Below are 67983 nucleotides of genomic sequence, written 5' to 3'. Positions count from 1 at the left end.
AATGCGCAAAATGTTTGTAATGAGATGAAAAGCAGAAATAATAAGAAATAATAAGAAAAGATGAAATGAAAGCCTGCTCACAACCCCGTCCAGCCTTGCGAACTGGGTATGGGTTATTAAGAACCCGGTTCAATGCTCGCTCTCCACTCAAGGTGTTCACAGCAACTGATAGGAACTCATATTATTATTTATTAATATTACTTGCATGTACGCGTTGGAGTCAACCATGCAAGCATCATCCACAACTTTGCTTATGCTGAACATGATAAACAGGACTATGACAGGGGAAAGAAATCGAGCTAGAACGATGATATAATGATATAATAATTATGTATAGATTATAGACCGGTTAGGAGGTCTATACAGGATATATAGACCGAGTAAAAGACCGAGGTCCCCCGAGGCCTTTTACGAGGTCTATATATCCTGTATAGACCAACTATGAGGTCTATAATCTATTTATCGTGTTCTCCACGCAATAATTTCTCTTCATATACGACATATCCTTGTAATTCTATTATTATACTATAGCCTATACCGCATTGTACTGCATTGAAAGTCAAGATCATTGTTTAAACTAGGTTCAGCATCGGTAGTACAGTGGCTGGGTGGTAAGGAAGAGTGACTGAGATTCACAAGGTTGTGGGTTCAAACCCCATCTTGTGTATTTCTGCTTTCTTCAAAAATTTCTTTTTCTAAGTTGGAGAGAAAATTTCTAAGTCCAAGAAGTTCTAAGGAGTCAAATATAAGTAGTCAAATATATCGTGTATTTGACTAAGCAGTCAAATACGCGATATATTTGACCGCTTAGGTATCAGGGAAATTAGTGGGGTCAAATACTAAGAAGGCGATAATATCATATACAATGTGAGCCGCAGCCAGCAAAAATGGTACTATAGGGTGAATTTTTGGAAAACGGTTTTTTTGCTCCAAACCACTTCTTCATATGTGAATTATCATTCCTGATAGTTTGAACGTATTCTAAGGTGCTGGGGGTGGTTAAATACCACTATATGTACAAGGGTGTCCACATTGGCAATTGCTGTCAGTTGACTTCTGCATTATAGTTAGTTATAAGTCCTCTGCCATGCCCTCGGCCTCTTCTTGGCCTGTGGCATTGCTCCAGGTATTGCTTGATCTCCTTGTTCAGCAGCCTTGTATCACTGATACCACCTGGTGGCAAGGTTGTGGGCAGGCGGCTTGCAGCGACAGCAGCAGAGTTGGTGGACGAGCGCATGTGCCTTATCTCAACCTCATCTGCTTGACAGTGCTTCTTCATGCTAACGACACCAGGAGATTCCCGTGCACGCAGCCGCTCACAGTGTGCGCAAACATCAGACCTCTGCTTCATGATGCACATAATATGGAGTATTGCTATTAGTTTTCCAAAGCCGTTTGAACGTGGTCAGATTAATAGGATGCGCACCTTCAGTATCACAGTATAGACAATGAATTTCTTTCTTTGTACAACTAGCTGCGCGTCCCCTGGGTCCTGCTGGTTGTGGCATTCCATAACGAGATGCATAGTTTTTGATAAACTGCACAACATTGTCAGCCACTGCAGTAGGTATGATATTGGGCGGGGGTTTGCCCTTACTCTTGCTGCTCTGTGGCGTTGTAAGTAGATGTTCAGCGTCTTCTTGTAATTTACGTAGTAGAGTGTGCGACAATCCAGGTGCATCTTGGAACATTTCACGACAGACGACAACACCAAGCATTGCATATGTGAACGAAAATTTGCGAGAACTTGCAGTTGCAGCTAGCTCCATCGCTGGGGCTAGATATTTTCATTATCGCTGCAAGTTCGCCCAGCACGTACCGCTTCAGCTCACTCCTCTTCATTGCTCTCAAGTTACATACCAGTTCCTCGAGCTGGTCCGGAGGTAGCTTGGTCCAATGATTCACTTTGCATTTGCAACCGATGTCCAGTGCGTCGCGTATCATCGCCGCTGCCGCTCCACTTGCTGCACTCGTTCCATCGCTAGTGGTATCCTCTGCATTGCTGAAATACTCGTCATCACTGCTCTGCGACTCCAGCGGTAAACAGGTCCGCTTTTCTGCAGGTGTGTCCGAATCTGAGTCGTCTGAGCCAGACGATTCGGCGATCGTATCACTGCTGTTTAGGCCGTAAAAACTTTCGTCATGTTCCCGTAGCGCAGCGAGGTCGTCAACGCTCGCACCGCAAATTTCTAGGCTTCGTCTTCTACTAGTACTCGTGCATGCCATGACACTCTGTGGATTCTCTACTTTCAGTACGCCTCTTCCATGCACTCACACTTGTTGAAAGATGAAGTTGCGCCACTTGATACCTTGTCAAGATGAAAACCAAATTAATAATCTTGAAGCGATCCTCATCAAGGAGACAACTCGTAAAAAGTACAAAATCACCTCAACTCAAAAAGATTTTTTTTCTATTCCGTACTTCAAACACCCATTCTGAACAATTTCCGTAATTTTCTATAGTACCTTTTTTGCTGGCCGTGGCTCATGTAGCTCATGGGTATTGAAAATATGTCATTTATGACTATGTCTATATGTCATTGAATATTGCAGCCTGAGTGATAATAATAGTGCTATTTCCTGAGTTTGACTGTTTCAGGATCTGTCGGAATATCACGATGCACAGATCTTCATACATATATCTCGCCATGCGGGTCGGTCATGGGCAATGGCTTGCAACTCTGCAGAGCGTTTAGGTTCCCGAGCAATCCGGCATTGGCTTGGCGCAGATCTCCCACCAACACCTGCGGCAGGGTCGTCCGCGGTCTACCCCTCCAGCACTGCTGTTGCTGATTGGCGAAGTACGCGAACATAGCCATAACAGCTGGGGATTCATCTGCCATCCGCAGGATGTGGCCAAACAGCCTCCAGCGTGATCTCTTGACCATGATACTCAAGGGTTCAGCTTCGCATCTGGCATAGAGAGCATCATTCGGTATTATTTGTGGCCATTTCACACCGATGAGTGACCTTAGCTGACGGCGGTGGAAGGAATCCAGGCGAGACAGAATGGTCACACTGACCCCCCACGTACCCGAGTTGCACGTCAGTACTGGAATAATAAAAGTGTTGTACAGCCGCAGACGCAAGCAGGAACTCATATGGGGAAATTATAAAAAAGAAATAATAAGATAAAGAGAATAAATTTCAACGGACCTCAATAAACGGAGTCCCACATACAGTACCTCAGAAAAGTGGATCTTCCGACCAGTGTTTTTGTTGATGTCGCAACCAGATGATGTAGCTGCTTCACAGAGACGTCTTAATGCACAAATTACAAATAAATTTTATTCTTCAATTAGAAAACCCAAGCGCTTTCAGAGCCCTCCGAAGAGAGTCCGGGATGAAACCACGCACACCTACCTCAACCGAAAAAGAAACGGCCTGCCACCCGTTTGCTCGGCATTTATCGCCCAGATCCGCATACCGCCTATCCTTCCGGGAGTTACTGACACTGAATCTGTCCTCAGCACAAACTGTCAACTCCGACCAGAATACAATCCTACAACTCATTGATTACAAAACTATATCTGGTCTTAGGGTGGTAAGTGCAACACAGCTAGGGAAAGGAATCTTTGCACTAACTGCGTCGACAAGAAGTTTCCAGTCTGAGGCCGCTGACAGGAGATCAGTCGTAACCAACTTTCGTCTGGGCTGAACGCGAACTGGCTTCTCTCCCGCCTTGCAAAACGAGATGAAGTCAAGCTCATTTGAATTTTCGGTTTGTACGGTGTTTGCATCAGCGCGGATTCGAATGTCCTCACGCATGTTCCTGTTGATGACCCCGAGTACGTTGTCGTGCCTCCAGGTGTATACGTGTAACGTCCTGGTCCAGCGCTATGCGACAAGCGCCAAACACGTGGCGCGTAGTACAGGCCCAGCAGAAAGAGAGAGAAAGAAAGAGAGAGGGAGAGAGAGAGAGGAGAGAGGAGAGAGAGAGAGAGCGAGATGGAGGGAGCACGAACGCACGTACCGGAATGCTAGCAGAGCGCAGCTACCTTGGATCGTGATGGCGTACTTATCCATGCGCTGTTGGGTTGGTTTCGCGCCGAACGGCTTCACCTGTACATTTACAACACCAACGCTGCAGTCACAAATGACGCCTCAGCACCGGAGTCCAGGAACACGCGAACCTTCGCCTTTCGAGTTCTTCCCTGAACTCGTGCCACTCCGGTCATCAGTCGCACACTTGCTGAGTGTAGACAGCACGATCCCACCTTCTTCTCTGTTACTATCTCAGTCGGTTTCTCCCGGCTGTAACCTGCTCCGTCCAACACATCATGTATTAGCAGATGGTGCTTCCCCTGGCATTTTGTGCACCTCGAGCCTGACCGATAATCCCTACTACTTGAGGCAGTTCCAGCAGAGTCTCTCTCGCTGCAGAAAAACCGATCTCCCTTCCTGTGGCAGCGACTTTAGCTGCTTCTCTGCATCTGCGACTAGGTGAGAAAGTACTCATTATGTACAGTAACATTGAGTGCCCAAGAACAACTCTCCTTTGCCTAGCTTGAACTTTCACCTGACGACGGCAAAAAGCAAAAAATAGCTTTCAGTGTTTTGCCGAGAGTTGGTAACAAGCTCATCAGCTCAAAAACCTTCCTCTTCAAGAACAAAAAGATTACAATTTTTGTAATGAAACAGGCTGAACACTAAACTCAGGAATAGCGGGTTTTCATCTAAAGTTACTTTGTACAGTTCACATCTACTCTCGGACACTAGCGGAATACAATAAGAACAAGAAGCTGAAATCTGGAAAACAAGAACATTGCTGGTCTGAAGCCGGGACCCCATCCTAGGTACCTGAATGCTTTTGCATGGTTTTAATTGGCATGAGTAGACTGTAAACATTCTCTAAACACACCCTGATAAATGCAGGACTAGATGCAAAAACACAGGCTAACAGCTGGATCTTGAGTACCTAGCCGGAAAATATAAAGACGCTCCGTAACGCATGACAATGACAGGCCTCTATCAGCTACATGTTAAGTGCTGGCAACAAAATTGGTCTCTGGAAATTGGCGCAATGAGCATAACTTTGGAGTTTCCACATCCCGAACAATTTGACTGTGCCGACACCTCTGTACTCATTACAAATTGCTGACTGACCTTGACATTGAGTTCCATTTCCGTGGTAACCTGACTTGCACAGACACATGTATCCGCCATCATTATCAATGCAGCTAGCATCCACATGGCATGGGCTAGCCGGCAAACATTCATCAATGTCTGAACACCAGTATGTGAGCAGAATGCAAGGGGTTACTAACTGATTACATACTGCATGTAACCATGGCCAGCGTCATATTATAGGGACAACAAAAACAATTCAAATTCATCAGACAGCTCTAATAGCCTCAATCTCAATTGCTGTGAAAACAATTTGGCCCAATATCTGAGAAAATCGACCTTCCGGGCTATTTTGGTGAAAATGACTTTTCCAGTGTAAAATGATTTCTGACCTGTGTAGAGTATTTTGACAACGTTTCACGGGTGTCAGAGCAATATTCACCATGTAGCAATGCATTTTATGAGTAGGAGTCGAATTTTGGATTTGCACATCTTAGCATTGATTTTGAAAACTCAGCATGGTTGGTACTACTGTTTGTATCCAAGTTGTAACAATAACAGAAAACAGTTCAGGACTACAATAGAGTGTCTAAGCACTTATTTTCCAGCTTTCACTCTGTTGGTAGGGTAGCTGCAACAGCAGCAACGGCAGTAGGAGCAGGGCAGGTGATGTCTCTGTTCTCCTCGTGACAGTGCTGACGAACCTGCTTGAAAAGGTAGTCGGCACGAGCGTGTGACATCCCGGCTGGTTGCAGGGCAGGTGGAAGGACTTCCGTCTTCAATGTGCTGATGTCAGCATCCGGCTTGATAATCGACAAGGTCTTGTCAGCCTCCGTCGATGATCCAGACATCTCCACCATCCCAGGCTTGTCAGCTGAGAAGTGGAAATTCTGGTATTTCGTGATGTTTTTCACGGGCTTGAAAACAGTGGAAAGGTATGCATCCCACTGTCTCCAATCCCATGAAAACACAACGGCCTTGTTGAAGGCTGCTGATTTATCTGTTGCATCAGCTAGCTGCTGAAGTGTATCGACGTCGGACTTCCTGTAAGTCTGCTTCAGCAACCCAAAGCCGCCATCGACAAAGCATCGAGTGTGCCCAACGCGCATGAATCACAGGTCGATGGATTCGTTGAGCCCCACAATGACTCGCCAGCAGAGGTACCCAACGACTGTTTTGTTTTTGTTTTGTCCGCAGCAATTGTCGGCGTGCAGACCGATGTCGTGTGCGCCCTTGGCATGCTGCTGAAGATGGAAATGGAGGAGTGAGACCACTGAGTTTGGCCCATGGCATTTGCTGCCATCAACTCCGATGGTCTCATTTTCGTCAAACAAATAGTTGTGCTGTGCTTGCACAGCCTCCGCTGCAACACCAAAAATCTGGATCCGGCGCGGAACTTTAAAATACAACGCACCTACTTCACGGGCATGGTGTGGAATGTGCGCCTGCTGGGCAAAGTCGAACGTGAAGTGCTCGTATGCTGGCGCTTGCAACTCACTGCTTTGCTGTTCAGCTATGGCATCCTTTGCCTTCGCAATGCAGGCCCTGTAATGATCTCGCGCAACATTCGCCTTCTCCATGTGCGCCTTCAACTCTTCCACTGTTTTTTGTCTGGAAATTTCCGTTCTCGCTCGGGTGATCTTCGACTGCATGTCTGAACATTCTCCACACACATCTTCCTTCGGAGTCATAATCAAAACATCTGGAGTTTCTTTCAACCATAGTTTGACAAATGTCTGGTAAGAGACAGTGCCTCCGGCATTTACGTACTTCTGGTGCACCAGCTTCTTTGTAGTGATGCATGGCAAGTAAACTGGTGCTGGAGTGTTGTGCCCCCTGGGTGCAGCAGGCTGTGGGAGACCATTCACCACAGCGTAGTTACGAATGAAATCGCGTACCTGCGTTACACCCTCCGCAGACACAGCATGCCAGGGAGAACGACCAACATTTCCATGCTGTGGAGGAGTCAGAACGCCTGCGTCGAGATGTGCCTGCACTTGATGCACGTCGTATCGACTGGCGGAATTTGCATACAAAAATACCGCCTGACACGTTTTCACACCACCGACTTCGTACCGGTATGTCACTCGAGATCGCGCAGCATGATGTGCTCCGTGATGTCCTGAATCGCCACGATTAGCCAGAGCATCCAGCTTGCCACTCAAGAATACGCGACGGTCATCGTCGCCAACAACCTCCGTAGAATTTCGCGATGATTTTAGAATTTCTGGTGGGACACTCAGGAAACAGTTTTGACTCCCTGCGCAAGGGCAGCCAGCGACCCGGCGTGCTTCGATGTCCTCAGTGGATGACAGCTTGATAGCTGGTTGCTTGTCCCTGCCTACAGCGGCAGCAGCTAGCGCTGTGGCCGGCTCAGGTTGCCCCTGATCATACTCATCAAGGTCCTCTTCATCGTCGCTGCCGACAGGTAAGTGCGTTGTGTCAAGTGCGATCGTTTCATCCGCGCTATCAGAAGCGCTGGCGTCGCTGGAGGGGATATCGCCAAAGAACGATGCATCATCGTCGATGAGATCGCGGTTGGCCTCTTCTGTGAATCCAATAACAACCTGACACAAGGATCGCCTTCGATTTCCTTCCGCCATTGTCGCCTCCGCAGTTTGCTGTGACAGAATCGATTTTTTTGCGATCAAATTTGTTTTGGCTTTTTCTCAAAAAAGTCGCGTAGCCCCGAAGGTCGAAAGTCTCAGATATCGGGCCATTTGATCTTTTCTCGGGATTATAAACACCCGTGTCGCTGTCGATTGATTCTACAAACTATGGTATAATCTATACTTGTCCAAATTCTGAAACCAGCAGAACATGTGCACAGATAAATCATGCAAACTGCTGCTGCACAGATCATTTCAGCGGACAGTGGACACTCTGGGGTGTTATGGCAGAAGCAGCAGAAAATGCGGCAAAGAACTAACAAACATAAAAAGGAACTCTGACCAGCTTTCAACACCACACAAGAAAACAGGAAATGGTTTGGTTTGCAAGCACTGCACACCATCATCAAGTGGAAATATCCACTGACTTTACTATTGGTACTAACTGTGGCAGTTTCCAGCTTGTCCATCGCCAGTGTACCCAACCATACACTTGCAGCTGAATGTTCCAATCACATCACTGCACAACGCATTTTGATCGCATGTATGCAATGTGGTATTTGCACACTCATTGACGTTCTGGCACATTGGCGGTGTGCTGCTGACATCACCATTGGCTAAACACTGTGTGGTGGCATGGCCGACAAGGCGATGGCCGGGATTGCAGACAAATGTTCCCAGTGTGTTATAGACAAAGCTTGATACACCAGCCGGTAGAGAGAAACTGCCAAATGTAGGCGCTAATGGAGTAGCGCATGTAACAACTGCAATTGAAAAATCAGACAAGACACAAACAAATAACAGTCATTACTGGCACACGTGATCACAATGGCACAGCAATTATCGCTGTTGGCAGCAACTAGAGATGAACGAATACTCCAACGTTCGAAAGGGTTAGCCCAGGGAAATCACTTGGAAACGAGTTATGAAGCAAATGTACACAACTGTAACAAGATAATAACATAACTTTAATTCCCGTAGCTATGGCAAAGCGGCAATGCGGCAAAAAAAGAACAAACACAAAAGGAACTCTGACCAGCTTTCAATACCACACAAGAAAACAGGAAATGGTTTGGTTTGCAAACACTGCACACCATCATCAAGTGGAAATATCCACCGACTTTACTATCGGTACTAACTGTGGCAGTTTCCAGCTTGGCCATCGCCAATGTATCCAACCACATCCGAGTCGCCATGCCCTGTGCCCACGACCACTTACTGAATCGGAGCCACCATTCATTATCAGATTCTCCACTTTAGGTGGTGGGTGACACTCGCACTTCTACACTGGACTCATCAGTACCAGCAGTTGAGGATGCGGTGGGCCAGTCATTGGGCTCCGTGATCCAGGTTGGCCCGCCCAACAAGAACGGACTACGGATCTGCTGTGCATTACTCCCATGTGACGGAAAATCTGCCGGGTTGTGAAGGCCCGGGCAATGGTTCCACCCAATGCCGACCTTCTTCGATATCTCTTGGTCTTGACAGATGCGGTTCACCACAAATGTTTTCCATTTGTACGATGGATTACCGATCCAATGAACGGTAGTGAGACTGTCAGTCCAGCCATAGACGTGCGTGAAGGTCACACGCAGCTGCTTCACCACAAACTCAGCATAGCAAGCCGCTAGACATACTGCATGTAACTCAAGGCGGGCTAACGTGGGCGGAGACACCGTTGCCACTTTGACCTTGGCAAATACCAAGTGTGACTCTCCATTGATGACTGCATACAAAGAGCATCGAAACGCTTTCTCACTGGCGTCCGCAAAGGCATGGAGCGCAATAGGCATGTCAAGATTTCAGTAAAACCAACGTGGTAAGTCAAAGCCTACAACTTCAGCCAAGTCTCCCCGCCATCTGATTTAGCCACCCACACTAGTAGCAAGTATTACCTTCAATGGGGGCAGGGGTAACTGCAGTTGGATCCCAGGACGGATACCCTGATGACTCGAAACACCTGCTGAACCGTGATCTACGAGACCTGGCATTCTTGTGTCTAGAAGCACGTGATTTCATCATTCCTCTTGCAGTAAAATCCAAAAACTACACGCGAAAAGCCAAAAACTCAGTCTCTTTTGCATCAACTGTTGCACCGAAAAATTTTGGTGGCGCAAGGAGAAGCTTGTCGTTTGGAGTGGCAAGTGATCACCGCTGCTTTTTCTTGTCAGAGTCAACAATACACTTTGTTCTGCAGCGTTGGGAGTGGTGTTGGAGTAGAAATTGGTGACTAGACGTCGCGGAGGGGCGAGCTTTCCTGCGCAGGTATGAGTTGGGACGTATTTCAGAATGGTCGAGTGGAAAATTGTTTATTTCAAGAAAACCCAAAAAGGATGAGGGGGGACATGTCCTCAGTGCTAGAAGAGGTGTTCTACTATCTGCCGGTGTATAGTGTTTGCTAATTGAGGACGTAGCTCGCTGTTTTATCAGCGCTTGTAATTTGGCTATTTTCAAGACGATCATTTGTTGCGTCAAGGGATGATTGCCCTCGTCTTCTGGGATGCTGGCGTGGCTAAGTGGTGCTGCCCCAAGAACTCTTCGAAGGTGAGGTAATGTTGGCTTGATGGAGTTTTGTTCGTAGCTTGTTCTTGTACGCTGTGCCGTGGCTCGTTTGTAGACCCATAAATCTTGCCAATATTGGGCCAATATTGAGGGGTATGCCAATTTCATTGTTCCCTTCAAAAGATTTTGTGCAGGCTTTGGAATGTCGATCTACACCCCAAAGCAAACCTACCTGCAAAATTTGAGCGAAATCTGGGAGATCGACTTGCACATATGTTGTGGTTTTCTCAGACATGCTCTCTTAAGATGGAACAACTAAGCTTGGCATGGTACAGTCACCCAAATGGACTACAGACGAAGGCACACTCTTCGGGATAATTCTCTACTGGAGGACCTACTCATCAAGTGTTGGAACACACAGCTTGAAGAAGTCGGATGTTTTGTTCCCTTTCCAAAGAAATGTTCTGCAATTAGTCAACAGAGCAGCCAGCAAGTACACCATTCCTACAGGCTGTAGGCCCACCTTCTGCTGCTTTCGCATATCAACATATGCCCAGAGAGTGCCAAATGTCCACTCCACTGAAGTGCGAGCAGCGCTCATTGAAGAAATGAATTCCTCTTGCTGTAGGTTGATGCCTGCACATTGGAAGCCTTTCATGATAACTTCACTGAGAGGGTACGCCGCATCACCGTACAGGGCCCAGAAACCACCATCGGGTCGGCGCATGTGTTGCTGCATTAGAGGCACCAGTTCACTTTCCGTGAGCACGCCTGCATCATGCCGATGGCGACCCTGGATAGGACTGTGCATGTGGCAAATCAGTCCATCTGGAACTGCGACAACACACTGCTACTTAACCGCATGGGTATGCTTGTGGCCATTGTAGTATACCCGCTGGTTCAGTTCGGGGCGGCAGATGGGGCGAATCGTACCGCCGATGAAGCCCCACACAGGCAGATCAACTCCAGGGCAGGGCCATGGCAGAATAGTGGATGTATCAAATCTCTTCTCCTTATTATCCAGGTACTGAGAGGTGAAAACCATTATTACTGGTGATCACATGGACGCTGGAAGCATATCTTAGCAAGTGGTATTCCTGCCTGCAGACAACCTGTCACTGATTCCACTGTGTGAAAAATGCCTTATCCCAAACAGGAGACATTAAGTCAGTTCTTGAGAGATGATCATCAATTGAGATCCCTCCAACTCGGGGAAAACACGTGGTAGGAAGTTATTGTACCATTCTACAGCCTTTGCTTGTGGTGGTTTCTTCTCCTCTTGGTCTTGTGTAGATAAATGCAGGACCAAGATACTCCTCTTTTTTTATAGCATTTGACTGCAGGCTTGGCATTACAACCGTCCACAACTACCAGTACCTGCTTCACTAGAAAAGTCGGGCACGCAATGCTGAGAGCTCATATGGATTTGTAACTGAGTCCTGGAGTACGGGTAATTCTAGTTTTTCTTCGAGCCTCCTGGCCTTGGCTGGACATAGCAAAGACAGTTCTTTGGAACGCTCTCCGCTTTCTGTTCATAGCCGCTCCTTCATCCTGGTGGAAACGCCATCGCCAGGGTCTGAGGCACAATGAGAAAACACATCTTCGTCTGTCTCCTCCATGATCCATGGCTCTCCAATATTTCTAAACAAACATCTACTCCATGTAAATCATCGTTTCGAATTTGTGGAACATCTTTGGTTGTAGTGCCTCGGCTCATTTCAAGTCCAAACTCTATTACAATACATCTTCCACCATCCAAAAACCGTTTAAAAAACATCCTAGGGCCCCATGGGTGCTGCCTTTGGCTTATATTATGTGTCGTATTTCTTTGACTCCGACTGTACGTACATGACTGTACATTTACCGGTACGTACCTGACTGCATTGCTACTAACAGCGAACAAAGTGCTAAAAGTGTTACTTGTCCACAAAGTCATGTACGGCTACAGGTACATGGTAGAATGTGCTCCAACCGTAGATCTACGCATTTCAGACACGAGGAGGGTTGGATCTCATGACTGCATATAGCAGATTGTTGAGAAAAAGAACAGGGATTTCAAAATAATTATCTACTATGCAATTTGTAATGCCGCTAAAACATCACACAATGCTCGTTTTGTTTGAATCTAATGCTTCATAATGCTCTGATGCTCGGATAGTCTCATAATGCCGAATATAATGCCGGCATTATCCGCTGGACCCTATGTACGTCCAGATGCATTCATGCCGCTTTCAGGGCGCCAAAGGCCGTACAAGTTGAGGGTGCCAAATGTGCACTATTGGCTGGATTTCACGGAGCGCAACTGAAGTTACCAGAACAAAAACATTCCGTTGAAGCTCTATTTGGCATATTATCATACGAATAACAATTGTAACATACCGCAGGATCTGCCGTCACCTGAAAACCCAGAGTTACACGTGCAGTTGTAGGACCTAACCGTGTTGGTACACGAAGCATTGGAGTCGCAATTATGAATCTGATGTAGACATTCATCTCGCTCTAGACCACCAGCCAGGTTGAAACACAAGGAGTACATAAATGTAATGAGCCTCAGGCTGAGAAAAGGGTGATATTGGTATTTTTGGTTAAATTGAGTTAGACAGCATACCTAAAACTCAAAATCTCACTGATTCATATGCGGAAAACCGTGTTGAAAAATCTCGAAGTATTTAAAAGTAACGGGCACAGATGTGAAGGCAACTTTACAGAGCGAAGGTCTGTACCCTGCTTTCAAGTGCCCTTTTCTCAGTTGTGCGAGTGAGGCCAATAGCACCCTTTTCTTAGCCCTAGGCTCTAAAATGTACGAGGGACAAAACAAACTCACGTAATGGATACAGTTAACACTAATATACTGCCGGTAATGATTGACACTAATTCTTGGAGGTCATGAAATATGCTAAGCTGATGTTTGAGTGCTTCTCCGTTCCATTTTTGTATTTGTTGTTGACCGTCCAGTGCTCGGATCCAGCGGCTAATGCTCCGAAAATGGTTTGTATAGTTCTTGTCATAATGCTCCAAAAGCTACTCTATAAATGATAATTTTTCATCCAGCACTTGCACCAAGAGTGAATAGCAACTGAATAGAGCGGTTGCCAGTTGACAAACCCCTTTTTTACGATGCAGTTGCGTAATGCCCACCACTTTCTGAGTGATTAATTACAATGCTGATTAAACGTAATCGACTAGCGTGCTCAATTGTCCGAAGAGTGCTCAATACCCATATAGGGGCAGATGCACACACAAGAGGGAGAGAGACAGAGAGGTAGTGATGGGGAAGCTGTGTTTTGTCATTTCCAAAATCGACCCGATTTTCTCGCGTAATCGGCTTCTTGATCGGCTAGGGCAATGTCCAAATTCGGCCATACTATGAGCCCCAAAGTCAGAATTTGGCTAAAAGCGGTACTTGAACTCTTGAAGTCACCTCATACAGTATACTGAGTATAGATTAGGGCTACAAGGAATATGTAAAAAGGCGACGTGGAGACAATAATCTTAAGAATGCAATGAATATAACTAAATGCGCACTCATATCACAACCATGGGAAGGAATAATGTATTCCAAAACGTTTTCTTGTCACAATTATCAATAGAATTCGTGACTAAAGAGAATGATCAAACTACAATGGGATTTATACACTTGGAGTGGAACAGCAAGGATACAAGCATAGAATATTCTCTTGTTGACCCCTAATCTTTTTTTGCCATAGTTAAATTGGCTCACTATCTGAGTTCAGAATTAGTCGTGTGCACAGGTAGTCGGGTACCCATGCTACCCATGCTACCCGTGAGAACCTCGGGTAGACTGGTACAGAATAACAGAATAGTACCCGGAAACTTGAAGTCGCAGATGACATCATGTACAGTGCACGTGTGCAAATTCATGTAGTACTCCGCACGTCTACCCAGTATGTAAGGGAAAGGGTGCATTGCGGTGTTACCATGGAAACATTACCCGGTCTGCTACTCGTGCAAAACTACCCGAACCCGATACCCGAAGAAAATGACTTCCTTATAACCATGTATAATTCTAGTTGAGGCACAACAAAAACCATCTCTTTGTCTGTTTGATAATTACTTCATGAACGTCTCTTTGACCCTCTATGCACGGCTGTTCCGAGTGCGACATTTATCAATATGGCGGCGTACCATAGCAACCCGCATCGCAACAGCTTGCGTACGCACAGCGGGCCGACGCTCGCAGTCTTTCTGCACATTTTTCAAATTTATCGAAGAAAGTTTTTGTTTTTGGGGCGATGAACTCGTGCCTTGGAAAGGTCATATGAGGCCATGCTGGAGGAGAATAAGTCTACCAAGACCTGGAAGCCTCCTTTTGGCGAAGTACTGAAGTTAGTATGTCCTGGAGTCAATACAGGAATTGTTTTCAAGACGATGCAATGTAATGTAGTGCATCATGGAATTAGTTGTGTTTGAAACTTCGGAACAAGAAGGGGGCACGTTTGCTTGACTCACTACCATCATGACGTGAACAGATGGAACCCCACTGCTCTTATTCTAGAACATGTTCTCCCCTGAGGACAGCTTACAGCCAGATTTCCGTGCACAAGAAAAGAGCACAAATAAATCGTTAGACTGATTGCAATTCATCTTGGAGAAGGAGAAGGCTAGAATTCGATCGTCTGCTACTCTCTCAACGCAAAGTTGATGACATAGCAGCTACATGTACGTCTCTTCATGCGTGTGCTCTTCACCTTGGGGATCAATGTGAGGATTTTAGGATTGCTGGAAATCAGATTCTGTATACTATTGGATAGCAGTTTCTGCATTGCACATGCTCCACAGTGCTCATAGGCAAGGATGTTGAATTTGCGTGTAACCCTTCACCACCCTGCTCTCCATACTATTCCAGATCAGCACTAACTGAACATTGAAGTGTTTCATTTCCAGTAGAATGTGCTCCTCCAATAAGTGCGGCATTGGAGGCGGTGATATTTATTGCCACAGTTGCACTGCTGATATTCGTCATGAAAGAAGCAATGGATGATGGTCAAGTCAACCAGTGGGCTTGCAGTGATAAGCAAAGTACCACAATACATCATCAAGTGTCATAGCATGGCGGAGTTGGTTGCTTGCAACACTTCCATGTTGGTGTTGTTAGTGTACAAATAGAGGATATCTTCCAGTCTCTAACTTTAAAAGCACATGGACCTGCTGTAGTGTTACTCTATCAATGCTTGTTTCAAGTTACAGACTTATTTAGCTTCTTACAGCTTTGATTTAATTCACCGTATTGTAATTAATGCGAAGAAGAGGTTGATGCGACTTCGGCGATATTTGGGGAATTGTGTGTTGCTCCCTACGTGGGAGCTTGCGCTATTCCTGCCGACTTGAATTCTCACTTGACCGACTTGTTATTTTAAAATGAATTCATGGACATCTGTCAATTCAGCAGGTGAACTGCATTGCCATCAAGCCCTGAGCCAGCTCCATAGGAATGGCACGGTCATGAAGATGTGTGATGCTGTGTGTCTTAGTTGCATCAGAATAATAACCTGGTTGTTTCGGCTACACACTCCGGTAGCAACAGATACTCTGCATAATGCAGCTTGTACAGTGGTCCTCACTAAAGAAGAAAGCAGTTTAGGAGGGACTCTAGTGAGGAGTGTACGAGGATAGCCCATTAGTGTTCTACATAATCATTTGCATATTGAACATGTTACATGTAATTATCATGAACGCCGAGAGTGGTAATACCGGGTACGGCCATCACCAGCGGCTGCGGCCCTGTCCTGTGTGCCAAAGTTGTGCTTAGTGCTGATGTAGTGCAAGATATTTAAGCTGCATCACGGTTGCCGTTTGTTGTTGTTCAATTACTTGAAGTATTTCAGTATGGTCTTTACGCATGCCTTTACGCATGCAAGTGTGTGCTTTTCAGCAGGATCGTCGAAAGACTACATTGTGCGTGGCCTAAACCTGCAGTAACACTAGTAATACAAAAAACCATGCCTTTGTGTCTACACGTAAGGCCTCAGACAGATGGGGAATCTTGCATCTCTAACGTTTTAAAAAATCTCTACACAATGTCCTGTTTCTACATACATTTCGAAAGCATGAATTTCAAAAAATGTTGATTGGATGCATGTCTTATTTGTACTTGCTGACATCCAGAACAAAGCGTGCACGGATCCCTCCTATGGCGGACGAAACCGGGGTATTCGTTAGACATTGAGGCAGAAGAACACACCTCCACTCGTCCTGCATATATCAGCAAACACTTTCAATTGACGTCCAAGTACGCCACGCAAATCGACTTGGGCACGAAAACGATAATCTGGGCGGCAATGGAAACTACGACGTAGGAAAAGCACAAACCTTTCAATTAAAATTGGCGTGAAGGCTGCCAAAAATTCTGCACCCCTTAGGAGGAAGCCTCGAATGTGAGCCAATTCTGATAAACGCCAATGGCCGGCACGACGAGGAAGAACGAATCGAAAAAGATCGTAACTTCACTTTCCCATTGTGCATTTTGACGCTTGCGCAGCTTGAAGGCAGGAAGGTGAATTCGCTTAGACTTCGCGAATCCAGAGTAGAAAACGGCTGGAATCGACAGAAACATAGGCGAAACCTTGCCGAATATTTCCAGAGATTTGAAAAAGGCAGCAAGGTCGCATACGACAGCATCATGGATCACTGGGGCGACGGGAAAATGTTGTACCGTACATAATGTCGCTGGATTACGCATTCATAACAACCGTGTATGGCTAATCTCCACATGATTTCTCGCAAAATCCCAAAAAAACGTCCGCACCTCGGATTTGTGTAGCAGCTTTGGTTCGGCATGCTGCATTAGTCTTGTACATTTACCTGACTGCAGTTGTTACACTTTGAAGTGCTAAATGTGTTGCATGTCTACTACACACAAAATTATGTACCGGTACAATTCGTTTTAGCTAAACTGTTACACACATCCATGGAAACCAAGGAGCCGTGCGCGAATTAAACAGACAACGGTGAGCATTCTCGCTGTGCCCCAGGGTCTAGCGATAGTGTCAATGGCGATACTAAAGTAGACACTGATTCATTGATGAAATTGGACGAGGTTTTAGGAGAAACTATGAACAGAAACAGCTAGTTACACATATCTTCAATTATTGAGTCCAATCCAGCGGGCTCAAAAAGAACTAGATCCTTCATAGCATAAAAACGTCGCTCCTGGACTCACACGTAGGCCTGTCCCAAAAATGTTCTGAATTTTTTTTGCATTTTGGGGTACATTTTGCATTTTTGCATTTTTTCTGAATTTTGCCCATTTTTTGATCGAATTCCAAGGTTTCAGCCAAGGTTTCAGCTCGACCAAGTCAATTTCGGCTTGCTATTTCGGTGTCTTCTGTCCCTCTTGGCTGAGACACAAGACTTACTTAGTTGCACTGGCCTCCTATTCACACAAATGGGAACACGTGGGTGTTTAGTTCTACATGTACATGCAGGTGTTATAAAAACAACAAAGATAATTATGTTCTAGTAGTAGGAGTACATGTGTAGTATACATGGTATAGGTAGTATGCAATCCAGCAAGCGTCAGGCAACACATGTGACTTGCAATGGTGAGAAAATGATTAGCTGCAATTAGGGGTGAAAGTTGGCACTGAGATCCCGAGTTCGAGTACTCTGAATTTCTCCGATCGAATATTCGAGTATTCGAGTATTCTTGATATCCTAAAAATTGCACACCAACCGCCTCAAAAATCACATGATACAACCCTGATTGAACCGATTGGCAGTTCTTTTCTCGGGTGTATTGGTTGGTGGGTCATTTGGGCTCTCTCTACTCGTGTACAAATGTTCACCACACAGTCTGCACATCAATATCTGCTGACTGCTGCTCTGAAACTGCAGACTTATGTGGTAAATGTATGTACCATGTATGAGCGAGTACTCTGATTTATTCCGAGTACGATTATATTCCAAAAATCCAAACGAGTATTCGAATATTCGGTATAATTGTTTCACCCCTTCTTTGCAGGCTTGTCAGGCAATGTCAGCAAAAGGGGAGACAAGATTATGACCATGCAGTGCGTGTACACGTGACATGATTAGAGGTACATGTACTAGCAAGGCAAAGATACTAGGTGATTGTATACATGTACAGTGTGACATGGAACATTTTTTGTGATCACCATGGCATGGCGGCCATTTTAGATTCTGGTTGCCATGGCAACGGATGCATTTTCTCTGCGTTTTGGGTTGTTTGGCTTTGATTTTTTGATTTTTTTTACATTTCCCTTTGATTTCTTGTTTGAATGTTGGCTGGAAAACCGTGCATTTTGCATTTCCATTTTCCGCAAATTAAAACACATTTTTCGGACAGGCCTACTCACACGTCTCTGGATGAGAATGGTCAGATGACATATGACGCAGGTACCTTGCATTTAGATTGTGGAGCTTCTGCTTACATAACTGCTTGATGTTCTTTCTCTTCTTATTGTTAGGTTCCTCCGCCTGTGGTACATCATTCTCACCTACGTCATTCTCACCTTTCGTTCCATTGGCCTGGGTAGCTACTTGCGCACCCATGTTTGCCATAGCTACCCTGGTCATATATATTGCGTCAACTCTCTTCAGATCTCTCTCTCTCTCAACTCTCTTCAAAATATCTCTCTCTTTCATAATGTAGTCATTTAGTTCCTCTTTCTCTCCGTCTCTCCGTCTATGATAAATGTCTTCCCACTACTAGTACCTGTCCCCAGTTGTTCCTTTGTGTCTGGGATGGTGACTCCTTGTGTGCCTCCACATTATCATTACGTCCTATATTTTTTAACATATGATCTCAGATGGTGAGCCAAGGAATATTTTTGTCACATGGAAATTGTGGGTACAAGTTATGCGATCGAGTCCACCAACTAATCCGTTGGTTAGCCCTATTGTGCAGTGTTCAAGCTGACTTTCATGCCATGTCCCAGTACTCCCTGTCAGTTTTGTGCTAGATTGTGTTCGTCTGACTGTTCAAAATCTTGTTTAGTTGGGCAACTTGATCGCATAACTTGTGCACACAATTTCCATGCTACACATTTTACGATAATACATTTACAATGGAAAGTGTTTTACATAATTATCGTAATTTCGCGTACAAACGCCGGGCTTATTCCTGTAGAAGCCGATGTCAGAGTTTGGCTTCTATTCAAATCAGACTTCTATTCAAAATTATTATTTCTACGTATGTCAACACTAAAACAAGGCTGATGTGTCGATCATAATAATTATTGTCTTCAAAATCACGTTCGTATTCAATTCAAACCAGGCTTATGAGGCAGGCTTTTACACACGACAAAACAATTTCCCGAAAAGAAAGGCAAATCCAGGAATTGTGCCCTGATGACCGTGGAAGAGAACTGTCAGCACTTTGCTGGCATGGTCTGAGTGGAGTACGTACAAGTCGAATACCACTACTCACCTAGGCAATTGTAGTTGTACAGATAACCGGTACACAAATCGCATTTGTCCAGGTCGGAAATGATGCTACAGTTTTGTCGGCATTTGGCCTCAGTCAAACCTATGTGAAAGAAGACAAAATCATCAGCTGTTATCTCGTTTGGGTGAAACTCAATTCTCTGTTCTTTCTCGTGCTAGTTATGTAAGGCAGTTGAATGTTCTAGAAGCTGCCCGAATCTGTTTATATAAGCCTGATCTTTTAAACAGAAGAAGCCAAATGTTGATCTGAAGTTGTTTTCGTAGGTCTGCAGATCACTCATCAACACCAGTATCACTTGGAATAACTGATAGTTTTGGAATTTCGGAACCCTGACGCAACACACTTTCTAGTTCTTCAAAAACAGTTCTAAGTTTTAAAATTCATTATCTAACCGGTTTCTGCTCTGTAGAGCTTCATCAGAGATATGAATGTGAATAAAATTAGAACTGTGGTTTTGTACCAGTAACAAAGCAAAAATGAAACTATGCAATGCAGTTGATACAATGTAAACTGTGTACAAGTGCAGCTGAGTCATAATGAATTTCAAAACTGAGAACAGTTTTTGAAGAACTAGAAAGTGTGTTGTGTCGGGGTTCCGAAATTCCAAAAATATGTTTTACATGTTCATGATGTAGATCAGGTTGCAACTATACTAGGAACAAAAGGGGGGAGGTTTTGTCTGACTAAGACTTTACGGTCTTTCAAAAACAACATTGGTTTGCTGGTTGTGTTTTTATTTGAATTCGCAAAACCTAACGGACTGACATGTCCGATGACAAGGAAGTGAATGAGGTACAAGGAACCCAGACATGGGAAAACGTGGAAAGAGAAACAGATGAAAAGAAAATATGCTAAAAAAAAGGAGAAAAAAGGAAAGGTAAATCGTGTTCACGGCTCTAAGCAAATGAAAAAGGAAAGGAGAAAGGGGAAAACGAGAAGATAAATCGTGGTCACAGCCAAAGCCCAAATAGCGGCAGGACACAATACACGACCTGGGCTTACATACTAAAACAACAGGAACAAGCATGCATGAAGCGTGGGCCATGCCGCGCAGAAGCGGGAGACACCAACAGGAAGAGAGAAGAGAAGAGAGAGAAGTCGAAGCCACACACACACACACACACACACACACACACACACACACACACACACACACACACACACACACACACACACACACACACACACACACACACACACACACACACACACACACACACATACACACACACACACACACACACACATACACACACACACACACACACACACACACACACACACATGCATACATACATACATACATACACACACATACACACACATACACACACATACACACACATACACACACACATACACACACACATACACATGCGCCCCCCCCCCCCCCCCCCCCCACACACACACACACAAATTCACACACATTCATGCACATCCTCACACTCAGACACATTCGCACACGAGTACACACACACACACACACAAACACACACATGTTCACTGACAGCCACACATACAATTGCTTTTCAATGTACTCAGTTCATAGTAGAAACGGGATAGCTGCCCCACAGAACTGAAAAGGAATGGAGATGGAGCGAATACTGTTATTTTTGTAGGCAGGTTGTTCTAGCATAGCGCACCCTAACATGACCGATCCCCTTTCACGCAGCTCGCATCTTTTACGTGATTAGGAAATAGGCGAGACATCCCCTTCTTCTTGTGTATATGTGAATGCTATAGAACGTAAATTGGAGATGAAACCAACCATAGCGATGCACGAGTGTGACAGAGGTCTTGCTCCCAGAGACTGAAAACTCGCACCATGACCATCTGCGCGACCACTACTGAATGAATGAAACATGGGGCTACGAACATAGCCAAGTGGCGGTCTATTACAGAAAGTTCAAGTTCTGTTTGGTGTATATTCTCTTATACCTCTCTCCATATACACCCGCACTCATATACCAGATCTCCCATGAAGTTTATAAATTTCCATATACACTGTTCAATATACACCACTAATGAGGTATATACACCACTCAGGAGGAATATACACCACTGAGGAAAACCATCAGAAAAAACTCACTGAGGAGCTTTCTTTCTCTAAAAAGGAGTGAATATAGCTTTCTTTCTCTAACGCTATATTCACTCCTTTTTAGGGAAAGAAAGCTATATTCACTCCTTTTTAGGGAAGGAAAGCTATATTCACTCCTTTTTAGGGAAAGAAAGCTATATTCACTCCTTTTTAGGGAAAGAAAACTATATTCACTCCTTTTTGCTCTTGAGCTTGCACATGGAGAGGTATAAATATATTATAACAAGGGACCTCGTGTATATCGAGAAATATCGACCAGTTATAAAAACCTCGGCTTCGCCTCGGTTTCTATCCTGGTCTATATTTCTCGATATACACTCGGTCCCTTGTTATAATATATTTATACATATACACCAGTATGAAAACTGAGGCGAAGCCGAGGTTTTTATACTGGTGTGTATATATCTCGATATACACGAGGTTCCTTTGTTATAATATATTTATACCTCTCCATATTCACCGTGTGTGACCTCCTAATGGCTTGTTCTTCGCTGACAACTACTGCTAATCCCCTTAGCGGTGTATATGGAGATTTATACTGAGCTTGTATACAAACTCCCATCTCTCCCCACACAACACTCCAGACTTGTATTTTGCATATAACAGGTACTTCGATGACGAGAATAAAAATTGGTATATAAACTGGTATATAAACTGGTGTATAAACTGGTATATAAACTCCTTTTTTCTTAGAATCACACTAGTGCCCCGCAATCCGCCTTGATGGTTTTTCGACATGCACGACGGTCCCAACTTCAGGATCCTTTTCCCGTCAACGCGGACGAAGAACACAATGTTGTCCTTTTTGATGGAGGCTTACATTTCGCCTCCACGAAGACAAAGCGCAATATCAGATAGAACCATTCGTAATAGGTAAGTTTTACTGCGTCGTTGCCATTGGTGTCGTCGATGTCGCTGAAATAATCGTGTAGCGGGTGCCTTGTGCTGCACCTGACGTTCGAGGCCGTCCTTCTTTCGCTGTTTCAGCACTCCGTCAAGCGCAGCACTCGACATGTGCGGCTGAAGACCCCGCGTGCCGCTACTTTGAGACAATTCTTGGAGAAAGGCGAGCCCTCCTGCGTTTTTGCATGGACATAGAACGCAGATAGCAGGGGCGACAGAACTTCACTACTGACAGTTTTCCAATCGATGTTATCCTTTCCGCGTCCCTCGCAGAGCGGACGGAACATGCGCAGCCATAATCCGTGGCACTGCCAGTGTTCTTGGGAACTGCTGCTTGAATAATGGCATCGAGATTCGTGGTCGTCCTCAGAAGAACCAAAGAAACGTTTGGGAGTCGATTCAACAGGCTCGTGCTGATTCATTTTACTCTTACTTTGGAAAGGAGACGAACTCTATGTCTCTATGTCTCTAATGACCAGACAATACTCAATAGCGGTTCTTTTACAGAGCCCGCGGTGAGATCTGCGCGCCGTAACGGTCACTGTAACTGTGAGGTTCAAACTAACTACTTACTTGGCGCATAGCTGTTACTTCCGATGGAACTACCGGTACTAAACTGAAGTCACAAAGAGTGTGTGGTGGTATATGGTACTGCACTGCATGCACTGCACAGAGTCAATGGTAGTCTTGTTCTTGCTCCGCACAGGTTGGTGAAAGGAAGACTCGTCGAGCCATGGTTGTGGGTTGGAATTCCAATCTCTTCCTTTGTGGGGGAGAGGGGAGTTTGTATATCAGCTCAGTATAAGCATAATATAACCTACTCAGTTGATTATATGGGAAATATAAACCAATATACAAAATTCGGCTTCGCCTCGGTTTGTATACAGGTTTATATTTCCCATATAATCAACTGGTTAGGTTATATTATATACATATACACCACTAAGGGAGAGCATGCCTAAGACTGAAGTGTATATGGAGTGAGGTATAAATCCCCACTTACAGTCTTAGGCATGCTCTCCCTTAGTGGTGTATATATCTCCATATACACCGCTAAGGGGATTAGCAGTAGTTGTCAGCGAGGAACAAGCCATTAGGAGGTCACACACGGTGAATATGGAGAGGTATAAATAAAAGAACCCCGTGTATATCGAGATATATACACCAGTTATAAAAACCTCGGCTTCGCCTCGGTTTTCATACTGGTGTATATATCTCGTTATCACTCTTCTATATCGACCTCCACTAATTCTCATGATCCTTGACTGGTCCTATATTGCCCATATCGCCGCAATATCGACCGCTTATATCGAACGCTTGTATCGACCACTTAGGCATTGTAATCTTTCGACTTCGGAGGGACTTAGAATTTTTCTCTCCACTTCAAAAAGAAAAATTGAAAGAAAGAAGACAAAGGAAGAGAACAAGCAGGATTCGAACTCACAACAGTATGAATCTCAAGCAACCCCTTATACCACCCAGCCACTGTGCTGCAGATGCTGAACCCTGTTGTTCTTACAGTCTTCTACCCAAACTTGGCAACATCCTATGCACACTATAGTACAAACGCTATACTAAAAAGGTTAAAATAGCTCCTAAAGGTTCAAATTTTGGGGTTATGGCAAAGGAATCGTGATAAATAGGATATTGACCTCGACTTCGGTCTATATGGGAAATATAGGCCTCGTAAAAGACCTCGGCGGACCTCGGTCTTTTACTCGGCCTATATTTCCTGCAAAGACCTCGTGTTGGTCAATATCCTATACATATACACTCGGTTCCGTGTTATAAGTATATATTATAACAAGGGACCGAGTGTATATCGAGAAATATAGACCAGTATAAAAACCGAGGCGAAGCCGAGGTTTTTATAACTGGTCGATATTTCTCGATATACACGAGGTCCCTTGTTATAATAATATTTATAGCTCTCCATGCGCAAGCTCAAGAGCAAAAAGAAGTGAATATAGCTTTCTTTCCCTAAAAAGGAGTGAATATAGCTTTCTTTCCCTAAAAAGGAGTGAATATAGCTTTCTTTCCCAAAAAAGGAGTGAATATAGCTTTCTTTCCCTAAAAAGGAGTGAATATAGCTTTCTTTCCCTAAAAAGGAGTGAATATAGCTTTCTTTCACTAAAAAGGAGTGAATATAGCTTTCTTTCCCTAAAAAGGAGTGAATATAGCTTTCTTTCCCTAAAAAGGAGTGAATATAGCGTTAGAGAAAGAAAGCTATATACACTCCTTTTTAGGGAAAGAAAGCTCCTCAGTGTGTGCTTTTTTCTGATGGTTTTCCTCAGTTGTGTATATACCTCCTTAGTGGTGTATATACCTCCTTAGTGGTGTATAATGAACAGTGTATATGGAAATTTATAAACTTCATGGGAGATCTGGTATATGAGTGCGGGTGTATATGGAGTGAGGTATAATACATACAATCATGGGGATCTGATAAAGAGAAATCAAAGTTTACCTCGGCGTTGGAAATAGTCACGATGCTAATGAAGATTGCATTGCAGGGGTGGGCGCAGTCGGACTGTAGATCTGCTGAGCAATGTGTAGAACTCTGCCGGATCGCAGAGCTGGACAAACAAAAGTTGCTATTGTTCACCGGGCGATGCATCCACGGCTTTGCAGGGAGCCTGCTCAGTTACGCACTGATTTCAAAGTCACCAGGTTGGCGGTACCCGCTTGTAGAAGGACATCGAAGCGCATGTACCACCCGCTGCAAGCGGCGCTGGTCAGACTAGGTTCTCTGTTGCCACTACCCAGCGATATTCGTACCATCCCCAAACGCAGTGTTTTCAAGAGGTCAGTCATCTCCATGCACTTGCTCCATGAAACGTATCAGCCATTATTCCATTAATTTTGTTGTCATCATTGCCACACCCGCACGACCACGCCTCCTACACACAGTCACTTTTGCTGTCACATCCACTCATAGTCTAGTTAGTCCACGTCCACTGATGTTGACGGAGGTAGCTCTCTTGCTACGGTGCTGCTGTGTGATAGTTCGGTCAGGGAAATCAGAATAGGAAAACGGCTGTACCACCCCGCTCTTTTCTTTTTCATTTTTTCGCCTATAATTCATCTTTAGCCCTTAATTTCAATTCTAATTGTTTTCTTATCCTTCGCCTTCTTGTTATTGCCCATTAGAACTTGAGAAGTAAACTAAACAACAACAAAAACAAAAACAACGACAATAACAACAACAACAACAACAACAACAACAACAACAACTGCGGAACTGGAAAGAAGCATCAAAACCGCTAGAGCCGAAGGTGACGACCTCCTACTACTTGGAGACTTCAATGCCAAGAACAGTGCGTGGCTCACCACAGACAGAACAAATCGCCTTGGGGACGAAATACAAACTCTTCTGCACACATACGGCCTCACACAACATGTCAGATTCCCTACCTACACCCACCGACAAACACCTCTCTCATGTCTAGACCTTGCTATCTCCTCACTCCACATCAATGATGTTCATATCCAATCACTTCCACCGTTTGGCGCATCCGATCACACTACTATCAGTGGCCACATCAATAATCAACTGCCCCCCCCCCCCCCCCCATAATTAACCCTTTGCATGCTGAGCCCCTTTTCTCCAATCCACTGGCCGTACAGCGCACTGACTCTCTTGGTGGAGTATGCACTCACAGCTCCGAACGAAATTTATTCTGATTTTACTCAACCTTGATGGATTTTCATCGTCCTGGGCTCGTTGGAAAGATCAGGACCAAGCGAATCCATCCTGGCAGCTCTCAGCTCCATAGACACATCAGGGCCACCTCCAGGTCCTCTCCGAATTACTCCACCGTGCCTAGGAACGGCACAACAACTCAATTTCACATTCTTGTTCGGCTTCTTGCCCAAATTCAACAGATTTTCACAATTCAAACTGCGCTGCAAAGCTCAGATCCAAGCGCTTCATTTGATGTCCATCACGCATGCGCCGTGCCAAAAGGGAAATCCCCTGGCACGCTCTGCAACAAAAAGAAGTAATTAGTTATGAACAAAAAATTCGCGTTCACTCGGGGCCGTGATTTCCGTGTTCATCTTGTCGCCGCTCAGTGAATTCTTATCCTATCGCGAAGAACTTTATACCCCCGGAAAGATGAGGTGAAGATCTTTCCAACGGTGTATTGATTGTCGCGATGCGTTTATGTTTGACGAAGTTACGAAAGTTTGTACACTGGTCTATGCACTGCGATACAGCGCGCGTTCACTCTGGGCCGTGATTTCCGTGTTCATCTTGTCGCCGCTCAATGAATTCTTATCCTATCGCAAAGAACTTTATACCCCCGGAAAGATGAGGTGAAGATCTTTCCAACGGTGTATTGATTGTCGCGATGCGTTTATGTTTGACGAAGTTACGAAAGTTTGTACACTGGTCTATGAACTGCGATACAGCGCGCGTTCACTCTGGGCCGTGATTTCCGTGTCCATCTTGTCGCCGCTCAATGAATTCTTATCCTATCGCGAAGAACTTTATATCCCCGGAAAGATGAGGTGAAGATCTTTCCAACGGTGTATTGATTGTCGCGATGCGTTTATGTTTGACGAAGTTACGAAAGTTTGTACACTGGTCTATGCACTGCGATGCAGCGCGCGAACTTTTTGCGAGTTAACTCGTACGTAGTGGATCAGGTCATGCATAAAGTGCGAGTTAACTCGTACTCAGCACGCAAAGGGTTAACAACTCCCCTCCACGAGCCAGAAGCACCACATTCTGGTCATGGACAGACAGCACTATCCACCTTCTTCGAGAAGCCCTTCCACGCACAAATCTCAACCACCATCCAAACCAACACGACCCATGCCCAGTTGACACCTTCTGGCGATCGACAAAGTCCTGACCATCGCCCAAGAACACTGCCAAGTTACTCGCACTCACCCCCCCCCCCTTTGGGACAGGAAGAACGTGCCAGCACGACCATGGATATCAAAGGGCCTCTTGAAAGAGATCAAGGATAAGCGCAGAAAACACAGAATATACCTTCACTCACGCTCGCCCGACGACTGGAACACGTTCACTGCCCAAAGAAACCGTGTCACCACTCTCCTGCGTCATGCAAAATCGGATTTCGTAAACAACTCAACAGCCTCCTCTACTTCCCTACACCGCCTTATGAAGCACCTAACTACAGCTACAAAACAACGCATACCCGAACTTGTCAGCCAAGCAACTTCTGCAACGACACCAGCACAAAAAGCCGCTGCCCTCAACGAATTTCATTATTTTACAGAGCAAGCTATCCGTGGCCAATGCGGATGAGCAAACTCCAGCCATCAACACCACCCCTGACATCCTTCGTCCCCTTCAAGAAATCTTGACTTCCCAAGCTGAGGTAGAAAAACTCCTGCGCGGAGTTGATACCAACAAAGCCCCGGGTTCAACTCTATTCCAAACCGCTTACTCAAAGAAGCGGCTAAGGAACTTGCACCGTCGTTATCCTCCCTCTTTAATCGTTCATTCCAAACCGGAGAAATCCCACAGGAGTGGAAGGATGCCACCATTACTCCAGTACCCAAGCCTGGTGACCCAACCCAACCAACAAACTATAGACCGATCTCTCTCTTGAGCACTACATCAAAAATCCAAGAAAAAATTGCACATCAACTCCTCTACAAGCACATCACACCCCACCTACACAACCAGCAGTCCGTATTCGGTGAGAAAGAGAAAGACGGCACCGAGCAGCAGCTTGCCTGTCTCGTCCATACACTCTACACGACGGGAAACACGTCAATGCCTGCTTTTTTGATCTAAGCAAGGCCTTCGATCGTGTGTGGCATGCAGGCCTTCTTGCAAAACTCTCCCACTATGGTGTACGCCCTGGAGTGGTTTCGACGGTACCTGTTGCGCGTCGGCAGAGTGTCCAGGTGGATGGCGACCTATCGCCTTTCCTCGAGATCCCTGCCGGCGTCCCTCAAGGATCTGTTCTTGGCCCGCTTCTATTCCTCGTCTACACCATAGACCTTCCACACGCATGTGAGAATCCCGGCACCACCTGTAGCCAATTTGCAGATGACACCGCTCTGATTTCCATAGCGAGAACTCTTCAAGACTGAACGCGAAACCTACAACAGAGTGTCACAGCAGCTGGAGACTGGCTTCAAAGATGGCACCTGCTGGTTAACACAAAGAAAACAGTCATCCTCCCGTTCTACCACAATAACCGCCCCCCTGAACAGCTACCCCAGATCACCCTCACATCTATCAGACATACATACTACCTATATTCTCATTTGCGAGCAATGCTCTCGAACCGTTGTCACACACTTCCCTTGACAGGCTAGAACGACTCCAGCGGAAAGCCGCCAGAATGTCTCCACCTTCCCCTTTACACACACTTAGAACACTCCCACCTTTTGCATCGCATCAAATGGCCAACAATATTTTCACGCTTTAAAGTTAAACATAATATTATACTCTTCGCCACAACTATGCCCCATCACATATACTCTCGCTGCATGCTGCTAGCAATGTGCAACCTTCGTATAATTTACATCGCTCTCATACTTGGCACTTGCCAACTCCGCGGACTGACCGCTATCTCCATTCTCCCCTGTGCAAGGTCATTAATTACTTTAATTGCTTGCCCATCCAGCTTCGCAAAATCCCTTCTCGTACTCCCTTCAAATCCCAGATATCCCTGCTGTTGCACAACTCTGTATGCTCGTGTAGCGACCACACCTGCCCGTACACTTAAGTACACAACTCGGTATGCTCGTGTAGCGACCACCCCTGCCCGTACACTTGAGTAGTCATTAACCCCTTGGCCCTGGCCACCCAATTGTTCCTCACACACAATTCTTCCTCACTCTTTCTCCTTTCTTACACTTTTATCTCTTATTGGCCACTGGCTATCGTGAGAATATAGATTTGAAACAACAACAACAACAACAACAACAACAACAACAACAACAACAACAACAACAACAACAACAACAACAACAACAACAACAACAACAACAACAACAACAACAACAACAACAACAACAACAACAACACAACAACAACGGAAATAAACAAAATAGCATCTCTTTCTTCTCCTTCAACGCTCGCAGTCTCTACCCCAAAATGGACGAACTGTCAGCAATAGCATCGTCAACAATGCCACCTAATGATGTTATTGCTGTCTCTGAAACATGGTTTACCCACCAAGACCCAGACTCCCTGTCTGCCCTCAGTGGATACACACTACATCGTGCAGACCGTCTAGACCGCCAAGGTGGAGGAGTGATTCTCTATGTGAACGACACTATACCTCATGAACTCGTCCCTACAACAACCCCAGACAGCTTTGACCTATTATCGCTGAAACTGTCAGCCAACGACAGCACCATCAACACAACATGCGTCTACCGACCACCCTGTTGTGACCATCGGCTATTCTGCCAGCACCTTGAGGAACTGATACGAGCCATACCAACAACAACGCAAAAGATTATCCTCGGTGATTTTAATGCAAAGAACGCCGCTTGGTGCCACTCTGACACGACAGATGCTGTTGGCAAGGATCTAGCAGTGCTGTTCCAAACTTACTCTCTACACCAACATGTCACATTCCCCACTCTTGTGCAGAATGGGCACCCTAAATCCTGCCTAGATCTCGTCGTCACGGATGTAGACAGCGACTATGTCCTTATCTCTAGTCTCCCGCAGATCGGCAACTCGGACCACCTATCCATCAGGGGTTTAATCAAGCCAGTCGCTGCACCCCCTCGAGCCGTACCACCTCCCACCCATAACACCACCCATTGGAAATGGTCAAACCCAAGCATCAGCAGTCTGAAAGCCGAAATTGATCGCACACAACTACTACCGGAAGGTGACACCCTGAACACTACCAACATAGACAACCTGTGGCACTCATGGAAGGACAAAGTCCTCACTTGCGCCCGCAAACACTGTGCAGTACCTCACTCCCCGAGGCATACTAGCCACCCCGCAAAGCCATGGCTGAACCCAGAGCTCACTAACGCCATCAGAGAAAAACACCGGCTCTACCGTGCCTACTTGCGCACCCGGACGCCCTGCAACTGGACAGCATACACCACCCAACGCAACAAAGTTACTCACCTTCTCCGAATCGCTAAGTCTACATATGTCAGTAATGGCACTGGGACGAGCCACTCCACACCAAACCTACACAAACTGATGCGCGGCCTCCAGTCCTCACAACGACCTACTCTGCCAGACATGCTCTCCCAGGGCAAGACTCTCTCAACCCCCGCTGAAAAAGCAACCACCCTGAACGCTTTCTTCATCTCGCAGAGCCAACAGTCAGTCACAGGATGCCACGAGGAACTTCCCTCCATTCATTCCCCCACACCCAATACACCTGGCCTCACTACACTTGAAACAACAGCCCAAGAGGTCTCAAAATTACTGTCTAACCTGGACCCGTCGAAGAGCCCGGGCTGTGATGGCATACCAACCCGCCTACTGAAAGAGGCAGCCAGTTCACTTGCGCTGTCCCTAGCAACCCTTTTTAACATCTCCTTCGAACGTTGCACTATCCCGCAAGAGTGGAGGGACGCAACAGTCACCCCCATCCACAAGAAGGGCAGCAAAACCGAGCCCTCCAACTATCGACCGATATCGCTACTCAGCGTGACGTCGAAAGTACAAGAGAGGATAGTTGCTGAACGCATCTCAAAGCACATCCAACCTCACCTCCCCAACGGCCAATCAGGCTTTCGGCCAAACGATGGCACCACACAGCAGCTATCTCGGTTAATCCATCAGATCACCGAGAAAAGAGACGCCGGGCAAACAGTAATTGCTTGCTTCTTCGACCTTCAGCCCACCTTGACTTTGTGCTGAAGAAAGCCGTAAAATCTTTCAATATTCACTTTAGGCTCAAATCAACTCTAAACACTAAATCACTCTCTCTCATTTACAAAACATATATCCTGCCTATAATTGAATATGCATGCATTGCTGTCACCCCGCTCTCAATCGCAGCCCTTGACTGTCTTGAGCGAATCCAGCGCAACGCGGCCAGAATCTGCTTCCGTCTCCCCCTCTACACTCCTCTGAATCATTCAACACTGCGCCAACGGCTCAAATGGCCGACAATGTTCTCTCGCCGCAAAGTGAAGCTCACCGTTCTTGCTCACTCCATAAAATACAAATATGCCCCACAACACATACGCATGCTCAACATCCCCGCTCAAGTTACGGCCCAGTACAGCCTTCGACACGCACGCACTTGGCACCTCCCACCCTCAAGAACTGATCGCTGTATAGACTCCCCACTGTACAAGTCCCTAGAATACTACAATGCCCTCCCTGCTAGCATTCGTGACGTCTCCTCTCGAACTGTTTTCAAACAAGAAATCTGCTCGCTGCTGATTAACTCAATCTGCTCCTGCAGCGCTCACCCTCTCCCATACTTGTAAAGTTCAAAGTGATGTAAATCACTTTCCAACTGTTTAACCCACAATCTCACCTTCTCATATATTTATCTCTTATTGGCGATGGTGCCATCGTGAGAATAAAGAATTCAAACGCCACCACCAAAGCGCTGCCTGTCAGCTCTGGTCAGGTTGTGGCCTGGGATTGCATAGAGACTGTCAGAGTCTGATGTGTCAGCTCAGGTTTCCGGGACTGCACTGACTGATAGTTCATTGGGAGATTCAGATTCAGACGAACCGATAAAGTACTACTACTGTGAATGAACAAATTTTGGCCGATGACAAACTTTGGCCGATCTCGAAAGGAAACTTTTGGCCGTCATTTAACTTTGGCCGATTTGGGTTTTCAAAAAAGAAATCGATTGGTATTTGTTGCCCTCACATGCAGCGATGGCATAATAATGCATCATTTGCCTCTATGACAAATTTTGGCCTGCGATTTACTTTGGCCGGTTGGTACCCAGCGGCGAAATCAGAGAAATTAAATCGCCAGCGAAAATTAGTTGATTTACAGTAAGGCCACACTTTGTTTTTTCTCTGTTTCTCGTCGGCAAATTTTAACAAACGGTTTACGGGCAGGCGGAAAAAACAAAAGCCAAGGAAAAAAACAAGAACAATTTCTACTGAAAACTGCATACAATTTACATGTATATGCGTGATTCATACAAGACACTGCCATGTATACCATGTATAGAGTACTACATTGTACAATCATGTACATGTAGTCCCATACATGATTGCACTACATTATCACATCAGCCCACGAATATCAGGCAAACTGCAACAGTGAGAGCATAAAGTTTGATTACGAGATGGCGAAGAGAACATTCATTTATCTGCTATCGCATCAACAAACGTTTCCCACTCGTCATTAATTTTTGGTTTTGTTACTTCAACGTTCTTGTGTCCGCTTATCAAACTCTTGTCTCTGCTTATCAAACTCTTGCTCTATGCTGCTCATCTTTTCCTTGCCAGGGTCTATTGCTTGGGTTTTCTTCCTACGACATCGTTCCACAGACGCCAGTTGCCGCGGAACTCGTCCGACTTACGGTATTCCTGGGGTCCGTGAGGCTCAGGCAGTGAACGACTGAAATTCGTCATAACAGCCTTCATCGCAGAGAACGGACGAGGAGCGCTTCTTTGCTGCTGTGGTGCAAGCGTTTACAATTATTGATTGATGCATCTTCTGATCTAGCTGCTGCAGCATGTGCAGCGTACATACATGTACACATGTACGTAGTATGAACCTTTTTTTCTTCCGAAATTTCTGAAAACCTATGCAGGCGATGACGAGAAACATAGAAAAAACAAAATGTGGCCTAACTGGTCCAATTTGCTGAATAAGCAACGCACATTGGTACTCAGAAAGTTCAAATTCAATGACATTGGTATTTGCTTTGGAAGTTGTATGTTTTTTGGTTATCACGGTTGAAACTTATCTGGACTCAGTATTTCGGGTGTTTCCTCTGAGGGGAGGGCCATGTCTCATCGGCCTTGGTTTTCTCCTCCATGGTTACATGACCATGGCTGTTTCGGCAACGGCGATTAGCGCAGGGCATCTCATCCGCATCGTCAGAGGCAACAATGCAGGCCTCGTCGTCATTGCCAACCCCAGTGCCTCTAGGCTGAGGGGTGGCGGACTTTGGGGACTGGGAGCGATTACCTGCAAGCTGGAACTTTCCGCTGCCTCAGTTTGGTCGGCAGAGGATGGGTTGTTGTTGTTCTGGTTGGCATGCCCAAAGCCAGAAACACACGCCATCACACCGATATCTGCATGAACCCTGGCTAACAACAGACACTAAGTATTTTCTTTTGCATAGCTTCAGGATGAATAATTACTTGTTCGTACTTTCAAACGAGAACATGCTGGTTTCAGTAGATTCTGTTTGCTGAAAGGAGACCAATAAGTGTGCACGAAGGGAATGTGTAAAGTTCAACGGTAAGCCCTGGAATGTGTGATGTACTTACTTGAAGCAATATAATTCTTTAATTGATGTGATTTTTTATTAAAGATGGTGCCTTGTGAAAAGTCCTTAGGGATCTTGAGAGCGCACAAGCGAAGGTTGAATGAAATTCCATCCAAAAGCCAACTGTGCATGTATGGGACACAAAATATATTTAGAAGTTGCAAGAAACAACTTAATAGTCATGAACAGTGTAACAGCATCCACTACCACTGGCACAGTTGTCCTCCTATTATCGTTATCACCTTTGATATTGTCATCAAGGTAGAGTTTGCTCACGTATTGCCACTGATGATCCCGTTGTGATGTTGCATATTCTGATTGGTACATTCTGATCGTTTTTTTACTTGTGTGTTACACTGTTGTATAACATGATGCATGGAATGTTTGGCTGCCTTTGACTTGGTCCTAACTTGCAGCTAACTTGGCAGTGTTACCGTATAGCATAGTACTATGATCGATATTCTAAAAAAGTGTTGTGTGTTTCTCTCTGTTGTTTACCTACCATCATTTTAATATTCATAATGATGCATGGCTTCACATCTTGGCTGCTGGATGCTAGCCCAGTGGGTGCCAATCTCCGGCCTTAGGGTGAGTGCTGATGGATAAGAAGAGGGGAAAAAAGTGTTTTCAGAACACTGTTTTCGTCCTCTCATTCTTGTTTGAACTAGCACTGCCTCTCGGTATTGAGCACTCTCTTTGACAGCCTGGAACCTCTGTTATATTCTGAAAATAATTAAAATTAAACTTATTGTTCGCAAACTCCGATGCAGCAACTTACACATGAAATTTAGGAAATTTCACTTCTGTAATTGTATTTGTATTTATGGATTCTTAACTCTAAACTCCAAAAACGGTCTCTTCACTGTAATTAAAATAAAAAGAATATAATTCTTATCAACCACCACACCACACTTCAGTTGGTACTCTGCTCCTTCAGACAGCAGCTGTTTCGATCATCAGGATCTCGTCAGTGAAGGTTGATAATGTAGAATGGCTAACAGATAGTGGACTTCATCCTTTTGTAGCAAAAAGGGGTAAACATAATGACCCATCTTAGGCGATGCATGGCTGGCGGTATCCGGCATAGCAGGCTGGTAAATCAAGTAGCGCATGGCACATAGATGATGACACAGCAACGACATAGCTCGATTGCGACGTACGTTTCGTCCCCGCTGGACTCATCAGGCAATCTTCTTCTTGGATGTCTTCATACGGAGCTTGACTGGGGTGAACTGTACTTATGGTTGATAAATATTGTGGCAAAGACCCACCTGGCAATATGACGGTAAACACACGCCTGCCCACACACGCTCTGTAGGCTGCAAAGTTCTGGCACAGAGCTCTCCCTCTCACCACCACCACCATCAGTTCGCGCCTGGCACCTGGTCGATGCATGGCTGGCGGTATCCGGCATAGCAGGACTCATCAGGCAATCTTCTTGCATGTCTTCATACGGAGCAGGACTCGGGAGAATGAAATTGAAGACGCCACTGCAGCTGTACTTATGGTTGATAAATATGGTGGTAAAGACACACCTGGCAATATGGCGGTAAACACACGCCTGCCCACACATGCTCTCTAGGCTGCAAAGTTCTGGCACAGAGATTTCCTTCTCACCACCACCACCATCAGTTCGCGCCTGACGCCTGGCCGATGCATTATTGGCGGTATCTGGCATAGCAGTAGGCTGCGGCTCTGTAGCTCCATCCCGGGACCAATGATGCGCAATGCACGGCGTTCGATGCTATCTAGGCGTGCAAGATGATGTTGTTGTTGTATGGCTTTGTTTAGAGTTCCAAAACAGGCCGGAACCTAATGACAATGGTCCCATAAGATGGTGTTGTAACCTTAACCGCATGTATTCATCGATGTCCTGATTGTATAGCCCTCTTGGCTAATGAATCCTCACTTCTCCGTGTTCAGGTCTAGGTGCTGAAAGCATGGCCCCGTAAGCCCCGTAGGCATTCTACCACCCAGCTCTCAGAGATGATTCATGTCTGCATCAGAGATTTGGCGCGTGCACGTGCAGCTGCATGTGTGTACTCCGCCGCTTGGTTCTGCGCTAGGTTCTACGCGTACAGGACTTGCTACTCTTTGCTACTCTTTGCACGCCAACTCTGTTCTACGGTACACATACTTCTGCTTTTGGGGATATAATCTGGTACTGGTTGTTGCTCTCGGGGAGTTCTCGGAGAGTTGTGGAAAGGAAGGCTTGCGTTTTCAAGGTGACTGGACTGTCTTGAGTTTGAGTGTGTGAACGGCGACCACCGAGTATAGACGAACCATAACAGATGGGAGGGAGCAGCTCTCATCCAGACGAGTGGAGCATACTCCAAAACAGGCCGTACAAACCCCTTGTACACCGTGAGGCGGCCTTCTCGAGAGAGATAGGGCGCAGCTCGCCGCAGGAGGCCCAAACGTTGTTTGCCACGTATAGACACTGCACGGATGTGCTCCTTGAAGGACAGTTTCGGATCAAAATACAATCTCGTATCGTCAGCATAGGCTTCCAGCTGCATGTTCCCAGGAAGGCATGTTGATACGTCGTTAATGTATATGAGAAATATGGTTGGCCCCAAGATGCTGCCTTGTGGGACTCCCGCCTTAATGGGGTATGGACGGGAGGTTGCACCACCGACAACACACTGTACGCTTCGGTACGACAGGTACGATGTCAGCCATGCAAGGAGGATTCCTTGGATCCCACATTGCTGTAGCTTGAAGAGGACACCTGCATAAGAGACCATGTCGAAGGCTCCAGCGATGTCAACTGCAACTACGCGTGCTGCGCCCCGTGTCCGATAGAGGATACCCAGGAGTGGTGTAACGCAGTAAGAGCGTCGGCCGTACCCAGATTCCGTCTGAAGCCAAACTGATTCGCTGCAAGCAGTGAGTTACCCTCGAGGTAGTTCGTAATTTGCATGTTGATAATGGTCTCCATTACCTTGGATATCACACTAAGGAGAGAAACAGGGCGGTAGTTCTCGAGCTGTGAGCGAGATGAGCGTTCATGCACAGGAACAACATTGGCGAGCTTCCAGGTCTGAGGTTGGTATCTATGCCGGAAGCACAATGAGAAAAGCTTGGTCAGGACCGGTGCGAGCAACGAAGCACATTCTTTCAGGACACGGGGGGAGATGCTGTCCGGCCCCGTGGCTTTTGACGCGTCGAGACGGCGCAGGAGGCGGTGAACAATCCGGATGCGGAAGTGGACGTGGGTGAGTGGTAGATGTGGGTGAGCAGGCGCTGGGGTTCCAAGGAAGGCACGATGTAGGTCCCTGTCACCCAGGCTGCACTTGCCAGCAAAGAAGTGACCAAAGCAGTCAGCCTTCTCCTTGCTGGTGATGTGTTCCTTCCCGGCATTGTCGGGGAGGAGGGGATGTCAGAGTTTCGGCCAAGACCGCATGCTCCTTTCAGGTTGCACCACCATGCCTTGTCGCGAAGCGAGCCGCAGGTGAGCCGGGCCCGAAGGTGCCGGTCCTTCTCCTGCCTGGAGTGCTGAAGTGTGGTGGCGCTGGTAACATAGTCGATGAAGGATTGCTTCTTGACGTCATTGCCGAGGTCGTGCCGCCATTTCCTCCATTCGCTGTCCTTGACACGCATCACTTGTGTGCACTCAGGGGTCCACCACTTGGGATCAGATGAGCGGATGACGAGAGTCTTATGGGGAATGAACTGGTCCATGCCTGCACCGATGGTATTGGTGACTTGTAAGCAAGACAACTCTGGATTGTCCGTGATAATGGAGGCCCAAGGGACAGCCTTGAGGTGTGCTCTGAGTCTCCCCCAGTCAGCACGATTGTAACGCCACACAGTACGTGTGGTGGCCTCTCCCCGGCATGGTGAAATGGTCGGGAATTGAGCTATCACAGTTCCATGATCTGAGCGTCCTAAAGGGGCAAGTAAAGTGGTGCTAATGGGTTGTTGGAAAGTGGAGGGATTAGGTCTAGTGTGTTGGCACCTCGAGTGGGTGCTCGGACATTTTGCGTGAGCTCGTGGGTTATACAAAGATCCTCGAGGGCATCCCCGGCCGGGGTTGACTTCGCGCTACCAAGCCAATCTGCAGTGAATCGATGAGCAGAGGTCGGTGGGGCTACAGGAGCCTGGACGGTACACAGAGCCGATCACCAAGCTTGTGCCACCACGGAGGCGGACTTTACCCAGAGTCTTTCGTGTTCTGCAGACTGGAGTTGGTCTAGATGAGCAAGGGTGGACTTGATTCACACAGCGATACCTCCTCCGTGCTCGTTGCGGCCTCTGCGATGTGGCACGCCGTATCCAGGGATGGACGAGTCAAGGCTAGTTATGGCATCAGCAGAGAATTTAGTTTCAGTGATAATTGCTACATCTATGTCGTGCTGGTTGAGTGCATGCCTCAGGTCGTCCAGCTTGTTACGAAGGCTACAGGCATCAGTCACCAGCAGTTTGAGTCCTGTTGGAGAATTTGGGTCACCCAGTGCTGCCATCATTCTTTATCATTGGTCAACTGGCATGATAGTTGCATCACACTTGGTCTCGGTCACAACAGCGATGTCAACATTGTGATGCGTGCCAGTGTGGACAAATTCTCCAAATTTGTTTGCTAAGCAAAAGCATTAGTCACCAGGAGGCGCAGTGACTGGGTCGAGGAGGTAGGTGGTGCTGTGGGTGTTACATTATAGCTATAGTTCTGCATTTTTTTTCAAGTCACGATTAGACTCTGGCAAGCGGACTAAATCGTGAGCCTGGAGCTAGATTTGTTGGTTTCCGGGAATCCTTTTTCTTCACCCCAGTTGCCAATGTATGGATATTTGTTTTCGCTGGGATACGATACATACGTTCAAAGTGAGTGAGATCCTGGTAACTCGAAGGAGCATCAGGCCAGACCTGTTTAGAACATACAGGACGCTGTACAAGCCATACACTGGCGGTCTGTTCATACCAATACTTGATGGCACTAAACAGAGGAGTAGAACGCTCAGGATCCAGAGACTTTTCGTAGTACTTGAAATGAAAGAAAAACTGGACAATAACACGTACTCGGCAAACCGGCAGGAATTCACGCCTCGGATTACCTTCGAAATCCTGCAGAAACATTGTCACCACTTCAACATCACTCTCGAATAACGGGGCACCCCAGCAAAGTCTGCTCTCATTTGGTTCTTTTCGGTCTAGAGCCAAAACTGTCGTTGGATCTGCGAGATGAGTGGAACGAAGCATAATAATAATTATGATAGTAACATACTTCACAAAATTTTCACAGCTCTAGAAATGTGAGGCCCTCCTCGCGAGCAGGTAAATCCATGACAAACGAAGACCTCAGTTAACCGAAATGCATCAGCACTTTCAACGGCAACACATCAATTTGGTAAAGAGGAAACTGAATAACTAGACAAACTGTGACCTATTTCGCTAAAAGGTACATGAAACCCACGTATCATCAAGGTGTGTATTTGTTTGGGCCGTCGACATGCCTGGCGATATCCCGTACCTGTCCCGTACCGTACCATCAATGTGTGTGTTTGTGACAGACGGACCTACGTCTGGCGCTATCCCGTACCTGTCCCTATTAAATACACAAGCTCGGCCGATCGGAGAGCAAAAGTCTCTCTGTCCCATAAGCTGCCACATACCAACTAAATACAAAACCATGCACTTAACACGAGCTAACTGTTACTTGCACGCGTTGCCTTTTTCACGAACCCAAGCAAAGGGATTGGACTACTAATATAACCAAGAGTACTCTTGTTATAACACATGAAAAAGTCACTAGATTACACCCGCACCAGAGATGAAGGCGACAGCGCCAGCCATCAATACGGTTTTGTACGGTACAAGGATGTCGTATAGCAAGTCGTACAATAGTACGGTGAAATTGTGGGATAAACCAACGACCACTTTATATATCTTATTGTGAGTGATAGTCAGGCCAAGTTTCCAAAGATCCGTAACGATTGCTACCCCGAGCATTATGTTAGCATTACGAAAGCTTAGACAGGATGCGTATTACAGGAGACCCAAGTTGCTGAAGACCAGAAGTTATTGCTGATAACGCGCAGAAAAACTAAATCTGCAGCCTCTTTTGCCGTCGGACAGGATGCATATTATAGGAGACTGTAAAGTTATGTAATGTGCTCCACAGGCACCATGCATTCGCCCGTCAGCAACAGTTAAGCACAAGCCATCCATCAAGGTAAGGACATTAATTTGTTGTATTAATGTATGTATCTATTATTGCACGATTAAAGAGGTCAATATATGAAATATAGAACGAGTAAAAGACCGAGGTCCCCCGAGGTCTTTTACGAGGTCTATATTTCATATATTGACCGATTATGAGGGCAATAATAGATTTATCACGACATAGCATACCTAAAACTGGTTTTGCTTTGCTACAGGAAGAAAGGAATGTATACTATTGTAATAGTATAATAGTATGTCCAAATGCCGTTTACATTGGACATTACTTCTGTGTAAACCGAAGTTTTCAGTTGTCTTTTGTAGTACGTTCTCCAAGTTCTTTGACTGAGAATCTGACAGTTTGGGTTCAAATCCCAGCATTTGGCTTCAGATTTTTCTTCTTTCAGTTCTGATTTTTTTCTAAGTTGAGGGAAAAGTCCTCGGGTTAAGTGGTCAATAATAAGTGGTCAATAATAAGTGGTCAATATAAGCCGTCAATATATGCTGATATTTGACGGCTTTAATAGAGATCACAAGTTTCTGTGGGGGTCAATAATAAGAGAGTGATAATGTATCGTATTGTATGGAATATAATTTTACCTCATTGGCTCAACAGGTCAATCTATTACTACAAATAGGCCAGAAAATCTGATTATAAGGAGATCAAAAGGAAAAGAAGGAGAAGACCAAAAGAGGATGAAGTGAGAGAAAAATAACGATCCGTAATAAATTCTGCAAATACTTTTGCTTAACTCATATTCAAACTGATTGAAATGCTTTTGCAATACAATGATGAAGCCAATCAACGGAAACCATCAGTTCTAATAACATGCACGATGAGCTAGGCAAAAAAGCATAAAAGCATAGCGTAGGGCCCTGAGCTTCCAAGCTCTCTCGTTTAAGTTGAGAAGAAGTAGCGATGACCCGGCCATTATGGAATCCAATACACCACAACACCATATTGCGCTCTTGGCCAATCCAAACTCTGCACTCACATAACCATCACTTCAGCGAGGACAATTCCGGTATATAAATTGATATTGACAATGGCCTTCCAGACAGCTGTTTCGCTGTTTTGGCAGCTCATCAGTGGAGGCATATGATGTTGAATAATAATATAAATGAAGTAGCGGTGAGGCATCCTGCAGCTTCATGGCCAGCAATCGAGGACATCTGATAGTTGTAATTTTTGTACTCCTCCGAGGTGTGATTTTTGGCATGCTGGGCCAAGCACAAGGAAGCCATCTGCATCTCGTATCTATGTCAGTATCGTGATGGTGAAGTGGAGAGGGTGATTTTCTTCCTCTAGGCTTCGTTCGGCCGACTTTGCTTCGTCCTCGTTGAAAAGTGATCATGAAAAAAAGGTCGATTCGCAAAATTACGTTGATTTTTCAATGTACGTGATGACATGCGATTGCTGGCTATGCATAACTCGAAGAGAATTGGTGAGCACACATGCTCATTCCCTGGGCACTGCAAATTCACCACTCAATTCATTTTACAGAATCATTTTCAACGTTTTGGCAAATTGCCATCAACAGGATGCAATCTGAAGTGAAAGTCTGCCAAGGAGCAGTTATATACACAAATTTGGTGTTCTTAGGTGAAATTTACCACCAGTTAGAGGGAGTTGCAATGGGCAATAATCTAGCACCACCATTCGCAATATTGTTCATGCACTCTCTGGAAACGCGCCTTCTGGCTGATTCACGGGTTCTGCCTGTGCTGTACAAACGGTACATTGATGATGTGATCATTCTCTGGACCCATGGTAAGAAACGCCTCTTGGTGCTAATACAGCACTTCAATGCAGGACACGACCGACTCAAGTTCACCTACGAGCTCAGCAGTAGCAAAGGCTGGATTGATTACATGTACGTGACAATTGCAATACAACAGTCGGGCCAGATGACGTACAAGCTCTTTCAAAAGCCATGCAATAGTGGATTTCTGATAGACTACGCATCTGCTGTGCCCCATCACATCAAACTTGCCACTGCCAAGTCTCAATTCTTAAGAGCACAACATCTGTCTTCCAATGACACCATGTGTAAAGAAAGTGAACAGAAAATTCAAAACCAACTTCAACTCAACCACTATCCAGAGAGCCTCATCATCAATGCCCGAGAAGCAGCAAGGAGACCCAAGTTCGCCGCCGAGGTAATCCCAGTTGTGCGTTTCTGAAGCTGCCGTATAAGTCGGGCAGGGTGCATCATCCGAAAGCTATCCGGAAGCACAAGCTACCAGTCCGGGTGGTTTACGAGCATGCGGGTAGCCTCAAACGTCAGCTCTGTCACTGAGCACAAAGTCCGCCCAGCTGCATTAAGAGCCCAACATCAGAAAGACAAAGAGAAGAGGACGCCCAATGGGACCGACTTGTAAGTCGGGTGGAGTGAAAATATGTTTGAAGAAGAATTTGATATACCGGCTGCAATGCAAGTTGTGCATCAGTCGCACACTGGAGACGAGACTGGAGGAACACAACGGTGAAGCTTGTAGGCGCACTGTGGATAAGCCATGGGGTGACCACATGCGAGCTAAGCATGCGAGGATCAACCTAGGTGTCGCGGACAGCGTCTTCTCGCCAGTGTCTGTGCCTGCAAGAGCCAGTGACAGGGCAAGTCGCAAATTGCGAGAGGCAGTAGAGATCAGAAACGAAGGCCGAGAGATCAACACCAGTGCTGGATGGTCATTACTCTAAAACAGTCACACCACACTGGCTACCTAGGTGACAGTATTTTCTGGAAAACACTGACATGGTCACATTCGTGTATTGCTTGCGAGAATTTGTTCAGACATTTCTCAAGTTATCTGGTGACATCTGCGCTGTGCTAACTTATTACCAAAACCCAGCATATGAGTCAGTGAAAACTTGTGATCTTTCACTAGTTTTAGACATGTCATATATCTAGCACTGAGGTAACATGTGCAGTCATAGAAATATTATCAACACCTAAGAACACCAAATTAGTGTATATAACTTCCACTTCATATTGCATCCTGATGATCGCAATTTGCCGAAACATTGAAAATGATTCTGTAAAATGAATCTTAATGAAGTGATACCCCCGACACAAACTGCACAAACAAGTGTGACATTCTTTGAAAGTTTACTTTTGGCTGACCGGTTTCACTACTAGGTGTAGATCATCAGAGTGAAGAGTAAAGTGGAACTCTTCACTCTGATGATCTACACCTAGTAGTGAAACCGGTCAGCCAAAAGTAAACTTTCAAAGAATGTCACACTTGTTTGTGCAGTTTGTGTCGGGGGTATCACTTCATTAAGAGTTGTGAGTTTGCAGTACCCAGGGAATGAGCATGTGTGCTCACCAAGTTCTCTGCGAATAACGAGAGAGCTTGCAAGCTCAGGGCCCTACGCTATGCTTTGTTGCCCAGCTCATCGTGCATGTTGTTAGAACTGATGGATATATTTTTTCCTTTGATTTCCTTTGACCGGCGTTGACTCTGCCGATCACGGGCGTTCTGGAGTGGACAGGATGTCTGTCCTGACGTTTCCTGGGACCGGCGCTGACTCTGCCCATCACGGGCGTTCTGGAGTCGACGGGAAGTCTGTCCTGACGTTTCCTGGGAACGACGGGATCTCTCTTCCAAAGTATGTTTATGCTGACGCATCCTATCACCTATTCGGCGTCTATTCTAATTTAATTTCCTCCCCGTCTCCCTATTTCTTTCCAAATCTCCCTCTACATCAGGGAGTCGTATACATAATACGACGAATATTGGTACGGTACGGGACAGATACAGGAGCCCGCAAATATTGTGGACAGCTGTTATGCACAATCCTGTAGAGCCTTTGTAGTCACAGATACGGGACAGATACGGGACAGATACGGGATAGCTCCAGGCGTGACACAAACAAACAAACACACAAACAAACACCAAATTAAAGCTGTGTGGACCCTGGCTAGCGCCAGACGTTACTGAAGTAACGTCTTCTGCATAGCTACGGGAATAATATAATATATTATACAAAGGCACACAATGAAAACCTTGGCAAATTTATTCCGTTGTGACTCCGAGTTTCATGGCTGAACCAATCATCAGACAACGATAATGGAATAGCAGGCAGCGCTGGTATATCTAAGTGGAGAGAGGTGTGATAATACGATAGCGAGGGGAGTAATCGCGTGAATGTATACAGGGACGGGCTATTTCAGAGGCAGATGCAGTAGGCGCAGGTCTAGCACTAACAAGTACGCGCTTAATGTCGCTCATACACCACACACACACACACACATACTAACACGCACACACATAGTAACACCCACACACACACATACACACATACACGCACACACTAACACACACATACACCCACCCACAACACCCTAACTTGCACACGAGCGCACGCACACACAGGACACCCACCCACCCACAACACCCTAACTCGGACACGCACAAACACATGCACACACGCATATACACACACCTATAGACACATGTCCACACGTATACACAGGCATCTGCGTTTGTATGACAAGTCTAAGCGCACACAAACTCCTGCAATCACGCGTCAAAAAACTCGCAGCGGTCATAGCTGTCTATGTAATAGGGGTGGCCAGCAGAAACTTGCGCTGGTGAGGGCATTTAGATACCAGCTCACTTCTCTTGTTTAGGGAGGTAGCTTTTGAACCTCTCTCCACTTAGATATACCAGCGCTGCCTCCTATTCCATTATCGTTGTCTGATGATTGGTTCAGCCATGAAACTCGGAGTCACAACGGAATAAATTTGCCAAGGTTTTCATTGTGTGCCTTTGTGTACGGCGCTCTGCTTGAATCAGGCATTGCGCACTCTTCCAGAACCAAAGCATATTGCCTCTGTGAATAATAATATATAATAATAATACTCAAATCTGTGGACAGCAACTGTTTCACTCTGTTAGAGCTCCTCAGCACAGCTCAGAGGACCGAAGCTCAGCTCTTTGCAATGAAATACGTTGCCGTGAAGCAAAGCATTTTGATAAAGAGCTGCAAACCCCGCGAAAAGTGCTCGAAATGCTCCAAGAGCAGTGAGCGCTGCACAGGGCGAGCGGCAAGGGTTCGTGTTAAGGTAAGAGTGCTCAACCTAACATAAATAATAATAATGATATTTCGAAGTCTGAAGAAAACTTTGAACGGTCTCTGCTGGGATGACGACTACACCATAGCTCAGTGGTTAGAGCATCGTTGTTTTATTAGAGCATCGCAGGCTATAAGCAAGGGTCCCTGGTTCGAGTCCTGGTGGTGACAATCAATTTTTTCTTCAGACTTTTCCCGTTTGTCTCTTTCCCTCAAACCAGTTAATATTAATAATATTAGAATAATAATACGAAGTAGTGGTTGCGACTTCGGCACAATCTTCCTCAGCCTACTCAAGCTCAACTGATGAGGGGTGAATTCCCCGAAACACTGTGTATTGAGCAGGGAGTGGTGCTTTCTTGCAGGTTTGCCGAGTCGAAGGTTGGATGGACTTCTCGTGTGCTCTGGATGGCAGTCGTGAGTCAATCAAGTGTCAAGTAAAGTCGGCGGAATAGCGCGAGCTCCGTTGTGGGGAGCAAACCTTTCCTACAAATCATCGCCGAAGTCGCAACCACTACTTCGTACTGTTGTGCCCAGCGCGGGCTTGCGACTAGTTGGTTTGGAGGTGACAGCGTTGCGAATGACCGAGGGTCGTCGACGTCACCGTCCAGGAGCGATACTGACTCACGCTGCTATCTGGTGTTCACGAGGTGTTTGTCGCGCTGGAAGCGGAGCGTCTCTGTAAGTTTGTATCCCTGGTGATGTTTGTGCCTGGAGAGCACTATATGAGTGGTGCTCTTCAGGCACAATCTTCCTCAGCCTACTCAAGCTCAACTGATGAGGGGTGAATTCCCCGAAACACTGTGTATTGAGCAGGGAGTGGTGCTTTCTTGCAGGTTTGCCGAGTCGAAGGTTCGATGGACTTCTTGTGTGCTCTGGATGGCAGTCGTGAGTCAGTCAAGTGTCAAGTAAAGTCGGCGGAATAGCGCGAGCTCCAGTGTGGAGAGCAAACCTTTATTAGAATAATAAGAATTGAACTTAAAGAATTGACTAATCTTTATAGGGCTAAATTGGCGCAATTGCGTTCATTCTGCATAGAAGCGTGGCATACCCTAAGTGACAAAAGTGATAACAAGGTCAGGTGATAACGACACACGCTCATGGCTGGGACAGGAACATGAAGCACGTGTGAAAGGAGGGGGGGGGGGGGAGCGCAAAAACAGCAGTCAGTCTAACACCAGAAAGGTTAGTTATTGCATGTGCCACAAAAACAAAGATACTGTGGCTGACTGTACTTGGCCCATAGTAACGTGACAGGGAACGAACGACGAAGCGAACTGGCCAACGTGGCAGACCCAGAGGCCCCTGAGGCAATCACTGTCCTGCCAGCCCGTCGCACACAGCCACACCACGCCGCCATACCCGTTGAACACTACACTGATGTTGCCTGCGCCTTCAGTCAGCATCTTCTGCCGCAAAACAGCCACTTGACACACCGAGAGGCCCATGGGGCATTCACTCCAGTCAGGGCTGTGCTGCGTCCGATGCTGCTAAATTTCGATCTAGCAATGGATGTTGAGGAACTTTCCCGTTTGTCTCGTAATTTCACTGTCGCTTTACGGCGCAGAGTTTGGATCGGCCAAGAGCGAAATGTGGTGGTGTGGTGTATAGTATTTATTTAACATCGAACAACTCAACAGTGTTGACAAACAAATTTAAAGAGCGCCGATGAGGTAAAAGGAAGAAGAAAAGTTAAACAATGAGGCTATAGCCAATGTGAAGACACAGTAAAGGTAAAGATATTGAAGAACATACATGGAGTGTGACTTGCAGCAAAGAAAAAGAAGCGGTCAGCATTGGGTCCTTCAAAAAGTTGTTGAATTTCTGCACGTCATGCAGTGTGAGAAGAACTGCGGAGTTCAGAGGGTAGCGCATTAAAGAACAACGCAGCACGGTTCGAAAAAGAATTGACACCATCAGAAGTACGCAATGTGTTCACTGCAATGGGTTGGGTGGTTTGGCTCCTCGTACAACGGGCAGCACGAGGCTAAGGGAAGAGGGAGGAGAGCAAAGGTAGAGGGTGAGAGACAAAATTGCAATTTAGGGGTGGTTGCACACCTGCGAATATGTCATGGCTGCATTGGGGTTCTTGAGTAGGAATTGGTTGGCGAGTCATTTACATACAAGCTCACTCCTACAATGCAGTAGCGGTGTCTTGTCTGGAGGGTTTCTTCTAGGCAGAGGTTCCATCTCTTGCTGATGTGCCTATCGATTTCCAACTTAGATGTATAAGAGATGTATAAACTTACTTCGAAGTAGGTGTATGAAATAATGTGTGGGTATGAGCCGAAAGAAGCTATTCGTCCTCCTACAGGAATTTGCAACACACTGCAAAGTCTTGATCTGCTTATGATAAAACTGCATCAAGGCCCACAACCAGAGAGTGTTGCACCCACCAACACCGGACAAGGACTGCAACTGCAGGATCAAGAACTCGTGTCCACTCGAAGGAAATTGCCAGGCGGACAACGTCATCTACCAGGCCATGGTGTCGGACGACACCCGTAACGCCAAGGTCTATACCGGCATGTCTGCGCCGCCTTTCAAAGCTCGCTACTCCAACCATTTGACTACACTCAGGCATTACCGCTATGAGAATTCCACCGAGTTGTCAAAGCATGTTTGGTCGATGAAGCGGGACAACAGACAGTACGTCATTGACTGGAAGATCCGCGACAGGGCCACCTCGTTCGATAACACGTCCAAGAGATGCGGCCTCTGCACTACCGAGAAGTATCACATCCTCGAAACCGACGCCCGCACTAGGCTAAACAAGCGAAATGAGATTGTGTCGAAATGCAGGCACGAAAGCAAGTATGTCCTATCAAATTTTGTGCCAATCACATAAGGACAGTGATTATTCTATGGCCTTGGTAGCGCCTCTATATCTGTTACCTGGCATGGCACCACTCTGCGCTATCACCTTTCCCTAGGCACTCTGTGCAATGCATCATGAAGAATGGGCTGGTCACACCCCGCAATATCATCACCCTCATCTAGCACCTAGGCACTCTGTACAATGCATCATGAAAAATGGACTTGTCACATCCGGGACCCGACATAATGATAATCTTCACACTCCATAGTGATGGAGTTCACACCTTCTGAGTATATAACCAGTGTATCATACTTTGTTTGATCATCCATCTGATGATCCGTTGCTTGAACGGTGAAACACTGTGTAATGGAATTTGATCTCTGACGATTTTTCCGCTTGTGTGTGATGAAGCTCTGCCTCGCTTGCATTGAGCACTCTCCGCAGTTTGAGACCATTCCCTTGTGTAAAACTGCATCATAAACTAAGCAAATCACACTCATACTCCTCATCATCGACAGTAGCATCCTGTGTTACTTATCTTGCATATTCCATAGTCACAATAGTAGGGCCACTTCCGATGGCTACCCTAAACAGCATCCCCAGCCTTCCCACTATCCCAGGTCTGCAGAGATCCTTAGAGGAAGAGCAAACGGCTGAATCATGAAATACTGGGAATGTGTGTAGTTTTGTTAGTCAGGCAAGACTTACAGTTCAATTAAGTGAGGTGTGTCTTGAGGCACTCCACTGGGAAGATAGCGGAGATTATTATAATGCAAAAACCTGAACAAGGAATGAAGGAATGTTGGAAATTGTGTCTAAATACTCTTTTGACAGGGACATTTAAGGTTTTCATCTTATCTTATAGCATTTTTAAGAGAGCATATCTGAGAAAACCAGAAATGCTGGGCAGGGCTATCTCTCTGATTTCACTCAAATTTTGCGAGTAGGTTCCCTTTGGGGTCTACGACAATCATGCAAAAGGGCTCGTTGCATAACTTACGGACACCTTGGCTAAAATGGGCTCAAAATACGACTGAACATTGGGTCCAAAAACGAGTGCTGGTACAGCGTACGCAATGGAGCTAAGAACAAATCACCGCCCTGCCAACATTACCTCACCTGAGCAGTCTTCACATCACCACCACATAGAGCCATGGCTACATCCAGGAAAGCAATGGCCATCATCTCCAAATATCACTAAATTGCATCGCTAAAATAGGCAAATTTCAAGGGCCATAGCGAGAGCCATTTACAGCGTCTATTTTTCTGAACCATGCAATGCAGGATAGAGGACTATACTCCATTACCACCCAGGACATGTCTCGTAAAAAAGTGTTCCAGGTTTTCTGGAAATAAACAAATTCAAATATTTTCACTTCACCACATTGCAACATTGCCAATTCCATACCCGACGACGGAAAGAGCCTCCTCAAGCTCCAACACCAGCACGCCAAACACTGCAGCGTGGTCACCTCTACCAAGTCTGACAAGAAATTTGAACTGGCCACCCTTGTCACTCCAAACAACAACCATTTGCTTCCCTGAACAACTCGAATTTCACTAGCTCTGCAGAAGTGCAAACATATTGAACTAATCTCGATTTGTGCGATTGAAGTGCGATATTTTTGCGTCCTGAAACTGGCCGTGTGCCGACCACCGCGTGACATAGCAGATCGACGGATTTGATCGATTTGATCGACAATCAAGATCAGAATCAAAATCTAGACGATCAGGTTGATCAGCAACATGATATTTACTATGCTATGATGTATGATGGAATCAAGAGTACATAACCCCCCAGAGTGTGCAACGCCGATCCAGCTCTACATAGGGTCTTGGTCGAGCGGAATCGGATCTTCTGATGTCATGCATACACTCCACACCAGTGCAAGGCCGGTCTCGAGGCAGGGCATCATTGTTTTTGATCCAAGAGTACCCGCGACTCCCCGGGTTCCCTTCAGATTTGTACGGTATTATGACGCAAAGATCCGATTCCGCTCGACCAAGACCCTATGCAGAGCTGGATCAGGCGTTGCACACTCTGGGGTTTATGTACTCTTGATGGAAAGCTGCTTGAGTGAAACCATGAAGAGGCACGATGCCCTGCACTTCATGATTTGGGATCTAGCTGCAACCTGATTTCCAGGAATCTCCTTTGAAATTTCGACCACGTAGCATGCAGACCAACCACCAAAATCTCAATCCGTTGACAATACATGCAGAATCCCTGGATGGTACAAAAACAAGCGAAAAGGGCTTTTTTCCGCCAAAAAAAGTTCAACTCTGCAGATCTGCTTACGGCACAGTTCAACCCTGCATTGCAGTTCGATCAGTCGGCGCGTCGGCGCCCGCCTATAGCGCCTGTCAGTGCAGATCTTGTGGTCAGGTCTTGAAAGTGTCGTTTACAGTTCGAAGTGCGAGTGCGAACCGTACATATTTTGGAAAAAAACCGGGACGTTCAAAGCAAATCCATGGAGTTTTCAGGAAAATCCTGTATCAGACGAAACTGTGATTTCCGGGATTTTCCTTCAAATCCCCTGGACCCCGAGAGTAGTGTTGATTTCCCGGGATTTTCCCGGGAAAACCGGGAGGGTTGGCCAGTATGACGTAGTCGCCACAGGTTCGAGCACTCGCTTTTGAGGTGCACTCCGGAGAGATCGACTTGTTGGGTACGGAAATGCATCCATTGCTATTTCGTGTATCTGGTAAGTTGGTGGTGTGTTTCATGCATTTTTTTAGGATGCCAACAGTGATTTTGTGTTTCACGCATGGATGACCTCTGTTGCTGGAGCGACATAGCTCGACAAAGAGAATAAAGTTGATTCCTATCGACATAATGTCTCTATTCCCACCTGATCTATATTCCTGCAACCAGATAACGTGATGAGCTCAACACAATAGTCATTATTGGGGTTTTTAGCGTAGTCATCCGAGTCCTAGAAATCAAATTTTCATTACAAGCTGGTTTTCAAAATATCCTCTTTGCCAGGTCGATGGAGTCGCGCTGACACCAAACGCTGCGTGGTCAACCAGCCCTGCATTGTCATTGATTAGAGTGTCGACCTTTTGGAGACAAATAGTTGCTCGACAAGAAAATTACAACAAGCAGACGTACGCGCGCTCCTCACCAAACCTGAGGAAAACCCACACCTTGCTGCATGCTGCGAACTCCGGCAACTCATGTAAATGTACGCAAACATCGTGTTGCTGATCAGCCTTCATCGTCCAGATTTTGATTCTGATCTTGATCGTCGATCAACTCAATCAAATCATTCGATCTGCTATTTTGCTTGGTTGGTTGGTTTATTTTAATTCACACAATAAGCGGGAACTAGACCCAATGTTATAAAAGGCGAATGGATAAGCCGCATTTAGAAAAGAGAGGACAGGAATTAGAAAATTACGAAAGTATCTGACAAGCGAGTATCAGGGGAGACAGACAGGGTGGTTGAGGAGAGCTAAGGGCGGGCTAATCTTACCAACAATATGGTAGGCAACTTATGCTAAACTTGTTCTGTCTTGCTATGGTCCCAAGATAATCCGGCAGCAGGTTCCAGAGTGCAGATCCTGCGACTTACGGCCGAGAAACGCCAGAGCGAGTGGAGGATGGCCCGGCTGAGTGCGTTCAATTACACACTTGGATCGATTCATAAATTCATTCGCATGCATTCAAGTCGTTCGATTTCCATGTCATGAGCCCTGGAAACGATTCGGAATCGATTCCACGGATCCACATGGGGTGATGTGAAAAAAGAAAAGAAAAGAAGCCACGTGTTGAAAAGTCATGACAGTAGGGACCTTTCGCATTTGCTACGAAACGAATGCGAAACGAAAGTTTGATTCGGCTCGTTATCGTTTCGTTGAAAACAGATTTCAGGTTTCGCAGGTCGTCATGCAAATGTGCATGGGAACTACGAATACGGCCGCGGGCGCCGGTAGTTTGGCGTACGGGTTTTTACAAGCACACGTGCACAGATCATGGAATCAAGGGAAAAATGAGTACCTTGCAAAACATGTGTACCTATCCAAATAAATGTGTACCTGACAGATTCGGAGCGTGCCACGAATGAAGAGGCTTCCATTCGTGAAAACGAGTTCTCCGCAGGGACTCTGACGAATCCTCGAACCCAGGTGACGAATCAGCATTCGTTTCGTATCCGTACGCGGGGTGCGAAAGGTCCCTAGTACTAAAATGGTCCGCCACATGCACATGCACACAACTCCATCAAACCTCTCCCAGCAACAAAATAGGGTAAAGGCAAGATAAAGGAGGGAGAAGAAAATGCTGGCAAAAATTGTTCATAGAATAACTGGGCACAGTTGCTTCAGCAAAATGTGTTACTCTTGGCACTGCTGCGCTCCGGTAACAAACAAGGAACATCATAAACAGAGCAATATTGCACCAAGCAGGAAACAGCATTTCTTCTGTCTCGTCATCATTAAACACCGTCCAGATCCAAGGGATCGGGAATGCCTCGGCATTGTCCATTTTTCAGACGACACTTAGCTTAAAAGTAAACATGGAATATTCTACATGCGAAAGTGACTACATCATGTACAAGTACATGTGAAAGAAAAGCGATGAGAAGAAAGTCAGTATCAAATAGCAGTTTTTTCGTGAAATCTACGACTTATGGCCCTTTTCCTGAAAAGGGCCGTAAGTCGTAGATTGCACGGACCTTTTGACTTTTTAAGTTTTGTTCAACGTCATGACCACGTAACCAAAATCTTATTGCGATTTTAGCATGTTCACGCCGTTCGATTACTTGGAAGAAAGTGCGCACTTGAATCGATTCACGAATGAATTCATGAATCGATTCAAGTGTGTAATCCAACGCACCCACTGAGCAGACCACTAGACCTCTGAAGACGGGTTATCCTGTCAGCAGATCTGACGAAAAGTACAGACAATGTGGCGCTAGATTTCCCATGAAGGCACCTCCAGACAAACACTAGTAGCTTGCGCTTGCTGGGTTCGCCTATGTCACGCTGTGGTCGGCGCATGGCCAGTTTTAGGAAGCATAAATATCGTGCTTCGATCGTACAAATCGAGATTTGTTCAATATATTTTGCACTTCTGCAGAGCTTTGCTGCTAGTGAAATTGGAGTCGTTTAGGGAATGAAAATTAATGGTAGTTGTGTGGAGTGACAAGGGTTGTGAGTTCAAATTTCTTGTCAGACTCGGTGGAGGTGACCACGCTGCAGTGTTTGGCGTGCTGGCGTTGAGGGGGCGCTTTCCGTCGTCCTCACCGATTTGAATGAGTTTGCCCGACTGGTTTGCTATGGAGCGAGCATTAAATATTGTAAGTCGGTGAGTGGCAACATGTATAGACTAGAATCATTCGGTTCCGAACGCAAATATCTGTACTCCACCGAGCGTTTTCTAAAAGCGGCCAGATAGATTTTCTTCATTTCTTCAAGAAGTACAGCCAGCTATGTGGTTCATACAATTAACATTGGATATTCGATATTGAATGAATTTGATGGACCTACAGTACGTTTCAAAAAGATTAGCAATCCTGGCGATCGCCAGCGGAGTTTGCCATCTTACCATATGAGCACTCGAGAGCTGCCTGGAAAAACTCACTGTGAACTGGAAGAAATATTCCGCATGAAAGCAGGAAGAATGACAACTCACTCACGTCGATACAGTCATGCACGTTTCGTTTACAACAAACGAGTTCTTCCTCGTATCGATAATGGAGTCAGAGTGAACTTGTCAAAACGAAAGTGTTGTAAATGTTGACGAGCGGCATGGGTCCCAATTCGTTTTGTGATCAAATAGTTTCTTTGAGCTGCGATGCAATTTCATTTTATTTATTTTTATTTCACCTTCCCGTGGCCAGAGAATATAGGCCAACATGGAGGGAGGAGGCAGTAGCCAGCCATGGCAGTAAACAAAAAAAGCACATTACTGGAGGCAAAGAGAAACTAACCTCGATAAAGAATTAGCAGTTATTAGGGAGTTTCTGCTCTACGTTTTGGTAACGCGACGCAAAGAATCACGCGAAGTCTCTTCGCGTTCCCGTAACGTAAAGACATCCTGTTCTGCTCTACTCTTCACGTAGAGAAGTCACGTGGAATGAGTACTGGGAATTTCCCCTTCCATATTTGGCAGTTTTCTGCATCTGTTGATCGATACCCAGCCAATCCGTACGCATTTTCTTTGCGTGTGCCACAACGTAGAGAACCTCATCTCCGCGTAGAAGTCTGGACCCAAAACATGCGAAGCCGAAGACTCTAACCCAGACACCTGCTCTCTACGTGATTTCTACGTTTCACGTAAAGCAGAACCTCTCTATTAGAACACGAGCTTCATATTAGCCTTGAAATCATTTAGGGTACAAGACGATTTTACTGATAGAGCCTGGGCCAGCCAGAGAGAATAGGCAGCAAAAAACGGAGATCTGGTATAAGCTGATGTTCGGGCTTTAGGTAAAATGCAGGGATTGTGCGTAGGACGAGTGGGAAGAACCCAGTTATATTTGCGCAAATGTGGCGGGGCTTTGTCAAGACGAATAGAATGAACAACAATACACAGTTTTCGATCCGCTTGACTAGAGATAGGGAAGGTTTGCGGAAAAGGACTTTCAGTATCCTCTTATTGTGGACTTCCAGGGTACTCATTAACGATGTACTTGGTAAGGATGACCAGGCGGTTGAGTAATAGAGAAAAATGGGGAGAATATAGCAATGATAAAAAAGGCAAATGCATTCAAGCGGTAGCAAGAGTCCATAAACAAGAGTATGCAACTGTGATCTCTTTTCTATGGGCTAGATGCGCGGCGCGCTGCCTTCATTACATCATTCAGCTGCAGTCCGCGCACTGCGGAAAATCAAACACTACGCTTTCCCTCTGGTTTGAAATGAATTTTCGTACGGAACTGGAGTTCACGCGCCAAAATTTAGAGATCGCGTAGGTACTGGAATGAATCGAGCAAAAACGGATGGGCTCGTACGAGAAATTGTGGGTTTGAGTGCATGCTTTCAGAGCGTGATGGAGGCAAGTTACGTAATGAAGGCAGCGCGCCGCGCACTGGCCCATAACCACAGTTGCATACTCTTGTTTATGCACTCTTGGCGGTAGGTGGGAGCAATGAGACATGAGATAGCCAACAGCTTTACTGACTTTGCTACAGATATAGTCGACATGTCTACTAAACGATACTAAACGATAAGTCTGAGAGCTAGTTTCTTTCTTGAAGGAATGCGCAATGGAACTTGTAAAGACACTATCTCAGCTCTTTGCTTCCAATACGGAGTTCTACCTGGAAAAGTCTTCCACGAGCGGCGTCAGCTTCGGGTCATAAAGGGTACATGAGATCAATCAACGAGATGCCATATCGCGAAATCCCATTTGCCACATCTCAAAAGAACTACGACAAAAACGCCTTTTTACGGTACATTCACAACATGACTTACAGTTTTTGTAATTTGGTTGTGGCTTTGAACAGCCCGTCAGGTAGGTGAACAAGTTGATTATAGGCCAAATCCCTGGGAGAACAAAGTAGAATTTTTATAGGATGTATGATCCTGGAAGAATGTCTTATTACTCTATTTTGCGTGCTAGTTTGTAGGTGGAGTGTGTGGATTACAGTGAGGGCTGCGTCCCACCCACCTGTGTAGATTCATACAAAGTGTAAGTCCAAAATAGCATGTGAGCCCAAATCTCTGGGAGAACAAAGTAGAATTTTGGTAGGATGTATATAGGATATATCATTACATCCGATAATATTGGTTATGTAGAAAGGAAAAGACATTATGGATACGAGTTAAGAGTAACTCTCCATCACTGTAACATGATACTTTATACAGTCAGAAAGTGCAATAACTAGGCACAATACTGACAGAGTACTGAGACATTCGACGTCCTGACACCTAGCTTCTACACATCTCCGTAGCGCTAACCGACAGCCTTCCAACTTGGAAGGTTCAAGGTTATGGAAAAGACCAAAGAGGGGAAGGTAGGTGTCAGGATGTCGAATGTCTCAGTACTCTGTCAGTATTGTGCCTAGTTATTGCACTTTCTGACTGTATAAAGTATCATGTTACAGTAATGGAGAGTTACTCTTAACTCGTATCCATAATGTCTTTTTCCTTTCTACATTTATTTATGGCTCAACATCCGAGCTTCAAATATTGGTTATAGTGATATTTTTGCTGGATAACATACGTTTTGCTTTTGATATTTCGTGCCAATATCACTGTAGCCGATATATGCTTATATCCGGTCACTCTATAGCCGATACAGACTGTACTTGGGTCACACGATTAGTGGGCAGGGCGTCTCCCCTTCAACAGCCAGATTACAGACACTGAAAATGGCCAAACCACCACAGAATGTTGCCGAATTGCAATCTTTCATCGGTTCCTCAAATTTCGTGCGGAAGGTTGTGCCTCATTTCGCAGAAATTGCAGCTCCTTGGCACGACCTCTTGAAAAAGGCTGGAAATGGCACTGGGAGACCACTCACGAGCAAGTTTTGGCTAATTGAAAGATGTTATGTGTTCGGAAGCGCTACTGGCACACTATGATTTACAAAGGCCAACAGTGTTGCAAGTGGATGCTTCGGGAGTGGGCCTTGGCGCAGTAGTACTGCAGAAGCAGAAGAATGGCGAATTACGACTGTCCGCATTCATGTCGCATAAGCTGAACCCAGCAGAGTCACGCTATGCTCAAATTGAAAGAGAAGCGTTGGCTGTGGTGTTCAGAGTTACCAAATTTCGCCAGTACCTACTCGGTAGGGAGTTCATAGTGGTCACTGATCATCGGCCACTCTTGAAGTTACTGGGAAATCACGAGGATGTCCCCACTCTTGCCTCTAATCGAATGAATAAATGGGCATTGCAACTGGTGGCGTATGATTACGAAATGCAGTTTCTCGCGGGGAAAGAAAACGTCCATGCGGATTTTCTCTTGCGACAACCAATGCAATCTGTGTCACCGAGCGAGGAGGAGACTGTCACGGTGCAGGCTTGTCGAGAACGACTCAATAATCAAAGCGGCTGTGGTGAGAGCAGAATCGGATTCTGTATCGGCTAAAGTAATCCGCTATGTGGTTAATGGGTGGCCTGCTGAAATTGAGGAAGACCTCATGGCATATGCTGGCAAGAGAATGGAATTGTCTGTGGAGAATGATATCTTGTTATGGGACAACCGGGTGGTGATTCCTAACTCACTTCGAATGCTCTTGCTACGAGATCTGCATGCAGAGCATTTTCGCATTGTGAAAATGAAGCAAGTGGCCCGGCGCTACTTGTGGTGTCCCGATTTTGACCAGGATATAGAATCTAAAGTCGATGGGTGTATGCAATGCCAAGAGAATGCCAAATGCCCACCGGCAAAACCCGGTGTTTGTTCATGGCCTACGGGTCCATGGAAACGGATACACATTGATTTTGCCGGGCCATTTCTGGGAAAAATGTTCTTGGTGGTGGTGGATGCTTACTCTAAGTACTTGGATGTAATACCCATGGCTCATGCAACCAGTGCAACCACGATTTCTGCTTTACGCCATCTGTTTTCTGTGTTTGGTTTGCGTTAACACTTGGTTACAGATAACGGCAGTCAGTTCACGAGTGCAAAATTCCAAGCGTTCCTGGATGGCAATGGCATTCTACACACAACGACGGCGCCAACGACGGCGCCAGGTCATCCAGCAACTAATGGCCTCGCGGAACGCTACATTGGCGTCTTCAAGCAGAAGATGAAAGAAATGTCGAATACTGGTGAACCACTCAACGTCAGGCTCGACCGGTTTCTCTGACTGCATCGAACAACGCCGACCTCCAGTGGGAAGACGGCGGCGGAGCTGTTTATGGGCCGGCAACCGAGAATCCGGCTCAATGCATTGTGGCAGTCTGAGAGTCATCGGCAGGTCAAGGTGTACCAGGAGAGCTTGACTACGCCAAAGTTTAACACCGGTGACGCTGTGTTTGCCCTGAACTTTGGTAGTAGAGCAACTTGGGTACCAGCTACTGTAGTGCATGTCCACAGCTCTCACAGTTTCGGAGTGCAGCTGGATGATGTCGTCAGGAAGCGCCATAGGGAAGAACTACGACCGCGGGCGGTGTAGTTTGGCCAAGTACCCATTTCTTCTTCTGTGGACCAGGCGGTGGTCGCACAGCTGCCTACACCGACCAGTGACTCGCCGACAGTACTGGATTCTCCTCTACCACTTCCGGACGCTAGCAGCAACAGTGGCACTGTCAGGCCGGATTATACGCTAGCCCCAGCAGCAGACGCCGTTGGACTCGAGACGGCTCCCAGTGTTGTTGCGCCGGCACCCTTGCGTCTCTCCGACCGACATGTCTCTGCGCCCAAGCACAGAGACATGTCGGTCGGAGTTCAAACTGCGTACTATTACCTTTGAGTATGTATTGCTTGTCCCGTTATTTTGATCTGATGCGGCCTGAGTGTAGGAAGTGGACATTTCTGGGCCAGATGAATATTCTACATGTAGGTCATGACGAACAGTCTTCACATAAGATTGTTTTTCATTTAATTCATTGAAACATTCGCATGGTTTCTCTTCCGATCTGTTCGAATTCCCCAACGCTATGCAATATTGGCTAACTTTATCTGTCATTCCTACCTCGATATATAGCTCAGCTCTCATGGACTATGCTGGAAGCTGCAGTAACTGTTATAAGTATAATTATTCCCGTAGCTATGCAGAAGATGTTACTTCAGTAACGTCTGGCACTAGCCAGGGTCCACACAGCTTTAATTTGGTATTTATTTTTTGTTTGTGTCACGCCTGGCGCTATCCTGTATCTGTCCCGTACCGTACCGTACCATCAAACACAGTTGGCCACAAACAGCTGGCCACAATATTCAAATAGGGCTTTCAAATGGAAGATCATAACATGAAGCAACTTGGAAGAATGAGTAGGAATGCTAAGTGTATTGGGGAATGCATGTAGGGCAATAGCGCAGGTTCGAATCCCAAGTTATACCTAAACAAATTAGGAGAATTGAAAATTGTCATCCCTATGCTTTTTTTAGGTCATCAATGTGGTAAACGATGTCGTATTACCCTCGATCGTATCTGTCTCATACCGTACCGTATCATGAAAGACGGCTGGCCGCAAACAGCTGGTGACGATATTCAAATACAGCTTTCAAATGCAAGATCATAACGTGAAGCAACTTGGAAGAATTAGTACGTATGCGAAGTATATCGGGTGATGCATGCAGGGCGATAGTGCGGGGTCGAATCCAGGTCATATCTAAAAAAATATAGGAGAAATGAAAAATTTATAACATCCCTAGGTCATCAAGGCAAAAAAGCATAGCGCAGGTCCCTGAGCTTCCAAGCTCTCTCGTGTTTGTAATGTCTGTTTGTTTGTTTTTGACCTTTTTACTTTTGCATTATCCGGTCGTTGTATTTTCAACAGCTACCTCTATATCTGTCGGCACCAAATTAGACTGCCTCTTTGCTTATGATTTTACCCCACCCCCAAAAAAAATCTTGGGGGGGCGAATGCTGTGTATGTAATGTGATAAGGCGCACATGCGGGCCTGGGCTCGTGGCTGGTTTTGCATGCTTGCTGTGCTAGACTTGGTCCGAGAATGCGAGCTCCCTTTTCCTTGTCTTTCTATTCCTTGATTATTTACAATAACTGTAAGAACCTTAGTAATGCTGTGTGTTGGCCCTTAGGACCAGACCTAACACAGTAGGACCATTGGTTTTAATCATAGCCATTACTTACAGGATACAGAACAGGATCGAGGGTAACCACAGTGCCAACAATTAGACTTGTTCACACTTGCTCCATCATTTTTGTCTACTGCTCCGAAATGTACATTTTTGAAATATTCTCAACTGGCTTGCTCCATTGTAAAGTCATTCTGAGAATGTTTGGGCATGGACCTCGTGAACAGAACCCTTTACTGCAACCATCCATCGGCGCCATGATTTGGCAGTCATGGGGTTTCTTTCAGTCGCATTCGGGTAAAAGTCAGTTAGGCTGAGAATTGTTCTCAAGGAAAAGTTTCGCAACACACTGTCGCCAGGATAAAACATCAGAAAACTGTTAGAAACTGGAAAGCAGCCGACTCGTGTAGGCAGGTTGTAAACGTGAGAATCTAATTCTAAATTACGCGTTTTTTCACGTGTGTTCCGAAGAACTCGTTCCCGTGCGCATTGACGTTTCACGGCTTGCTAATGGCCAACAACGTAACCAGATCATATAGAATCAGTGAGTGCGAAAAATGGCACAAACCTGACAAGGAGTACTGAGACATTCAGCAACCAGACATCCAGCTCGAACACTTCACCAAGGCGCAAGCCAACTACCTTCCTACTTCGAAGGCTCAGGTTCATTTTCTTTGCCAGTCAAGCGTGGGGGCGCGACTGCGTCATCCTTCTTGACTGCGCATCCGGTACGGGGCCTGGTGGGTGCCTCCCCCGGCTCCAGCTCTCTGTTCCATGTTTTCTTTTGGTTAGATTCTTCAATGGAGTTATTTTACAGGGTGGGACAGAGCTCTTGGCCGTTGAAGAAAATGTTGAGTCACCTCCACCATTACACTGCGGTGTCAACGTGGCTGACTAGACCCTCCTGCACACAACCATCACCATTGCGAGGACACTTCCCTAGACGATATTGATAACTCCTTCATTGAAGGTAGACGTGGAATGATTAAAATATATACCAAACTGCTAATATATAATGGTTTGTCACATACAAAACTGATATATTTGTGGTGATAACGCGGGAAAAGGAAAGTGTGAAATACTGACGTGTTGTGAAATACTGTGCGTTGTTGACGCACATGGGACATGCATGCAGCGTCAGAAATTCGGAAAATCCACCACAATGACTATCAAATTCAGAAATAATGAGCCAGAAACAGTGTAATGTGTAGCTAATGGGAGTCTTTGTATTGCATTTGTCGGAGCGCCATAAAGGCGTGCAAACTCATCTCACGACCCGCTGACGTCGACCGCCACAGCAGCCCCTGGGGCATGAACTCATTTTCGTCGTTCCCCTGCCCAGTTGTAGGTTCTTTTACGTCCAATTCCCTGCTCTCCCAGGGAGAGTATGGCTACCATAGATTTTGGTATTCTGGATACCTAGGGCCGGAAAGCCTAGCAAGGGGCAACAATATGAACTTGGCCAGCCTCAGCCAAGTTCAGCTCGTCGGAGCACTCCGGGAAAAAAATCCAGCCAAATGATCGAGTAGCATTACAGACTGTGCTACCGATGGACCCTCAAGCCGCCAGCATCAGGATGCTTACGATCACGAAGCAGCTGAGGGAGACAGTGCGTCTTCTTGTGCAAGATATTGCGGACCTGAAAAGTCTAACAGCCTCCAAAGAACAGAAAAAGGAAGCCGCCATTGCGGACTTTCGAGAGGAGATTCGGGCTCTCCAGGAAAGAACGTCTAATTCCAACGTGAAAGGAAGAATCATCGGAGCCAGCTGCAGTACGTGCTGGGGGGGGGGGGGGGGGGGGTTCCTACGCATCGCAGATAGCCATTGAAGCACCAATAGAGTCCCCAGCCCCCAGTCCGCCTTCTAGGCTGCGTTCGGTTTTAGCTTCCTGGTAGGTTAGAATCACTCTATTGATGGAGGTAGACGGTAGAGGTTCAGGGGTTTTACGTCGGTCCCTAGACGACGGCTACAAAGGCCAACTGGACAACAAAGAAGGTGACGCCTAAGAGAATGTTTTATGATCTTGCACATGCTTATAATGTGATAGTGACGTCAGTTCGCTACAGTACTCCCCCGCCATTGGTGAGGCCGGGAGGCGCGAAGCACGATAAACAAGAAAAAAAGAGAAGAGAAAGGAAGCGCGGCATGTACAAGGCGGAAAGGCAAACATATAATACAATATGTACAAGAGAGCGCTGCGTGTACTGTATGAAGTTTGTTGATAACGTGGCCACAAAGACCAAAACAAAACTCAGAAAGCAGAAAGTGGAAAAGAGAGAGATGCATGACAGAGGCGGGTGTCAGAGTTGGAAAGAAAGAAAAGAGGAAATGTATGCGTGACAGAGGAGTGTTATCATGTAAGAGGCGGCTGCAACGTACCAGTCACTGAGTACAGGAAACACTGGGGCGAGGCGTGCCGTGTGAGGCGAGGACTGATGGAGGCGTGCGTACCTCCAAGTCCTGTGCCGCGCGTATGCCTGCAAACTGATACTTGGGGTGGAGGTGGCCAATTTCCAGCTTGAGGCCAGGGTGAATATAAAAGACGAAGACGACTGAACGATGTGCTGTGACAGGATAGCGGGTTATCCAGGTGGGCCGGGAGGTCAGCAGGGGCCACACTAGCTCCGAGGCGGATCCAGTTTCGAGATGGTGAGGCTCAAGTTTTGAGACGAACAGGAAACTGCGTTGAGAGCTCAGGGATGGCACGCATCGAGAAAACTCCGAAGTAGGCAGCGTTAAGGGTCACCAGTTTAGGGATTTATGTTGCACTCTAGTCGACGGCTACAATGGCCAACCGGACAACAAAGAAGTTGAGGCCAAAGAAAACTTTTTTTCTTACGCCTGACTATAATGTGATAGTGACGTCAGGTCGATACAGAGGTATCTGTACGCGAACTGTTTTCTTCTGTATTGAGTTGTGTACAACTACAGTCTGTATCGGCTATTGAGTGACCGGATATAAGAATATATCGGCTACATTGGTGAGAAATATCAAGAGCAATACACCATACCGCCACATTGCGCTCTTGGCCGATCCAAACTCTGCACTCACATCACCAACACCACAGAAACAGATGTCTGGAGGGTCATTGTCAGTATCAATCCATATACCGGAATTGTCCTCTTGTAATTTTCGCTGCTGTTATTTCGCTATCTTTCTCTGGTTTTGTAAACCTGAAACACTAACATGACATTTCGGAATCGTAGGAAAGCATGATTCATATTTTGGAGAGCCGACAGTCGTCACAGAGCAAGGCTGTCAACGCTGCAAACAAATAAGAGCGAACTTTTCTTTCATTTTTTCGTCCACCAGGCGCAATGGGAAGAAAAGCACTGCCCTCACATCTCGTTGTAGCTATTTTTCAGTTCAGACCTTGACAGATCAGGACAATGGCACCCAGGAGCAAGACGAGTGGAAAATGAATAGCAATAGCAGCTAGCGTGTCGAAGCTTCGCCATGATGTCAAAACTCCATGGCTATCTGCAGTGGCCATGATCATCCTTAGCAGACGGATGGTCATTCGTAGCTGTCTACATTCAACTGTATCTGATACAAGGCTGCTCTTGGTTCTGCACGGGTTTCGGTACAGGGTGGATGACGAACCACATTTTCGCTTACTTTGGTTGCGACCACCTCGTGAGCGGCATCAGATATCGGTCATAAAGGGTGGGGAAGGGTACCTCAGACCAACCAAAGAGATGCCACTGGTTACTGGCGGACAATCATCGAAAAGGTGGCAGATTCTGCTCGAAAAGCAGTGAAATTGGCAGAACGATACAAACCTTATGGCGGGCAATTTCTCGAATTTTGCTCCATTTCTTTATCCACATACCAAACATGCATGAAATTTACAAGAAAAGTACCGAATTCTGCCAATTTTCTGCCGGCATTATCCGCATATGCATAGATGCCACATCTTAAAAGAACAGAACTACGCCAACAAAAACGCCTTTTTACGATACATGCACAACATGACTTACAGGCTTCTCAATTCGGTTGTCGCGTCGAATAGCCCGGCTGGTAGGTGAACAAGTTTATTCCCGAAGAAAACCCTGGGAGAACAAAGTAGATTTTTGATAGGATATATATCACTTCCTGGAAGATTTTCTTATACCGTGCTTTACACATTTACCGCATATCAAAATAACAGAACTACGCAAAAAATCTCTTTTCCGATATATGCACCCAATGACCTGGATAAGATGTACATTGTGTAGTATCACTGCCTTGCTTGTAGCGTATCCTCGTACGTTAGCGTATCCCTATATGTTAGCGTATGTTGTCTGTTGCCTGTAAAAGCTGCTAGCCATTTCTGTTTTCATGAGATTTGATAACAACAACAAAGTCGAACAGAAGAGCTGTTCAACCTCCAGGTGTGTACCGGAGAAAGTTCTTTTTATTGCCGCTTCATTTTTTCAAAGAGAATTGGTGAGCACACATGCTCAATCGCTGGGCACTGCAAATTCACAACTCATTTTCATTTCTCAGAATAATTTTCAACGTTTTTAGCAAATTGCCCTCATCAGGATGCTATATGAAGTGGAAGTCTGCAAAGGAGAAGTTATATATATCAATTTGGTTTTCTTAGGTGTTAATATTTCGATGACTACACATGTTACCTCAGTGCTAGGAATATGATATGTCTAAAACTAGTGAAAGATCACAAGCTTTCACTGACTTCTATGCTGTGTGTTGGTAATAAGTAATTAGTTAGCACAGCGCAGATGTCACCAGATAACTTGAGAAATGTCTAAACCGGTTTCTCGCGAGCAATACACGAACGTGACCATGTCAGTGTTTTCCAGAAAATACTGTCACCTACAGTTGCGCTCGGTGAAATCCGGCCCGAAGTGCAAAACCGGCGCCGCGAATTGGCGCGAAGCCAGCTCCCATTACATCACTGGCGATTTGTGTGTATGAACTCAACGGTACGCACCTCGATAGCAGAGTACCCAACATCCTGTTTCAACCTCTCTGTTCGCCGGACATTGGTTGGTTAGTTGGTTGGTTGGATATATTTAAAGTCGAACAACAAACAGGCATGTCTGCCTCCTTATATGAAGACCACTTCTGGCAATAAAACATTTTTAAGAGAGCATGTCTGAGAATACCAAAGTATGTGTGCAAGTGGATCTCTCCGGTTTCGCTCAAAATTTGCAGGTAGGTCCCTTTTGGGGTGTGCATCTATTATGCAAAGCTCTTGAAAAAGTTTCTGAAGGGAACCTTGAAATTTGCATACCCTCCAAAATGGCCGAAATATCACAATATTTATGGGTCTAGAAACGAGTCACGCCACAGCGTATACGAACAAGCTATGAACAAAACTCCATCAAGCCACCTGTGAAAACACAACCTTTAATGCTACTAACACAACCTGTGACTACAATAATCATGAGAACAACCCCCAAACATTTCTTGCAGTTTACTTTCGTAGAGTTTGCAACATTGTGTTCCTCAATACAACTTGCAGCTTTCTTCAAAAATATCCTCAACCTTGGTTCTGCCCTAGATTGTATATACATGCATTCATTGTTTCGTCTCATCATTATGGAGCAGCTTATGCGAAGGCTAGCCAAGCTTGCTTGGCGATGCCAACGCGGAAAAGCCTATAATAATAATAATAATAATAATAATGTAGAAGAGAAAAGGACATATCGATACGAGTTAAGAGTAACTCTCCATCACTGTAACATGATACTATATACAGTCAGAAAGTGCAATACTAGGCACAAAACTGACAGAGTACTGAAACATTCAACGTCCTGACACCTAGCTTCAACACATCTCCGTAGCGCTAACCGACAGCCTTCCAACTTGGAAATAATAATAATAATAATAATAAAGGTTTGCTCCCCACACCGGAGCTCGCGCTATTCTGCCGACTTTACTTGACACTTGACTGACTCACGACTGCCATCCAGAGCACACGAGAAGTCCATCGAACCTTCGACTCGGCAAACCTGCAAGAAAGCACCACTCCCTGCTCAATACACAGTGTTTCGGGGAATTCACCCCTCATCAGTTGAGCTTGAGTAGGCTGAGGAAGATTGTGCCTGAAGAGCACCACTTATATAGTGCTCTCCAGGCACAAACATCACCAGGGATACAAACTTACAGAGACGCTCCGCTTCCAGCGCGACAAACACCTCGTGAACACCAGATAGCAGCGTGAGTCAGTGTCGCTCCTGGACGGTGAGACAGACGGGAGCAAACCTTTCTTACAAATCATCGCCGAAGTCGCAACCACTATTTAATAATAATAATAATAATAATACGAAGTAGTGGTTGCGACTTCGGCGATGATTTGTAGGAAAGGTTTGCTCCCCACACCGGAGCTCGCGCTATTCCGCCGATTTACTTGACACTTGTGTGCTCTGGATGGCAGTCGTGAGTCAGTCAAGTGTCAAGTAAATCGGCGGAATAGCGCGAGCTCCGGTGTGGGGAGCAAACCTTTCCTACAAATCATCGCCGAAGTCGCAACCACTACTTCGTACTGTTGTGCCCAGCGCGGGCTTGCGACTAGTTGGTTTGGAGGTGACAGCGTTGCGAATGACCGAGGGTCCTCGACGTTTGTCTCACCGTCCAGGAGCGACACTGACTCACGCTACTATCTGGTGTTCACGAGGTGTTTGTCGCGCTGGAAGCGGAGCGTCTCTGTAAGTTTGTATCCCTGGTGATGTTTGTGCCTGGAGAGCATTATATAAGTGGTGCTCTTCAGGCACAATCTTCCTCAGCCTACTCAAGCTCAACTGATGAGGGGTGAATTCCCCGAAACACTGTGTATTGAGCAGGGAGTGGTGCTTTCTTGCAGGTTTGCCGAGTCGAAGGTTCGATGGACTTCTCGTGTACTCTGGATGGCAGTCGTGAGTCAGTCAAGTGTCAAGTAAATCGGCGGAATAGCGCGAGCTCCGGTGTGGGGAGCAAACCTTTCCTAATAATAATAATAATAATAATTTAAACACACGGCGAGGAGACAATAATTTGATAACCGCAATCAATAAAACCAGCTGAACCGACATTTGTGTACTTTATTCATGCAATGTAAAAACGGTGGAGACGATGTGCAATAAAACGATGAAAATATGAAGCAATGGTGTAGGGAAAAAATATATGGATTCAAACAAGTTTTCGTACAACACTCATCAGGAATCGTCGTTGTACTAAAGGACACTGAAACAAAAATTGAACTATTATAGAAAATCTAAGTTACAGAAATAACACTAAGAGCAACAACAGTGAAATTTACAAGTGTGAATTTTAACAATCAAAGCGAGAAATGAACAAAGGAGAAAGGAAGGAAAGACAACGTGATAACACATAACAGCAGTACATTACACCTAGAACATTAACGGCCAAGCTTGGCCGCACTAAACACGACACGTTACTTAAACAATTTCAACCCAATTATACTATCTTTCTGTACACACAAATTAGGCTTGTACAGACGCTGATAGATAGCTTCCAACACTTTTAACTGTAGTCCATAACCATGACGACCACGGCACAATACAGTGAACGAAGAGTCGGAATACGAATTGCAACAATCAGGACTAGCTAGCAGATGATTGTACACTGAAGACTTGCTACCACGAAACCTACGCACAACACTAACACTCTCACCGGCATTCTCACCATCACTCCCATCACTGCTCTCCGACTCACTGCTCCTTCCGCCGTCCGCTCCATCCTCCGCTTCCTCTGTACTCTCTCTGTCTCGTCCATCCCGCCTGACCGGGTCCATTGAAGTCAACTCGGCCGTCACCCTGCTATCACATCCCTCCTTTCGCCCTTGTCCGCTGAGTGCGTAGCTTCTGTTGTAGTTGGCTGTTGATCGTCTTGGTCTTTCAATTGTGGGCTTGGATGGTGGATTAGTTGTGGTTGCTGTATATTGCGTTGTTGGTGTTGGTGTGGGAGCTACTGATATGCAAGGTGGGTCTTTTTGAGTCGGCATTTGTAGTGTTAATGCAGCTGTCAGTGTTGCTCGCGGTCTCCCACTGGCAAGCTCCACCGCCGCAAGAACCGATGGTGGAGGATCAGGAGGAGGCAGTGGGACCGGGACCGCAAGCGGCACCACCCCAGCCAAAGCCGCCGGGGGCACTGACGAGGGAACCACCGACGGCCGGAGCAAAGGCGGCGACTCAAGCCGACCCGATGAGCCACCACGCCCATTCTCCTCCCCCACCGCCACCAGCGACGGCGGAGCAAGCACAGTCCGTGAGCCAGGGTCCGCGGGTTGTGTAGGCAACGGCTGTGTGGTTATTGGT

At 45.9% G+C, this 67983-nt stretch overlaps 1 long non-coding RNA gene across 1 annotated transcript; it reads right to left on the bottom strand.

Annotated features, from left to right (window-relative positions):
• Positions 1–34045: 34045 nt before the first annotated feature.
• LOC135821433 (uncharacterized) lies at positions 34046–63771 on the bottom strand. The gene is made up of 4 exons (XR_010554349.1): positions 63700–63771; positions 55482–55553; positions 48768–48839; positions 34046–34125 (listed from the first exon to the last, which is right to left on the bottom strand). It is a non-coding gene; the product is annotated as an uncharacterized LOC135821433 (long non-coding RNA).
• Positions 63772–67983: the final 4212 nt, after the last annotated feature.

The sequence above is a fragment of the Sycon ciliatum genome, chromosome 7, assembly GCF_964019385.1.
Source record: "Sycon ciliatum chromosome 7, ocSycCili1.1, whole genome shotgun sequence".
In the NCBI taxonomy this organism is placed as follows: domain Eukaryota; kingdom Metazoa; phylum Porifera; class Calcarea; order Leucosolenida; family Sycettidae; genus Sycon; species Sycon ciliatum.
The sequence above is the reverse complement of the archived record's forward strand: the minus strand, read 5'-3'. Positions and strand labels throughout refer to the sequence as shown.